The sequence below is a fragment of the Micromys minutus genome, assembly GCF_963924665.1.
Source record: "Micromys minutus genome assembly, chromosome: 6".
In the NCBI taxonomy this organism is placed as follows: domain Eukaryota; kingdom Metazoa; phylum Chordata; class Mammalia; order Rodentia; family Muridae; genus Micromys; species Micromys minutus.
The window spans coordinates 64462416-64534504 of NC_137975.1; the positions used below are offsets into that span (position 1 = coordinate 64462416).

General features: G+C 40.4%; 2 protein-coding genes across 2 annotated transcripts in view; one reads left to right on the plus strand and one right to left on the minus strand.

Moving 5' to 3' along the window:
• Positions 1–3736: 3736 nt before the first annotated feature.
• On the plus strand, positions 3737–48941 carry ZP4 (zona pellucida glycoprotein 4; the record flags this gene model as incomplete). The annotated part of the gene is made up of 12 exons (XM_080918508.1): positions 3737–3809; positions 39927–40048; positions 40124–40226; positions 41148–41306; positions 41914–42101; positions 42506–42603; positions 43282–43412; positions 43695–43884; positions 43963–44110; positions 44386–44464; positions 45496–45609; positions 48874–48941. The coding sequence occupies 12 exons, from the start codon at positions 3737–3739 to the stop codon at positions 48939–48941; spliced, it is 1473 nt and encodes a 490-aa protein (XP_080774634.1).
• A 22025-nt stretch (positions 48942–70966) lies between these two features.
• The window catches only part of RYR2 (ryanodine receptor 2), a gene marked incomplete at both ends in the record, with an annotated part of 539514 nt that continues 538391 nt past the window's right edge, over positions 70967–72089 (minus strand). Inside the window, 2 exons of the mRNA XM_080918509.1 lie at positions 70967–71062; positions 71934–71985. Coding sequence (XP_080774635.1) covers positions 70967–71062; positions 71934–71985 — 148 coding nt within the window. The remainder of the gene's footprint in view (positions 71063–71933; positions 71986–72089) is intronic.

The following is a 72089-nucleotide window of genomic DNA, read 5'->3' on the forward strand; positions in this document are numbered from 1 at the left end:
AAGAACACAAATGCCAGCCAAGGTTACTATATCCAGGTAGTACGATGTCCAATTTTCTGAGGAATCGCCAGACTGATTTCCAGACTGATTATAGTAGTTTACAACCCCACCAACAGTGGAGAAGTGTTCCTCTTTCTCCGCATCCTTGCCAGCATCTGCTGTCATCTCAATTTTTGATCTTGGCCAATCTTACTGGTGTGAGGTGGAATCTTAGGATTGTTTTGATTTGCATTTCCCTGGTGGCTAATGATGTCTAACTTTTCCTTAGATGTTTCTCAGCCATTCAATATTCCTCAATTGAGAACTTTTTTTAGCTCTGTACCCCATTTTTTAATAGGGTTGTTTGATTCTCTGGTGTCTAGCTTCTTGAGTTCTTTGTATACCTTGGATATTAGACCTCTATCAGATGTGGGGTTGGTAAAGATCTTTTCCCACTCTGTTGGCTGCTGTTTTTTGTTTCTTGACAGTATCCTTAGCCTTACAGAAACTTTGCAATCACATTAAGTCCTATTTGTCAATCTTTGACCTTAGAGCACGAGCCATTGGTGTTCAGGAAATTTTCTCCTGTGCCTATGTGTTCTAAGGTTTTCCCTAATTTCTCTTCTAATAGTTTCAGTATACCTGGTTTAATGTGGAGATCTTTGATCCACTTGCACTTGAGCTTTGTACTTAGAGATAAGAAAGGGTCTATTTTAATTCTTCTGCATGCTGAGTGCCAGTTGGACCAACACCATTTGTTGAAGAGGCTGTCCTTTTTCCATTGAATGTTTATAGCCCCTTGTCAAAAATCAAGTGGCAATATATGTGAGGGCTCATTTCTGGATCTTCTATTCTATACCATTGATCCATGTGCCTATTTCTGTACCAGTACCATGCAGTTTTTAGCACAATTGCCTTGTAATATAGCTTGAGGTCAGGAATAGTGATTCCCACAGATGTTTCCTTGATGTTGAGGATGGATTTCGCTATTCTAGGTCTTTTGTTATCCTGGATGAAATTGCACATTGCCCTTTCCAACTCTATGAATAATTGGGTTGGAATTTTGATGGGGATTGCATTGAATTGGTAGATTGCTTTTGGTAAGATGGCTATTTTTACAATGTTGATCCTTCCAATCCATGAGCATGGGAGATCTTTCCATTTTCTGAGATCTTCCTCGATTTCCTTCTTTAGAGGTTTGAAGTTCTTGTCGTGCAGGTCCTTCACTTGCTTAGTTAGAGTCACACCAAGGTATTTCATATTGTTTGTGACTATTGTGAAGGGTATCTTTTCCCTAATTTCTTTCTCCACATGTTTGTCCTTTGAATATAGGAAGGCTACTGATTTGTTTGAGTTAATTTTAAATCCAGCCACTTTGCTGAAGTTGTTTATCAGCTATAGAAGTTCTCTAGTGGAATTTTTGGGGTCACTTAACTATACTGTCATGTCATCTGCAAAGAGTGATGTTTTTACTTCTTCCTTTCCAATTTGTATCCCTTTGATTTCCTTTTGCTGTGTAATTGCTCCAGCCAGGACTTCCAGTACTATGTTGAATAGGTAGGGGGAGAGTGGGCAACCTTGTGGAGTCCCAGATTTTAGTGGGATTGCTTCAAGTTTCCCACTGTTATGTTTGATATTGGCTGTTGGTTTTCTGAATATTGCTTTTATTATGTTTAGGTATGGGGCTTGGATTCCTGTTCTTTCCAAGACTTTTAACATGAAGTGGTTTTGAATTTTGTCAAATGCTTTCTCAGCATCTAGTGAGATGATCATGTGGTTTTTTTCTTTGAGTTTGTTTATATGATGGATTACATTGATGGATTTCTGTATATTAAACCATCCCTGCATCCCAGGGATGAAGCCTACTTGATCATGGTGAATGATCATTTTGATGTGTTTTTGGATTTGGTTTGCAAGGATTTTGTTGAGTATTTTTGCATCAATGTTCATAAGTGAGATTGGTCTGAAGTTCTCTTTCCTTGTAGGGTCTTTGTGTGGTTTAAGATTGAGTATTATTTTAGCCTCAAAAATGAGTTAGGTGGTGTTCCATCTGATTCTATTTTGGGGAATAGTTTGGAAAGTATTGGTATTAGGTCATCAATAAATGTCTGATAAAATTTTGCACTGAACCGGGACTTTTTTTTTTTTTTTTTTTTTTTTTTTTTGGTTGGGAGGCTTTTGACGACTGCTTTTATTTCTTTAGGTGTTATGGGATTATTTAGATTGGTTACCTGGTCCTCGTTTATCTGGTATCTGTCTAGGAATTCATCCATTTCTTCACTATTTTCCAGCTTTGTTGAGTATAGGCTTTTATAGTAGGATCTGATGATTTCTTGCATTTCCTCAGTTTCAGTTATTATGTCTCCACTTTCATTTCTGATTTAGTTAATTTGGATACTCTCTCTTTGCCCTCTAGTTAGTCTGGCTAAGGGTTTATCAATGTTGTTAATTTTGTCAAAGAACCAGCTCCAGCTCGTGGTTTTGTTGATTCTTTAAATGGTTCATTTTATTTCGATTTGGTCTATTTCTGCTCTAAGTTTGATTATTTCTTGCTGGCTAGACTCTTTTCTAACTAAAATCTTAATTTAAAATAACCCATTTACTTTAGCCTACATTGTGCCATGTGGTTCGTTACCTGTGTTCAGGTACCCTTCTTCTGTCTCTTCACATCTTTCCAGGCACTCTCTTAGAATTCTTTCTTTCTCCCAGATGTCTTACCTCCTATTTCCTGCCAAACTCATAGGCCATCAGATTTATTATAGACAAGTGTCATATCCACACAGATATAAGACATTCTCCCTACAAGGCAGCAATATGGTTCTAATTTCATGGGTACATCTTCTTAAGTGGAATTGAGATAGAAAATATATAAGCAAGGTTAATGACAAAAGGGGTCATGAATCTGAGAGGGAGTGGACAGATCCACAGAAGAAGTTGGAAGAGAACTGTCAGATAATTGGGAAAGAACAAGCAGTATTTCTTCCCTGGACTTGTCTTTCTGCCCAGCATCAACTTTCTCTGTGCTGGAAAGCTAAAAGTATGATGTCTAAATGTTTCCTTCACTGCCAACTAGAGGTGATGTCCCATACATTCCACCTCCACCCCCACACCCCCACATTCACACATGATTCTATCTCACTAAGTGGCCAGCAATTTTCCAGTCTGATTAGAAAGGACCTTTCAGAAAATATTAGAACAGCATTTGCAGATCACTAGCCTCAGCATTTTAAAATTGTTGACATATCATTCATTCATTCACTTGTTCGTTCATTGGAATTCAAACCAACAAACCAAAAATGTCAAGCAAATGCTCTACCATTAAGCCTTCAATTTTGTTCTTGAAGTAAAAGAAATAGAAAAACAAAAACCGAGCACATCTCATGGAGAAAATGCCGGATTTAATTATGAACACATTCTTTGAATTGGGTGCACATGTTTTCTCCTGTCACGGGATAAAATAAACACTTTTTAATTAAAAGCAATTCATCTAGAGCAAGAAGCCATTAGAACATCAGGGTTTGCAGCTTCCCCATTAATTCCTCTGTGCACAGAAGAAAATGTTTGATGGATAAACCCATCATGCCAAGAATTTTCCTGAGTCTCAGCACTTGCAGTGGCTGGCTGCCACATCTGTTGGAGGGAGCAAACCTTTGATAGGCAGATTCCTAGATGCCTCCTGCTGGCTGCGTTCAGGTATAGAGGAGCACTAAGCAGACCGGCTTGTTTTAATCATAAACCTGGGCATGTTTTGCGAATAATGAATCTTCTGATTGGAGACTGCAAAGTTCAAAGACTCATTTTGGCTGTGGGAAATAAAAAGATTTGGAATTGTAAGTGAAGAAACTGAATCAGGTGACACAGGACTGGCTTAAAGGGCTGCTAGAATATAGCCTGTGCTTCTAAGATTTCTCCAAGAGAGATAATCAGTAGAAGTGACATGCATTGGATGCATCCCTCAGTCTTTAGGAAGCATCCATCAATTTCTGAGTGTGAAAAAGTCCTTTGACTTTGGGATGCTGACAACTTCAATAAGGCAGACTTAATTACATCCAAAGTGGACTGTAAAATAGAATATTTATTCATTAACATGTCATAACTTAAAAGTGTGGTCCTTGATAGAAACTGATGAACTGACAGGCTAAAAATTTTACTTGGAGAAATAATTTGAGAGTCCTGATCCAATGTCCTTCAAGGTGTTCTGTTTCTTATGGCTGTCATGATTCATGTTTATCTATTTAAGTCAAGAGTTACACCTTTGATAAGGCCTTTTTGAACATTATATGGATATCATGATTCATGTTTATCTATTTAAGTCAAGAATTGCACCTTTGATAAGGCCTTCTAGAACATTCTCTCTTTCCTCTTTTAGTAATTATATTCATACTTCAAACCACTTGAACATTTTTAACACTGATCACTATTTATGACGGTGGCATTTTTTTAAGAAAATTGATTTTTCTATAGTTATTAGAATCTTTTGTGTAACATTTTCCAGACTATGCCATGCAATATTGAGTGTAGCCTGGCACTACAAATTTGAAAAATTACTGTTCAAGAGCCCAAGAGAAAATAAAAGAGTACTGGCACTTAAAAAGGAAAATTAAGTGCTGGGTGCTTACACACTATGCCACTTGATGCCCACAGTCACACTGAAAAGAATGAAGCAATGTGTCCCTTAAAACAAATAAAAATAAAGTTCAGCTAATGGATTCCACCAAGTCAGACCATCTGAATCTCATTCCTGGAACCCACATAGTAGAAGTTAAGAACCAACTCCTTGTAAGTTGCCCACTGACCCATAGGTCCCCCACACAAATAAATAATAGATGTGAAAACAGTAAACATGAAAAAGTTGAGGTCAGTAATGTTCAGCTACACACACAGGGTGGAGCCTACAGGCCTAAAATCTGACCTCATTATATTATATTCCACTGTCAGCTTGAGCCAATTGATCACAATCTGCTCAAATGAAGAAAACAAGTTTTGATTGTCAAATTTCAGTCTACAGCCTCCGAGGACACTCCTGGACTGTATTTTTCTTACTTCCAACCAATACCGTTTTAACCAAGAGTTCCATGGAATTTGGTCAAAAAGGCCAAGTCCTGGTTTCTAATATAAAGCCCCAAGCTCTTACCTATTAGAAGGGCCCAAGTGCTAGTGAGGACTGTGAAAACAAGTCATCATGCCACATGAAGGAAAGTGGGCAGAGCTGGGATTCATCGTGTTAGCTAAATATGCAGACTCAGAGTGAGCACTCTGTGTTTCTCTATAGGTGGAGTCGACACTAACTAAATAAAGAGACCCAAGGGATGCAAAGATGATGTGACAGTTAAGAGCACTGGCTGCTCTTTCAGAGGACCTAGGTTTGAGTCCCATAACCTCTCCGGGTTCATGGTTCTCCTTATTACATAAGACTTTCAATGCTGCCATAAGGCCTGCAGATGAGAACTGTAAACAATAATGACAATTACATCCAGGGATTAACATGCACATGGTGCAGGGTAAACCCACAGGAAGAGAGTCAGCTTTTCCTCCTCCTAATTGATTGGTAGAAAAATTAAGTTGCCATAGAAAATATGACTTCAACCATTTCTATTCAATCATAGGAAGGGCCAGTAAGATGGCTCAGTGTGTAAATCTCCTCTAAATCCCCAGAAATAACATAGTGAAAAAAGACTAAGTGTTATTGCAGTTTTTCCTCAGACCTGAACATACATACACACATGATTACATGTACATTTGTGCATATGCACACACATATACACACCCAATTTAAAAATATAAGCACAAGAAAATTCCTCTGTGCAGTGCGACAAAAATTGAACTTAAACTTCTACACAACAACCTAAAAGTACAAGTTTTTCAGCACACATCCATATTTTAGGGAAGGAGAGAAAAGAAAAACAGTTTGTAGTAGCACCCTGAGACTGCTCACTTCAGAAGACGTCTCAGTAGCAGCAGCCACACCTATCCTCCAATGTGTCGTCTCACCAATGAATCTCAAGAGCAGAAATCTTCTGTACTTTGCCTCTCTTGGTTTCCTCAAACCATGTCAAATTGCTCCTGTTTCTAGGCCACTGCTTATTCTTCCCCAGAGATTAAAACAGTCTTCACCAGCTGCCTCCTTCTTTTCTCTACTGCTCACCACACTCCTCCCTGCTATGGTCACCGGGAGGCCTCCCTAGGCTCCACTCCTACACACAGTCTCTGTAAGCAATCATGGGTCTTACATAACAAGGAAGTTTATTAGACCTTTGATTCTCAGACATTCTTCCTCAGCTACAGAGGCTTCTACAGCAACTATCAGGCTATAGCACATTTCAAGACTAGAGGAGAACTATACAAGGCAGCCAGAAGTTGCTCTTGTCTACAGGAACCAACAACTCATGTAATGAACAATCAGAAGCACAATTCAGTCTTTACAATCAAAGTGCCTCTTCCAAGGTCCATGGCCCACAGGTCAATTCAAGAGGAGATGAAGCATGTAGGATCCATCAAATACTTAAGGTACTGAACTTATTTTAAAACATAAAAACAATAAAGTGAGCTCTCTCTATAGATGGGAAAGTAGGTAGGTAGATAGATAAAGAAAGAGAGAGAGAGAGAGAGAGAGAGAGAGAGAGAGAGAGAGAGAGAGAGAGAGAGGAAGGAAGGAAGAAAGGAAGAAAGGAAGAAAGGAAGAAAGGAAGAAAGGAAGAAAGGAAGAAAGGAAGAAAGAAAGAAAGTTGGATGATAGACAGGCATAAATACATAAATGCTAGAAGGAGATAAAAATAAAGATATATACAGAGATGGGGAGTGTGGAGAGCGGGTGTGGCAGCAGTACCAAGATGGTGCTTGGGACTCTGGCCAAGTCTTGTGACTAGCACCTAACTTCCTCCTGCCCCCCACTCAGAGTAGCCACTCCCACCATATGAGCTGCGCAGGCACACCCATGAAGCAAGATCAGGCCAAATGATTCGGACCTATAAACTGCAGCCAAGCAACATATACTGAGGAGGTGGAGTTGAGAGAAGATAAAAGGGACTGTGCTTGGGGGCAGAGAGAGAAACAGAAAGAGAGAGAAGGGGGACAAAATGATTTTCACTTGCATGCTGTAAGGTTCCTAAATAAACTGCGTTGAGGTCGCTCCTTTTCTGCTGGTTGGAGATGGTAGTGACAGGGGAAAGAGAGAGAGAGAGAGAGAGAGAGAGAGAGAGAGAGAGAGAGAGAGAGAGAGGGAGGGAGGGAGGGAGGGAGGGAGGGAGGGAGGGAGGGAGGGAGGGAAGGAGGGACAGAGAAAGAAATAGTCCATTATTGCTGCCATAATGAACTATTTCCTTCCAAATATAAACCAAAATAAATTCTTTCTCCTTTAAGATGGTTCTTGTAAAGTATTTTGAAACAACAAAGAGCAAAGTACAAAATACAACATTCTGGTATAAAATCAAATATTGAGTTAGCTGTGACCAAATTTGTCCAAATGAGTGATTAAGAGCCAAAAGTAAAGTAGGCGTAATCAAAACAATTTTAAATATGTGATTTAGCTACAAAAAGCATTGAGAAACCTAAATTTTAAATATTCCAAGCTCTGAAACTTTCTGAGAACCAAGATGATAACCCATGTGGAAAACTGCAGGACTGATTTCATGTGACAGGTCATAGCCAAAATACAAGTGTCTTAAAAGTGTTTAGTAAAGTTACTTTCAGGCTATAAGTATAAAACAAACTTGATTTTTAGACTTCAGTCACATCCCCAAGATAGGTGCATGACAGTTGTAGAACTTCACATAAGATGTCCCCTATGGTCTGGGACACTTCAATACTTGGCCCCCAGTTGATGGAACTGTTTGGGTAGATTTTAGAAATATAACCTTGATGGTGAAAGTTTGACAGTGGTGATAGGTTTTTACTTGTACACTTTCTTCTTTATTCTCTGTGTCCTACTTTCTGTTCAAGCCTTCAGAGCTGCTCTAGCTGCCATGTCTGACATTTGCCACCATGGTTTTTTGCCATGATAAACTCTTCTTATACCTTAAGCCAAACAAGCCATTTTTTCCTGTAGGTTGAACTGATCATGGTGCTTTATCACAGCAATAGAAAAGTAACAGACACAAAAGTGTGACAAAGTAGTAAGGAATCTGGACTCAAAACTATTCTGCTCCCAGGCTTAGGAAGAGAAAAAGGAAGACTTTGAACTTGATAGCCAAATGTGTCCTGTAGCTTTCAGCATCCCATTACATCTAAAGTGTAGATAGATCATAAATTTAGGATAAGGGATACTCAGGATGGTTGATATTTTTTAATTTAAATGTTACTTTATTTATATAGCTACAGGAATCAATCAAAGTCCTGCCCTTTAATAACGAATTAGTCTTTTTATCATGGGGTTCTTCCTGACTCCACAGAAATTAGCCCTTTGCGCATTCTAATAAGACTTTTCATAAAACTATAGTATTTACACAACTTGAATAATGTCAAGCAATTACCAGTTAACTTAATATCTACCATTGATAATAGGCAATCTACGAAAACATGGATTTTATGCTTAATCAGAGATTCAATGGAATATCTTTTGTCTCAAATGAAGCAAAAGCAAAAGAGAGTAAATTTATAAATGAATTTACAATCTTACCTCTTTCCTTAGATTTTCTCTGCATATTTTGATACCCAAAAGTCATTCTCTTCTATTGGCTTATAGGCTGTGAGACACCCCTCTCCTGTTTGCCCTTGCCCCCAACCAAATATTGTGTGGAAGAAAGTCAAGTATTTGTTAGCACTATTTCTGACATATAGAAAATTCTTCATTTCTTTTTGAAGCTGAGTATGATACCATAGGAAAAAAAACCACAATGTGAATATCTACACTGACACCAATAAAACTGTTTGATCAGAGTGGCCTTTAGACAGCTTCACTCATAAGCTAAACCACTACATTTTTAATAAAAAAATTAATTAATTTTACATGAATTAAGCCAATTCAAAATATCATGTAAAAAAAAAGTTGCACCTAATGGCTATGTGCAGTATTGTTATTTCTGTAAAACATTGGCCTGGGTATGTTTTCAATATTTTTTCATACTTCATGGCAAGCATTCGCAGTACATGAGATCATTTTAAACATGTGTTTCTGGCAGGAAAATCATTAATTAAAAAATGAATGATCATGAGACTCTTTTAATTTGTTTTCATCTCAAAAATTATTTTACTTCCTGGCTTCTGGCTGGATATTCATCCAACTTGTTTATTAGTCTCCAGGACCAGGACTCACAAGCCAGTACAGGGAGACATAGAAAGGAAGAAAATGCTGAAGTAAGAGGAGACAGAGGTTGAGAAACAAGGTAGAAAAGGAGGCAAAGATGAAAAGAAACACTTGTACTCAATAGCTCAGTATGCCCTGTGGCTTCAGTGGCCTATTTCATTTTAAATACAACATGAATCACAGAAACTTTCAAGTGCTATCCATCTCAATGTTTTATTTTCCCATTAATTTGTTCACAGAAATCAGAGAAAGATGAGGGCGTTCTAAATAGAGAGCATCTTACATCTCATCTCAAAGCTTTATTATTTTTTTCTATTTCTTAGTGGGAAGCAGAGACCGGAAATAAAGTCATTATGAAGGTAGAAACATATTTGACTTCTTGTTCATAGGCTGTAATCTCATTCCAGGATTTGCACAAGCCAAACCTTCTATATCCATCTTCCAGAGAGATTAGTTAGTGGGCTACACATATGGTCACCCAGAGAAGTATTCCTGATGACTGGAACATATTTCTTGTTGAGCTGTAGGGTTAATGGTGGGCTCCCTTGTCAACTCCACCATAGGTCACAGTCACTTAGGGAGGTAGGATGCAGGAAGCTTGACCATACTTACCCCAGTGTTGGGCTATGGGAAGCTGCAGATCACTGCTCCAGGGGTGGGGAAGTACAGTCTACGGCATGGGGATAGGTGGATGGAACTTGCTTGGGGGGTCCCCGGGTCTGCAATGACAGAGGAGCTGAGAACAGAGTGGAGGCCCACAGGCTGCATCTATCCTGGGACTGATGGGGGAAGAGGCTAGCTTCAGCTGGTCCTAGGGTGGCAAGTCCTTGTCTTGATGGTGGGGGGGCTGCAGACTTGGGCTTGGTGGCGGCCTTCTACAGGAGATTAGAAGGCAGCTCTGTAGGCAAAGGGCTTTTCTACAGCTTCCCACAGTGGATCCTGAAGAAAAGAGACAGTCCATGGTTTTAAGGCATTTATTTTCATGGAGGAAAATGGATGAGTAAAACCGTACCCCACTTCTTAGAGTGGACCTGAGATTAAATGCCTTTGTTAGGGAGGAGTGTCTGGGAAGAAAAGTTAACTGACTAAGCCTCCAGGCCTTTAGGTACCTCATTATAATAAAGATCTGTCTTGAACCTACATGACCTGTGGTCACGTCCCCTACCTGTGGAGGGGCTTGGGGCATTGCCTTACATGACTGATGACCACAAATCTATGGAGGGATGTGGCTTGTGACAGGGGCCTGGTTTCCTGGGAATTTAGGGAAAGGCCTACCATCCCTTAGGTTCACCGGGGTTTCAAACTTCATCTAAACCAGAAACCAGGATACCTTTCACAGCATACTGCCCCACATTGAGTCATAAGGTGGTGTGGAAATCTTTGGGAAATCTTCCACCATTTGTGGGTGTATGGTTACCCTGAACTTGATGTAGACTCTCCCTGTGATTAGACAATCTGTTGCAACTACTGTGTCAGACTATTCTGGCAAAACAAACCCATATTAACATTCAGTAAAGTCATACTAGATGTGTGATGCTGGATTTTAGGTATGAGAAAGCAGGTAAGTCCTGAGTCCATGGAAGACCCAGCCTCATAACCTGAGGGGGAAACATACTACCACATTTTTTCATATATTGTGAAGACATGCAGCAGGAATTTCTGCAAACCTGACAGGTGCTGAATATTGCTAACACTGTTATGTGTGTTCTTGGTAAAAACTGCTTGCAGACAAACTAGGTGAAACCAATCTCAACCGGCTGAAGCAATAAGGAAAAAAAATCACAGACAGAAGTACAATGGAGGCCACTAGGTTCTGGGAAACTATAAAAACCATGGGTAGCAATGCTCTGAGCTTCACACTTGCACTACTATGTCTATTCCCTTTGATAATAGTCTCCTCTCTCTTTTGGTAGACCAGATGTCTTTGCTCCCAAGTGATATGGAGTAGCTCAATACCTGTGAAAACCTGACTTAATAGCTCTTAAACCTAATAGCAAGTCTTTTTAATTTTGTCTAATTTTTAAAAATTCATATGTGTGTGTGCACATTCATGCACACAAATACACACATAAACACATGAACACACACTACCCTCTCTCAATCCCAAATTCTTGAGAAAGAATCTAAAATGACAATTGGGTTCAAAGGTTCCTCTGAGCCCATTAATTGTATGCAATAAAGTCAGGTCTGGAATAGCTACTATAGAATAGCTACCAGAAGACCCTAGTGTGAGTCAAATAAGACAGGAGATATTCAATACCTATTTCAAATGTGTTCTGTGAGTCACCAACAAGACAAACACCCCAAATTTATACCTTCTGCAGTGCAGCTTTGAAATGTAGAAGGTAAGTCACTACTTCAAAGACATGAATGTTTATTAAGTCAAGGAATATTGCATTATCTTAATAAATGTCTATTATAAACTGACTTCATTTAATGTTTACAGACTATATTAAATAAAAGTAATGCAATACCATAATGCTTTTTAAAGGGGAAAAATCTATGGCAGAAGTCCAGTGCAAAGAGTTGATTTTATTTTACAAGGCATCTCACACACACTGAACTATGCTCTATTCCTTTTCTAAAATTGTGAACATATGTGTATACAAATATGTGGAACTCAGAATAAAATGCGTGTCAATGAGTTCTATCTTTCTATTATATGTAGCCAAGGAATTAACTCAGGTCATATGGCCTGGGGGCAAGTGTCTATATCTACCGATCAAAACATTTTCCATGCCATTTTATCTACCACATTTTCAAGTCACCCTCTCTGATGAAATGCCAAAGTCTATGAGCTCCTATGTGCCCTGGTGTAGATCCTTCTGTTGTTACTGTTAATAACATCATTATTATGCTTTTGTGAGCATTAGGAAAAGATTAAGGGGAAGGAGTGTGGGCTACAATCAGGATGGAAAGTGAATAAATAAGTTAACTAATGGAAAAAAGATTAAAATACATAAAATCATATTGATATCTTCTCTGAATTTGTTACAGAATTTACTTCAGTCTGAGGAAGTTCTTAAAAACTTCCAGTATTCCAAGACAGCCATATAAACATGGACTATCTTTAAAACTCAAGTATTAAGCAGACAGTCATTGGTGACATTGGTCTCTTCTATTGATATTGTTTGATTCTATAATTTATTCTGTATCTCTCCATGTATCTATAAACCCAGTATCTGATATTCAACACATCTAAAAGCAGCAGTATCTTTCACAATCTGCCTTTTACTATTAACATCTGAGTCACTTTAAGGATTTTTCTTAGGTCTTTGGTTCAGTAATTCAAATCCTTCAGGTTACCTAGGCCTCATAGCATAATTTTAGCTACTTTGGAGTGCTAGGGTAGGAGGATCACAAACTAAAACCTATTTGAGCTAAATTGGAGTTCAAGGCTAACCTGAACAACTTAGATTCTGTACCAAAAATGAAAGTGGAAACAGGGATAGAGATGTGGTTTGTGGGAAGAGTGCTCTCTTAGCTCTATGAGGCTCTTGGTTGAACCTTCAGTATCAAATTCCTGGAAAGAATGGAAGCAAGTATAGGCACTATGGAAAGTAGGACAGAGGCTCCTCTAAGATCTAAATTAGACCAAGATGTCTGACCTGGATATGCCTCCTAGGCTTTTCCCCCAAAGTCTCCATGTCAACGTGTCACAGAGATAATTACACATCAACTTTTTTTGCAGTACTATTCACAAAGGCTATGAACTGAACCAAACTGGGTGTCTGCTAACAAAGGACTGGATAAAGAAAATGTGATGATTGTACAAAAGGAACTTTTTAAAAGAGCAAATTACACTGTTTTCAAGAATGAGGATATCACTTCAATGGTACTAATCAAATTAAGTCAGTCTCAGATAAACAAATATTGAATAGCTCCCAGTCTTTATAGCTATATTAAACTGTGAAGACGATGGAACAAAGGTGGAAGCAAAACTATATAGGGAAACACAGGGGGCAAGTGGGAGGGAGGCCCCAAGGCATGATGGGAACACATAGGACTAATGGGAGGAGAGAGAAAGGTGAGAGCCCTAAGACATGATGAAATATGCTCAAAATATATTATTATTTTCTTGCATGGAAATGACCTTATGTATTCCATTTTGGACAAGAAATGCTTCAAAGATGGAAGAAATAAAGGTGGTAAAGTTTAAATCAGGCAATTTATATCCATGTATACAAACCTACTAAATAAATCTTCCTTGGCTTTAGAGAAGCAAGAGCCCTAAGGAATGCCATGAAATGGTTTGTGAATACACATTATCTGCTCTGATCACAATCAGTTTCTACAAAAGCACATCCTACTAGCTTAAGTTTCCTACCTAAAAAAACAATTGAGCTTGACTATTCTCTCCTAAACACAAGCTGACAAGTTTCTTAGGTGTTCAAGAAACATAGTTCAATGTTTAAAACTCATAATATCATTGCTGTATTTTTCTCTGTTTGCATTGTAATGCTCTGAAAATATGTTAGTTTCTGGAATGAAGTATCATATGAAACTTGGCTACAGATCTGTAGATCCTTCATGGCCTCCATGAAGTAAGCATATGCTGAAGAGTTTTAGTGAACTAGCTTAGAAACACACACACACACACACACACACACACACTCACACACACACACACTCACACACACACACACACACAAATGGGCACAGTCAGGATCCCAACATGCTATATAAGTCTATATTAGTGGTTCTCAGCATTCTTAATGCTGCAACCCTTTAAGACAATTCCTTATATTGTGGTGATCTTCAAGCATAAAGTTGCTATGCTAGTTTCATTGCTACTTCATAACTGTAATTTTGCTACTGTTATGTATCATAATGTAAATATCTGATCCCTGTAATAGGGTCATTTGACCCCCACAAAGGGGTCAAAGTTTGAGCATCAGTAAACATGATATTTATGCTGTGCTATGAATAAACACTGGCAGAACTATTCAACGCCAGTGTTAGGGAACCCAGGAATATAATCCAATGGGTACAGGTGCTTGCCACCAAGCCTGACAACTGAGTTTGTTCCCCAGGTTCCAGATGGTGGAAGGAGAGAACTGAATCCTGAAGTTGTCCTCTTACCTCCATATATGCAAATGACAAATATAAACCCATGCCATACATTAAATATATCAATTCATTTTTTTTTAAATCCTTAAATTTAAAAACGAGCAGTTCTTGGATATTTCATGGAGTCAGATGTGAGATATACTATCATCCTCACTTACTGATGATAAAATCTGGGCTCAGAAAGGTTAAAGGACTTGACTGAAATTATGTGACTGGTAGGCATCTCTACTGTGATTGTGCCTGGCTGCCTGTTGTCCTGTTCTGATTCATTCAAATGCTCTGTAACAAAGCAAAAAGCAATTCCCTAGATATCAACAGACACCATCTGTCACCAGACATCACCTGACTCTTACAGGTGCAGCTCTGAGAAGCAATCCTGGCCTGGCATCTGACCTTTACTTTAACATAATAAAATGTGAGAAGTAAAACTAGAGGGAAAGTGTAGTAGGAATTGGAAGACAGAACTCCTACTATGTTAGGAATGAGTACTGCCATTAGCATTAAACTCTAGCATTTGAGGTAGGGGTGGCTGAGATGGCTTAGCCTATGAAGATACTTGCTGTCAAGCTTGACAACTTGAGTTCAATCCCCTATGACCCATATAGTGGAAAAAATTACTTTCTCGGATCTTGCAAGAGCCATGTTCTATAACACTCTATAAACTGAGGATCTTTAGAAACCAATACCTTGGTTTCTCCTGTACACTATGAATAAGCCTAGGAAGTGCTCAGCATACATTCCATTTATTTAACTGTGGTCTTCTTCCTGAGGTGAGTAGATATTTTCAGAAATTTCAGAGTTTTTGTCTCAGTAGATGCTCTTCAACAACATAGATGTTTCCCTATTCATTTTGTTTGCAAGAAAAATGTACATGCCAAAGTTAAGTGGTCATCTAAGTCATTATTAACTTTGCAAATCAATTCTACCCCTGGAATTATATTTTCATTTTTAAATCTTAGTTTTTATTTTTTACTTATTTTTATAGAATATATTTTAATTATGTTATCCTCTTCCCCTAACTCTTCCTTGATCCTTCCCACCTTACTACCCACCTGACATTATATTCTTTCTCTCCCTCTTTCAAAAAAAGCTAAGAAACAAAAATAAAAGAAATAACAAAATCCCACAATAGCACAAAATATAAAATTTAAAAATAACAGATAAGCAAGCAGTAGGACAAAAAAAGACAAACAAAAAACAAAAATACCAAAACAAAGCAAAATGAAAGAAAAAGCCCGCAAACACACCACAGAGTCCACTTTGTGTTGGCCAGCTCCTGGGGATAGGGCCTGCCCTAGTGAGTGGTAATATTTTCTAAAGTCAGGTCTCTATTAGGTATTTGTATAGATAACTCAGTATAAAATTATATTATTTAAATATATGATAAAAGAATACAAAATTGAACCAGGAAAATGAATGATAAAATGTGAATTGATGTCTATATACAGGTAAGGCAGGCACAAGATAAGGCAAGGTCTGTGATTAGACAGTGAAAAAGAAAGGAAAGTGCAGAGTTCTTGAGAGGTGAGAGAAATAGTAAAAAAAGGGGGGAAAACCAAGATGGAGAAAGAAAAGAATAACCTGGACCCGTGTAGGTTTAGACAGCCACAGGTAGCTATGAATAGCTTATAAGGGATGGATTATTACAGGACAATTTGTCTTATCTAGGTGGGAAGTTTTTATCTATATCAATTGGCTCTGAGTTTACTATGTGGATGTTTTGTGGAGTGAGGATTTACTGATATAAATCTGATTGATAAATTACAAGCCAGAGTTTTGATTTTACCAAGTTGTTGGGAATGTGAACAGAGTCCACAACAGAGAGTCTCAAGATAGGCAGTCTCTGTATGGGACTGGCATGGCAGTGAATCATCATGGGAACTAAATAGCCTGATGCTGATGGGAGGCAGAGAGGCTGCCAAAGACAGAGAGTAGTAGGGGGTACCATGACATGGCCTGGGGAACTTTTATGCCATAATATTTACTTCTACAATAAAAAGACTTCAAAGTGAGCTTTTAGCTGAATTTACATATTTAAAGTCTATGCTCCAGTAAAGATCTAAGAATGATTACTTTATTTCTCCTTGTTCATATAAAGACTAAAAGTAAAAAACTGGAGAGATGTCCCAGAAGTTAAAGACACCTTCTACTCTTGTAGAAGGCTGAAGTTTGGTTCCCAATATGCACATTATCATCCTATAACCACCTGTAACTCCAGCTCCAGGGGATCGGATGCCCTCTTCTGCCCTCTAAAGGTACCCGCAGTCACCTATGCACACACAAAGACATACAGTGCACAAAACCATTAATTTTAAAAACAATCTTTAAATGGGTTAAACCTCAGCAATCGATCCATTTTAATTGATATTAAAATTACCCAGCATGTGTTGATTTTATCCAGAGGACCAACCTCAGTGATATTATCTCCCAGAGGCTCTGGCTGTGGTGATTGTCACACGGATTGAAATAATATCTCAGCTTGATATGTCTCTGGAGATGGCTGCTGAAAGGAGCCACTCTCACAATCTGAATCCCCTAGATGGCTTGGAAATGTCACAGCAAATAATGGAGAGCTTTGGAGGAATGAAACAAATTGATGGACCCTGTCAGAGCTGAGACATGTTTTTTATCAGTTTCAAAGGATTTGCTGGGAGTACTCCCACGACTCTAATCATTCTAAATAATACATCTAGCCATTTCCTCTCTCATTAGACAAAATTAAAGCTCCCTGAAAATTTCAAAGAGCGTTGCGTTTGAGAAAGCTGATTTTAAAAAAATCTCGAGTTTATAAGGAGGCCTCTAAGAAAGTTGGTGCTCTCTAGAATATCTGATGTTAACATCTGAATAACTTTTGGAAACATTGGACTAGCTCAGGAAGGAAGCTGAGACACCAGGCTTTGTTAAAATGCTGAGTTTTCCCACTAGCACTTGTGAGAGTTTGGGCTTGACTCATTTCCTCTGAGTTTAATTTTATCTGCTCAGTGGGCGATACACAACACAAGAGTATCCTAAGCTTGGAGAACTGTGCCTGAAAAAGGCTCAGCATTGTATGTAATATTTAGGGATGGTCTCAGTTGATCTGATAGCTGTTTATACCATGTGTAAGTTTTCCATGCTATTGTGTCCCTAGAAAAATTAAAGTCAGACATAGTTGGGATTTGATGGCTACTGTGCCTCAAGCAGGGTCTGGGATATATAGATTCATAACCATCAGCTGATGGACTGACACTCTATTACTGCTCACAATGGAAGGGTCACTTATTCTAAAATCTAATCCTTTATATACTAGCACATCTCCTCTCATTATATATTAGAACAATCCTGTTGAGATATTTGTAATAAAAGAATATTAAGAATAACGCTGTGCCTACACATTTCATAGATGAGATTAATAACTTCTGAGTACAATACAACCAACCAAAATCAATGCAACGAGAAACAGTGAATGTAAATCAGAATCATCTCTGCTATCTGAAAATGTTGAGTAGGTAATGAACAACTCCCCAATGGAAAGCAGCAGATTTAGATGCACTCTTTTAGGGAGAAATTACAGACTGTCTACATTTTAATATCTTCCAGAAAATGAAAACAGAAGGAATACTTCCTAGTTTATTCTATAAATTAGTATGATCCTAATGAAAAACCCTAAATACATCCTAGAAAAAAAAAATTGGAGCCTAAATCTCTCTTGAACATAAAAGCAAAGCTCAACAAAATATAATCAAACAGCAATATATTGAAATAATTATTCAACTTGACCAAGTAATAATTATTCCTCTCACCACTCCTGTTCAAGAGAGTTCTGAAAGTGTAGACAACAGAATATGACAAGAAAAGCCCAAAGCTATCTTTGTTTCCAGGTGCACTTGTCCATGTTAACAATCCAAACTCAGTGGCAATGAGAATAGAAAAGTCAAATGATTTTTAATATGTATAAATCAACAATGATTGGATACTGAAATCAGAAACACATAAACCATATATTAGCATATGAAAGAAATAGTAATAAATGTATCAAAAATACTTGTAGGATATATATGAAGAAAATTTTAAGAACGTCACTTAACTTACAATCTAGCATTTGTTTAATTTCCTTATACCCTATTTTCAGAGGTCCATTTATATTGTATAAATTAGTAATTTGTAAATGTTCTGGGCCGAAAAGATGTGTTAGTGGTTAGAAGTACTTGCTACTATTTTGGAGATGACCCAACATCCACTCTCAGAAACCTTATGTTGACTTACAAGTAGCTTTATTTCTATGCCCTCTTCTGGCTTCTGTGGCACCAAGCACACTCATCCATACATTTAAATGCTTGTTCATACAAAATTAAAATAAATATTTTTAAAATATCTATGCTCTGATGGCATTATAAAACTGTATTTACAGATAAGTCTGTAAATAAAGTGTTACTATATCCTCAAGGTTTTTTTTTTTCAATGAAAATAGTCGTTTTTCCCAGTATGGAAGATCTTTTATGTGGTATTGCATCTTCTGAAAAAAACCCTCAGCCACATCTCTAAGCCATATGGGTCAGGAAACATTTGTTAAGCTCTCTGAAATTTTTTCTATAAAGTGAAATATTTATCATGTATTCCTTATTAATTAATAATAAACAATAACTAATATTAAGTATTGCTAAGATGGACATATTTAGAAATAGAGTTATAGAAACAATGCAGTTCTCTCCTAAAAGTTCAGCTTGATATTTCACAACAGGCTAAACCTTGTCCTAAAATGAACAAGTATTATAAATGTGTAAAAAAAACCTAATATAAAAAATATCCAATAAACATCTTAAGTAAGAACCAAGTGTAGCTTAATCTTTTTTTTTTTTACAATAGAGAAATATATCAATGAAGATCTTGATAAACTGACACAGGGTAGGCAGATAGATACATGGACAAAAATGACATACTAAAAGTAATTCTCCCACATTGCCCAACTGATTTTCAACAAGTATGTTAAGTTAGCAGTTTAATTATATGGTAGAAAATAAATGTCTAAAAGTATGTTTTATTAAGTGGAACTACAACACTCATAGGAAATTAGGTAGGTAGGTAGGTGGGTAGTAAGTAGGTAATAAATAGGCAGACAGACAGAAAGACAGACAGACAGATAGATAGACAAACTAGTATGGAACTATGGAAGAGACATACATCTACAGGTCCCCCCCCCCCCCGCCAAAAAAGAATGTGGTCAACTGTGGTTACAACCTATACTACATGTTAAAATTACCTCAAATGTACAGGCCTAGATGTAAGGGCTAAACCTACTAAAGAAAAACTAGGATAGATGTTCATGATTATTGACTGGGCAATGGTGTCTTAGATATGACACCAAATAACATAAATGTTGTGCAACTAATTAGTTAGTTAGTTAGTTAGTTAGATAGATAGATAGATAGATAGATAGATAGATAGATAGATAGATATCAAAAGACAATAAATTTTTTCACCTCATGTGACACTACAAAGAAAGCAAAACTGTACTGGAGAAAACACTTGCGAGTCAATTATAACAAAAGGTAGTGATGGATCCCCCTTTCCTCCCTACAGCCCCTCCTAGTTTCTCTCCTATCCCCTCAAATTAATAACCTCTTTTCCTATATTGTTGTTACATATATACATATGTGTATGTATATGTACCCACAAATACTTAATTACAACCTTAAAAAATGTATTCGTATACTTACTTTTATGCAAAAATGCTGAAAAGTTGTACATTTATCTTTGTTTTTTAAAATAAAGTTTAAAAAAAGGTAGTGATGGCTGCTGTGTATGGATAACATACACATGTATGAACTACAAACTTACAATTGAATCACAAAATGACAGACATAAGTTGGAACATGGGCAATATGAGCAGACATTTCTTCAATGCCTATGTAAGGGTGACCAATCACACATAAGAAGATATTTGGTATCATTGATTATTTTATGAATTAAAATCACAGGAACCCATTTAATACACAGCAGAATAACTATAAACAGAAAGACAAACAAGAAGCAATACTGGTAACAATGAGGGGATATGAGAACCCCCCAGCTATCCTTATTCAAGTGTCAGGGAGTTGAGACATTCAACAAAGTTTAGCACTTATTCAGAACATTAGCAGGACATAATCTAGGAGCCAGCATTTGCCCTTTGTGGTGTGTACTTTGAAGTAAGAAGTCCAAGTTTTAGATGGTATTTCTAAAATCAAAAGAATAATAATTAATTTAGGCATTAAAATGTCACAGGCTACTTTTATGCCTGTGAAAACCGTCAGTTTTATGGGGGAAGCAAAAGCTCACTGCATCTTTACTGACATCAGCACTGGCTTGGGTTCTGTGTGTCATTGATATTTCTCCTCCTCAGAAGACTGGAATTTATATCCTATTGTGTAATCAAGGTAGACTTGCTGATTTGTATTTGACACTGCCTCTCAGCATTTTGATAAACATGGGACTGTGGTTGCGTTTTCTTCCCTGAGAAAGTGCAGAGGTTTACTTAGGTAGTTGGATCTTAGGTTAAGAAAAACCTGTAAACTTCATAGGTCTCTCTGTACTCTGTTCCAACCGCCTTGACTGCCTACACCTCTTGTTCTAAATAGAGAGACATGTTTTGATCCCAACATATCTGTTGTGCCCTCAAAGAAATTCACCACCAAACTGTGTACTTTATACTATCTGTGGATTCTTCTCTTCAATCTATCTCTACCATCTCTGTTATCTATCTCTTAATCACCTCCATCTCTGCCATCCCCATCTCTTATGTTTTCTCTGTTCTCTGTCATTTCTACATCTGGTATTGTTTTATTGTTATTTCTCCAGCATCTTCACCTCTCTCTACCACCTCTATCTCTGTTCATCATCTCTGTCTCTGCCATCTCTACATCTAGTCATCTCCATCTCTGCCATCAACATCTCTGTTGTCTCCATCTCTCCTGACAACACCATCTTTTTTCCTATCTCCATCCCTGTCCCCATTATTATCTCTCAAGTCATCTCCATCTCTCCAGTCCCCTTCATCTCTCCCGTCACCTCCATCTCTGCCATCATCTGTCATTATCTCTATCTTCCCAATCTCTTGTTATTTCTCTGTCACCTCTCTATCATGCCTATATCATTTCTTTAGTATATCTTATCATTTAATTCTTTACCATACTTTAGCAAAACAAAACAAAAACCATATTTCATCGCATGTGTACATAAAAACTACCAATAAAGAAAATAAGTTTTTGACAAAATAAGTAAATGATAGGTAAGGTACATGGGTGGTCCTTGGTCCCTATCTGTGGACTGGATCACAGTGGTGTTACTGTGGTATAAGAAACTACAATCCGATTTAGGATAAGATGTCTTATTCACCCAGAATTGCCTCATAACAGACAGATGAGATGGTAATTTCTCAATGTTTCACTGTCAATTATTTGGTATTACTAGTGGGAAGGTCAATGGTATATACAACATTCTGAGGGTCTTCTGCATAGCAAGCTAGCTGCTGAACACCAGAGAGATCACCTTACTTCATGCTCATGGTATCTCACACAACTGAAATTTGATTGATCCAAATGTTATACAGGAAGTGTTAGGAAAGAACATGTCATGATCTGTACAGCTAGCTTGCACACCCTGCCTCAGTGAGTCCCAAGCCTGCACCTAAATCCCAACTCAACCCTACCCAACATTATATTGCTTAGATTGAAACTGCTGCTTCCTTGTCTAATCTGGTCATCTTGAATGCTTGTGGGTTTTTTTGGAAAGGACTTAGGGTGGAAATCAAATTGTCCTACTTTTCTTTGTATCTTCTCAGTCTCTGTTGGGGAGGGTTGAGCACATAGTGCTTGGTTGGATGCTGTGGAATTGTATCATTGCAGTGCATTTAGAGAGCTTCGAGCAGCTTACAAATGAAATCCAAACTTGTCCAGACATTTCTTATGGAAGAAAGAGTGGACATCAATGAAGAGACTACTTATTTACCCACGACTAGCAATGGTGTTCTGCAGCATCACACTTTTCACCAGTACCCACATGGACAGAGAGTAGGCTGTCAGAGCACTGGGTGAGAACCTCATACAACCAGTGCAACAACCAGGATCATGACAATGGCAAATGTGTATTCACTTATCACTCCATATGCAAAGCCAGACTGTGAAGAGAAACCAACATCCATAAAAACCAAGTAGTCTTCCAAAGACTCAGAACCAGTAACAGGATTGAGCCTCAGCTCTCTGACAGAACCCGGGCACTGGAAAACTCCCAATCTGTCTGCTGTGGCCCAGGACCCAGCATCAGAACAGAGGCAGGCAGCTCCCAGAAAACCTCTCTGCTTTGGGAATGCCTTAAAGAACTTAGAAAAGTCACAGAGCATCCAACCAGCAGACTCAACCAGAACATTCCACAGGCTCATCCAGAGTACTCCACAAATTGAGCCAGAATACCACATATAGGTTAACTGATTTCATAGTCTGCATTTAATGTTGCAGTGCATGATTTAGGTTGAGTAATAGTCTCCTAACTTTAGGTGGGTTGAGCTATGCTGAGTGGTACTGTCTCATACAAGCAAACTTCCTCTTCTCTCCCTTTTTTCCTTTCCAAAGTCTGACTCTGTGTAGTTTCTAAACTCTGACAAGATTGTTCTGAAAGTAAAACAGATAGGCATAGTTTACCTGTCTCTTTCTCCCTCCCCCTCTTCTGCTCTTCTCTTGGTCTTCTCCCCACATCCTTCCCTCCTTCCTGTTTTCCTTAACTTGCTTACACATTCAGAATATGTTAGATCCATCTTAAAACACTAAGATCATGCATCAACACTTCCTAACTAACTCTCTCATAGGTAGCTAGAAACAAGAATGTGGCGACTTGTTCTAGAATCTCCCACTAAAACTTGAAAGCACAATTATACTACTAGAAAGGTGAGGTGTTTGTTGTTGTTGTTGTTGTTATGTTTTGTTTTGCTTTGTTTCTTGGATTGGGGGGGGTTAAAGGGGAATATCCTACTGATACTTACTTGTGAAAAATAATCCCAAGAATGAGCTTGTTGAGGGCAGATATTTAAATATTCTAAATTTGCAAGGAAAATCCGTTGACCTTTCTCTGAATTTGTTTAATAATCACTCTGGCATTTTCCTGCTTAATTGAATTGGAAAAAATACTTATAAGGTTTGTCTAGGCCATATTAACTAATTATTATATAAATTTGAAAGCCTTGTTTAAACAACTCCTATTTTAACAAGCATAATTTTTAAAGTAAGAATCACTTCGGCCATGAAAACTCAGCTGTGGGGGTGGTGTATCCATTTATGTCTTTTTGCTTCTCGTAGGGGTCTGCCAATGGGCATGGTGGACATTTCTGTCCCATTTCCCTGATAATGAGCATGCTGCTATTGGAAGACAGACTTCATTGGAGTTCAAGGACCCAGTAAAGCCCCAGTTATGTCTCTAAGGATCCTTTCCTCATCACTGATGAGAAGAGATAAATAGTCAAGTAGGTTGTGTTTGCCTCTCACGGCCTGGACTTCAGTACTTTCAACACTCCACAGAAATGCCTCTAGCTAACAGGCAACAGAAGTAAACAGACCGTAAGTGTGCTGGAAAACCAGGATATGATGTTCACAAACAACCACTGTTCCATTTGCTCCTAAACCTAGACATTTAGAAGAGGGTTCTTTGCCTCCAGGACAAAGTCACAGCAGGTGTCTGGGCTAACTCTACTAAAGTCCCTGGACTATAAGTCTGAGGCTCCAGAGCCTTAAGGTCTAAAACTAAATCCACCTGTCTATACCTTCTTCCAATTACATTAATTAGCCTGGCTTTGGCTTCTATCTGTTTCTGCCCACCCCCCATGAGGGTGGTGGTGGTGGTAAATGTATAGCTTCAGTTTATTTATCCTCCACGTGATGTCCCTCTAGAACATGTTTATATTAAGATTTCTGCTGTAAGAAAACATGATGGCAGATCATCAGACACAAGGATGTCTCTGTAGGGATATATCCTCACAAAATTGTTCATGGGCTACCGACATTTGCGAAGTTCATGAAGACTATTCACTTCGATCTCTCCATGCCTCCCCTTCTTCCTTTTCATAACTCCCTCTCTTCTTCCCTTTCCTTTTCTGTTTTCCATCCCCTTGTCCTCCCTCTTCTGTGTCCCTTCCCTATCCCTTTAATTAAATCCCATAGTGCCAAACATTTCTGTTATCTTTACAGGGACCTAGCTCTCTCACTTTAGCTAATTTTCAGATTCCTTTGACACTTCTATCAAATATTTCTTAATAAACTACTATTCCCTAGGCTGTGATAGATGCCCTGTGATTTCAGACCATCCTGGTTAAAATACTACCAAGTTTTTCTCCTCTTTCCACTCTCCTGACATCAGAAAAGCTAAACAACAATAACAACACGACTTTCCATGTATAAATCCACTTACTCCCCACAAGAGCCCCTGTGTGCACCAGCACTGTTCCTAGATTTCTTCTGCAGATGAAGAAACTGAGTTGAAAGCCAGGCCACAGACAACCTGAGTTTAATCCCTACAAACCATGTGGCTGAAGAGCGACTCCTGCCAGGCCTCCATATGTGTGCTGTGCCATGCAAATAAATTTCTGCCGCTCAAATAAATAAATTCAATAAAAAGCTTTTAGTGATAATTTAAAAGAGACTGTGCATAAAAAGCACTTAGTACAGTGTTTGGGAAGTAAGTGGCCACAAGTATTGGGCAAGGAGATCTTTCTGAAAAAATGATATGAAATATGAAAGAGGCACAGTGAGGGCCTTGTCTAGGGTTGGTGGGGACTGACTATGGGAAGCAGATACCTCATCCAGCAGTTTGGGAGGAGTCTCCATGAAGGAGAAATGAAGGTCTAATGGTGGGGAAAAAAATCGTGCAAATGTGACAGATGAGGGGAGACATCTACATGCCAAAGTGAAGATCAGATGCATGGGTTTTTTTTTTTTTTTTTTTGAACTTTCTGTATCGGATGTTTTTGTTTCAATCAACTGTAAAAGTGACATAGTTTCTACTGTTTGCCTTCTTAAATTACCAGGACTTGGTTAGCTGTCTGCTTTTACAGACCACATATTAGCTATTCTATTTTTTCTAGTCCAACAGAGTCCAGGGTGGGGTGAATTTTTTTTCTTTCTTTTCTTTTCTATTAAGGTTTATTTATTTATTATACATAAGCACACTGTGTGTGCTTCAGACACATGAGGAGCCACCATGTGGTTGCTGGGATTTGAACTCAGGACGTCTAGAAGAGCAGTCAGAGCTCCCAACCACTGAGCCATCTCTCCAGCTTGTGAATTTTCAATAAACACTTGACTCACCTTTGTGAACATAAACGTAGAAATGCCTACGTTCTCACCAAGTCCATGTACCTGAAAATACATGCGAGTGAGGAGCTGTGGAGATGGCTCAGTGGTCAAACCGTTAGGAACATGAGAACCCGAGTTCTAATCACTGGAATCTACACAAAAGGTTGGGTATGGTGACACACACTAGTGACCTCAGCAATGAGGAGACGGGCTGGTAGAAAAAGGGGGGAAAAGAGAGACGTCAAAGGAGCAAGAAAAGACTTGTCCTTTGGGTTTCAGCAAAGCAACTAAAGATTCATTACAGAATCGTTTCATTGGCCAAGGACAGTAATTCTGTACTGGTGTGAGATTGGACACGATTAACAATAGATCCCTCAGCCTCCAATTTAACTTCCGGACATTTGCATTAAGACAAACGGGCAATAAACGATTTGGAGTTTAAAATACACATCTATTCTGCACGAATGGAAATTGTTAAATGAGAGGGAAAGAAACCACTTGGATGCAACTCTTGTTCCATTTAATTCAGGTCCAAGAAAAACTCATTTCTGATTGACTTCATCTTTATTCAGTGAACCTCTGAATTTTAGTTGTTTTAGAGAAGAAGTCAGTGATCCTGCCTGGCCTTGAACCTGATATGCAGTCATGGTAGACCCTGAATTTCTGATCCTTCTGCTTCTACCTCCTGGGGTCAGCTGGGGTTACCAGCACATGTTTTCCAAGTGCTTAGGATTGATCCTAAGGCTCAGTGAATACTAGGCAAGCAGTCTTTCAACCGAGGCCCATCTATAACCACAGGAGCTTTCACTTGTCTTATAAATACCATTATTTTCTCAACAGTTTTAATAGGAAAACAAAATTTTTAAGAAAATGTTTCAAAATAAATTAGATTCTGTTCATTAACTATGATTGCCAATGTTCTTAAGTTCTCTTATGCTACTGAAAAGTTCATTTCAACTTAGTGGACTCAATAAATGACTATGATGACACACACTAGTGACCTCAGCAATGAGGAAATAGGGGCTGGTAGAAAAAGGGGGGAAAAAGAGAGACGTCAAAAGAGCAAGAAAAGACTTGTCCTTCGGGTTTCAGCAAAGCAACTAAAGATTCATTACAGAATCGTTTCATTGGCCAAGGACAGTAATTCTGTACTGGTGTATGTATAAGCATGGCTGCTTATAGCTGCTCATCATCCTGAAGCTTGAAGGAATACCTGCAGGTGCTTTGTAGGTTATCATAATGTCCTGAAAAGTAAATAACTCTTCAAGTATACTCTTTGAGCTGTGTATTCATAATGTTCATTACATTTGAGAATTCCAATCTCTTTTTATTGGATTAATGCATTGCTCGCTAAACTGTCAAAGGATAAGAAGTTTTGAAAAGCCAAATGCAGAGTCTGTATCAGATTTTCTAAGTGAAGTTTCCATGAGGTCTATTCTGACTACCTATTCTTGCATCAGCATACCTGGGTCAGAGGAGGTTTCCACTTACTGGTTTTCCTGGCTGTGAGTGGTAAGCAGCAAAATCCACCAGGATCTCAGTAGATGAAAGGACCTCAGCTTCCATGCCTCAAGAACAGCAGCTATAAGAGGTCTGGACTTACTCATGCCAAACATACACACTGGTGGGACTACAGTGCTTCACTCTGTTGAAGCTTAATAATCTGTGCACCTATATTTTACATCTTCCTGCAACCCAATCACTACAGCTTCTAGTGCTACAGTAACCTGCCGCCATTTTCCTCATTCATAGTATGACACTCCAGAGGGAATACTTATCTGGATAACACAGAAAACTACTCAGGAAGCCAAGAGCAATGGATGCTGGTATTCACCTTACTCTCTCACTCCAAGGATTCCAGCCCGCAGAATAGAGCCATCTACACTTAGGGAAAGTCTTTTGGCCTCAACTAATCCAATACAGAAACTCACTCACACACACACACACACACACACACACACACACACACATACACACACACACACACACACACACACACACACACAGATATGTTTTCTAGACCAGATCATATGGCATCTAAATGTTCCTTGGAATGCTTTCTTCTTCATTATGAGCTCTATGACAAGATGTTTGTTTTGCTTTTTGAGACAGTTTTGTGTGTGTGTGTGTGTGTGTGTGTGTGTACACAGGATGCGCCATTAGCTCAAAGTTGCCCAGAGAATCATTTACTTTCCATTAATGGCTCCAGCCCTGATATGCATCATTAGGAGAGGGTCTCATTATTACCATCCTGACATGCATAAAGATATCCCAAAGAAACACGTGTATTTATCTCTTCTGCTGTTAAACAATTTAAACAATGGAATTAGGATCTCCTCAGGCATCTCATGCTGGAAGAAGGAAAAGAAGAAGGATCAGCCTGAGGGTGATCCTGTGTCCTGGAAAGAGATTTCACACTCTAATAACTTACCAGACCACCTCTCAAGGGAAACTTTAGCAGAGACAATGCTGGGTCAGTGATGTATGGACCACACCTTGACCAGGGCTTGCTTCCCTAAACATGCCTCTTGCCGTCTATTTAAATACAAACCTCATCTCAGAACCATAAACATGGATTTGGGAGGATAATTATCTCTTTGTCTTTCTTCCCAACATAGCCACATTGAATAAATTTCCCCTTTCTACCTTTAACTATTATTCTATTGAGAATGAATGGCTGAGCCTATTTTCTTCAGGATGCCAGAGCCCACGCTCTAGTCCTAACAACTCTGGTAGCACTATCCACTCCTTAAATACCTTTTGCACCCCCAGAATTGTCCAGGTGCTTTAGTAGACTAGGAAAAGGAGAAGGTGAGGAGGCTAGAGAGAGATGTACCCAAGCAGGGACATAACTGGAGTCTCTTCACAGCCTCCTGTAAGTTCTGGTCCCATGAAAGGCATGTTGGTGCCCTCCATCATGAAAAGTACCAATTTGAGCCACGTGAATAGATGGATACATGGGCTTTGTGGCACTCCAAAACAGAAGCCATATGTATAAGATAACCCAACGCTCCCCCAACTGCTTACAAATTAGCATTTACATCCTTGTCTTGTTAGAGTAGTGATCAGCATATATTAGGGGCGGGGAAAATCTCTTGCCTGGGTGGAGACCACACATTCCAGTTGGACCATCAATCACCTGGCCATCAGTTCAACCTTAAGAGTGTGAATTCATATTAAGTCGTGCTAGAGATAGGCAAATCATTTTCCTTCAATGAAAGACTGTTTTCTCATTCCCAGAGTCCCATCCTAGCACGGTGACCACAGTGACTATACAAAGTCTGCTCACCTTTCTAATTATTCAGAAAAGTAAAGTTTCTTTTTTTCCCTCCTTCTCTTTTTTTTCCTAAGCATGCTTTTCTTAACCCCGTGTTGTTCCCCAACATTTTGAACTTAATTACTCTCTGTCTCTTAACCTCCCTTCCCTGACATGCAGCTGCTTGGACACCACGTGTCTGGCCGTCATGGCAGCATACATCCTGGGGAATCTTTCTGTCCTTCATTCTCCATCTGCGGGAAGCTGCTGACATTTATGGGCTGCCTGCCTTGGGAGTTTTCCTTTCAAACACAAATGAGACTATCTTCAAGCTCGCATTTGGGTTAATTCTTAAATTATACAACTAAAGACACTAAGAACCCCACGAGGAGACATGAATTTCACTTGTTTTAACTGACAACTGCAAAGGAACTTTCCAAAATTCTGGTAACTGTTTCTCTCTCTCTCTCTCTCTCTCTCTCTCTCTCTCTCTCTCTCTCTCTCTCTCTCTCTCTCTGTGTGTGTGTGTGTGTGTGTGTATGTGTTCTTTCTCCCTCCCCCTTCCATGTATGTCTATATGTGCCATCAGAGAGCAACTTCCAATGTCATTATTCGGACAATAGCCACCTTATCTCTGAGATAGAATCTCTCATTGGCCTGCAATTTGATTAAGCTAAGCTGGTTAGCCAGCAAGCCCAAGGGATCCTCTTGCGTCCAGCTCTATATGTTTGACTACTGGGTCCCCACTTGATAGAAATCTTTGGGAAGGGTTAGATGCTATGGCCTTTGTGAGGTGGTGTGTCCCTGAGGATGAGCTTCCAAAAGCCTCATATATTTCCTAGTGCCTCTCTGTGTGATGGCTATGGGTCACGTGCACTATTCCTTTGCTCCACAATCATGGTCTCTAACTCTCTGAAAACATAAGCCAAGTCAAACATTTTCTTTTACAAGCTGTTTCACCATAGTGTTTTATCACAGCAATAAAAAGTAGTGAGGACATGGGCTTTCAAGTAAAGGGCACCATGACCCACTTTTTGCTTGTGTTCTAGGCATTGAACTAAGGTCCTTGTGCTTGTATTACAAAGACTTTACTGGGCTGTCACACCAGCTCCTGAACATTCTCTTTCAAATATACAAATATAGAAGGGTAAAACATACAAAATATAAAAGGCAATCTAGAACTGAATTAGAGTACCTTAGAGGTTATATGGATTCTACACAAAGACTGCATGTGCCATTTTGTTTGAGACATTCTTAGTCTCTCATGGCTACCAAGGACAATTATCCTAGCTTTACCTTTATCAGCAGAGCTATTGTCCAACTCCACTCGTCTCAAAGAAGCTCTACTAGAGACCAAGTGCTTCTATTCTTTAGGGACTTCAGCTTTTCCTAGTACATCAACATCTATTATTGGGGGCTGCCACTCAGTTCCCTAGAGAAGTTACAAGGCACTCATCTGGATCCTCTAGTAGAGACAATTCAACAAATGTGATTTGTAGAAATATACTCGAGACACAGTAATAAGGGTAAACTCAGTCATACTGAGCCTGCATCTCACCATATTTTAATTTCTTAAATCCCATATGAGCAAAGTCTGTGTATCCTTTCCTTCATCTTACCTTAGTACCTCATAATGGTAAAGCCACCTAGTAGGACTAAATTTATTTTTTTTAATTAAATTGAAAATAAAACCAAACAGACCAAGGTGATAAATCACATCTTAAACATGTAACCAAGAACAACTTAGTTTTAATAAAACAGCATTTTAATTTTGGATGAGGGAAATGGCTCCATAGGTTTGGGCTCTTCTCACCAATCCCGACAACCCGAGTGTGGCCCCTGGTTAGAAGGAGAGAATGGTCTCATACAAATTATCTTCTTACCTCCACATGTATTTAAAATATTGTGTCTATTGGTACAGAAATTGTCTATAAAAATACTTCACTAGTATTTACAGGTGAGTTTACTTACTTTTTTTTTCATTAGAGTTTTTTATACTTTTTATCACAGACACAAGTCAGTGGGAAAGTTTTCTAATTCATCTCAAGCCACAGACAGTGGCTTTATCAGGAGGCAAATAGTAATTAAATGGAATGAACTCCCCCAAGGCTTGTGTCATGGATCTTAATGCAGTTTAAGGACATTCCTGGTGCTCCATGACGATGCCCTTATTTTACAGCTGAGAAAACTGAGACCCACAGAGGCGAACGTGAAAAGTCACACAATGAAACCATCGCTAATTAACAACACATTAGCTGGGACTATGCTTTCAGTGTGATTGAGGCTTTGTCCCCAAATAACAGTGTTGAGAAGTGGGGTGGCCTGAAAGAAAGCACTGGAGTCCCAGGGGACTCACCACCAATATGAAGATTTCTCAGGGACAAGATCATTTGTGTTAGTCTCAAGGGACCAGATTACATTTCTAGTACCTGGATCAGGTGCAGATAGAGTGGAAATCATTTTGGAACTCAGCTTTCTAGGCCTACTGTCTTTCTCTCACCATGTTAAACCTTTGCTATCAGACTTTGTTAGAAACCAATAGTTTCGTTTAAAGAAAATAGCATTATATGTTAGCACCAGGGAACTGGTTCTGAAGTGAAGGTATGGGTTTTTGTCATCATGCTTGACAACCTGAGTTTGGTGGCTGGTTGGAAGGAGATTAAATGACTCATACAAATTGTCCTCTTATGGTTTTACTATTACATCTGTCCTCCAGAACCATGAACTAAATAAACCTCTTTTCTTTATGTATTACCCAACGTTCGGCATTTTATTATAGTAAGTCAAAATGGACTGAGTCAGTTGACAACTTTTATGTGCTAACAGTGGTGAGGCTGGGGAGATGAAACATGAATGAATTGTATACTTATGGCTGCACAGGCTTTGTGGAAACTGTGCCCCCATGTTCCTTAAGCTCAGGACAAATCTTTCTTTCCCAAGCAGGAGACGTTTTGGAATGACCTCTGCCCTCTTTGGGGATGGAAGTGGAATGTTATGCAGTGCTTGGTGACACAAGCAAGTACCCATCAACTATAGACCTTAAGAGTCACTTACACAGTAATATATGAACCACCTCTTATGAAAGTTTGGTAAATCAATCATTGCCAAAGTCATACAAATATCATCCAACCCAACAGTATTACCCAACCCCACCCCCATGACTTCGAATGCATTCTCCTTCATTTCCAGCCAGTGCTGAATTATCTATGCCCAAGAGCATGAAAATTCGGTGCATAAATCAAAAACAAGTTAGGCATTTTTTTTCCTTACCTCCATGCTGTTGCAGAAATATCAATTTGCCACATCATTTAGCAGCAAAGGAGAAAGTTCCAGATGGATCAGAGAAGTCTGAGCAATGAGCTTGATGGCTTGGGAATAATACTTGGAATTTTTGACCAAATTGAATTTTTTACAGCTTCAAAAAAAAAAAAAAAAAACCTATATTAACATGTAGAGTGAGTCCATGGTAGGAGCAATTACCACTGTCCTTCTCTTACAGTCTTAGTTTTAATTGTATTTAGTTTTTAGTTTTTGTCTATACCCCAAACACTGACTGCCTTCTAGTCCCCTCTCACAGGGCTTCCCTCATCTTCCCTTCCCCTTCTCCTATAAAAGGGTGCCCCAGACACATCCCCCTATTCCAGAACATAAGTCCCTGAAGGATTAGGTGCATTCTCTCCCACTGGGGCCAGACAAGGCAGCCCTGTTGGGGAACTGATTTCACAATCAGGCTGCATCTTCAGGGACACACTCCAGTTGTTGGGAGATCCACATAGACTGAGCTGTACATCTGCTACATATGTGCTGGGGCCTCTGTCCAGCCCGTGTTTGTTTGTTTGCTTCCTTATTGACTTCTAATACTTTTCTATAACTGATCCTGTTGGGCTACACCAACACCACCAAAATTTCTTTCCTTTCATTTATTTTTACATCTTACCAATGCCTTTCTACACAAGCACAAAATCCAATTTTCTATCCTTATTTTTTTTAATTGACAGCTTGACACCACCTAAATCACTGGGAAAGTCTTTAGTTGAAGAATTGCTTCTCTCAGATTAACCTGTGGTTATATCTACAAGACATATTTTTTTCTTACCACTTTATTAAAAAAACCCAAGGGATACATATACAGATTTTTTAAAGGCATTTGGGCATAACATTATATGAATATTTTTGTCAGTACTTAATTCTTTTAGAGGTTTGATAACATGCATTGAAATCCCACTAGTTACCATAAGCATGAAGTACATGTAGGACAGAATGTAGCATGGAAACAGAGTTCTTGCTGAGTATAGATTAAGCATAATGATCTGTGAATACCAAAAACTGCCACAAGGCTATTATCTTAGCTCTTGAATTATTAATGATTCAAAGTCCAGGTGTACCACACTCTGAGAGGGTGCTATACATTTATTTTTTTCCTAAGAAGGACTGAGGCTTTCTTTTCTTTTTTCTTTCTTTCTTTTTTTCTTTTTCTTTTTTTATTTTATTTTATTTTTGGCCTTTGTTTTTCTTGAGCTTCATATGGCCTGTGAATTGTTTCTGGGGTATTCAGAGCTTTCTGGGGATAGCATCCAATTATCAGTGACTGCATATTAAGTCTGTTCTTTTATGACTGGTTTATCTCTCTCAGGATGATATTCTCTAGATGTATTTATTTTCTTAGGAATTTCATAAAGTCATTGTTTCTGATAGCTGAGTAGTACTCCATTGTGTAAATATACCACAATTTTGTATCCATTCATCTACTGAAGGACATCTGGGTTCTTTCCAGCTTCTGGATATTATAAATAGGGCTGGTATGAACATTTTGGTACATGTGTCTTTATTGTGTGTTGGAGCTTCTGTGGGGTATATGCCAAGAAGTGGAATAATTGGGTCTTCAGGTAGTACTATGTCCAATTTTCTGAGGAATTGTCAGACTGATTTCCAGAGTGGTTGTACCAGTTTACAACCCCACCAACAGTAGAGGAGTGTTCCTCTGTCTCTGCACCCTCGCCAGCATCTGCTATACAAGACATATTCTTGATTGCTAATTGATAGAGGAGGGCCTAGCCCACTGTGGACAGCACTGTCAACAGCAAGTGGTTCTAGCCCAGTAAGAAAGCCAGCAGAGAAAGGTAGAGAGGAAGCCAGCAGCATCCCTCCCTGGTTCCTACTTCTAGGTTCCTGCATGAGTTTCTGCCCTCACTGCCCTCAACAATAGACCATCCCCTGTAAGGAAAGGCAAGTAAACTTTCTCCTTCTCAAGTTGCTTTTGGTCAAAGTGTTTTATGACAGCAACAGAAAGAAAACTAGAACCTGTGGCAAGCATGAACCTATGGCTCTTAACCACACAGAGAAAAATTCCTATGCACATATTGGTAGAAGATGTAGCTTCCAGGGATTATCTCCTCTAGAGAAAGCCTCTGGCTATACAGGGTTGGAAAGATGGCTCAGCTATTAGAAGTGTTCCTTTTGAAGCCGGTACAGGGGATCAAATGCCCTCTTCTGGCTTCTATGGGTAACTACATTTATGTATATAAGAACCCCACCACCACCTCACACAGAGAGATTGGAATGGGGGAAACAATTCCTTAATGACAAAGATGTTAGTAAGCTAAAGGAATTTTAGGTCTAATCATCTAAATATGTATGTATGTATGAATATATGTATGTATGACTGTATGTATGTGTATATGCGAATATCACAACAGTGTTTATCAAGGGCAAATCTTGTTTAAAATAAAATCTTTAAAGGTTATAATTCTCAACCAAAAAAGAGGCATTCTTGAAGCTTGATAGTTCAGTCAGTATATTGCTTGTCTTACAAGCATAAGGCCTCGAGTTTAAGCCTGGAACACATAAAAATGCTAGGTGTTAACCCCTAACTAGTGAAGTGGAGACAACAGATCACAGGGACTCCCTGGCTAGCCAGCATAGCTTACTTAGCATATACCTGGCCAGTGAGAGATCCTTTCAATAAAAACAAGGTGGACAGTGCATGCGGGACCACACTGATGGTCGACCTCTGACATCCACTTACATGCAGATACATATTGTGCAGGAGTAATCGTATATTTCTGCATGTGTGTATGTGCATGCACACACACACACACACCTTTTGTTTATCTCAAAGGACAGAAGATTTCTGTTTCCTCAAATGCCAAGAAATGCACGGTGTGTCACAGGACAGCCCAACACAATTTGAGATGAACTGATCCACACTGTCAGGATGCAATTTGGAAAGAGACGCAGAGATCTGATTTTCCTGGCCAGCTCTTCATTTTGCTTGCTGAACAAAAAAGCAAAGGGTTCTTTCAAGAACTGTCCTTTGCTATTGAAAATGAGATGATTTCCTTGACCCTTCAAAAGTGTTTTGTATTATTAATTTTTCACCAATGACATTTTGAAACTGCTATGTTAAATCCCTGCTAGAGCCTTGCTCACAGCAGTGACAGTTGAGGGGGAGGGCACTTTAACAAGCATGACCCAAGTCTCTTACACTGATTGGATTCATTCATTACACAGTGCTGTAGCCAATTCCCATCTCTGATCCACAAGAGAGTTTTCTGCAGCTGTTCACTAAATTTGCCCTTGCGATGATTTCCATCATTTTTGGAGGTCTGCCCACAGTGATTTAAGTGTGCACAGAAGGTAAGAAGCAGATGTGGGTTGCCCCTCACCAAAAGAGCCCACAAGAGGCTCCTAGTCATCTCCCAGGGAAGACCCCTTACTAGGAAAGCTCTGCAAGGCACTTTGAACTAGAATTCCCCCACTCACAGATATAGGCCTAAGAGCTAACTGTGGGCATGCTTTTTCAGAATTTGTAAACACGCTGCTTTATACTTTGTCCACATTGAGCCATATCAGTGGCCCCAGGGCTTCCAAAATGTTGGGGATCCAAAGGTCTTACTGAAATATTATTAAAGGGCATGTTTCTGGAAGAAAAATGAGCCTCAACAATGCAAAGGACTGGGAGATAGGCCCATCACTGAGAGCATAGAAAACAAGAGGGTAAATCAACTCCAGATATAAACTGCAATGATTAATCCTTTTGTGTTTATCAAGGCTTAATAAAATTTTAAACCGATAGCAAGAAAAATGCAAGAAATTCAGAAAAAAAAAATGTGGTGAAGGTGTGTTACTTATTTTCTCATTTATATAATAAATGTTTCGAGAGTTGATAAGGAAAAAAGATAGTGGTTGTGGAGCTTGGGTACCCAGAACAAACCAGCACTGACTTTCTTGCAAAGGCTCTCAGGTGCGCCCATGGTGTAATGTGCAAAATAGTGAAGCTAGGCTTCCCTGGATTCAGGGTTTACTTCTAAAAGCAACAGGACCCAGACTCCCCAGGCTGTGTGTCCTGGGCCAGCTTTATTAGGTTCCCACAGAGAGACCAAAAGCTCTGAAGAGACAGCCTCAAATGGAAAGTGACATGAACAAGACATAGCATGGTCCCATGTGTGCTTAAGATGTCCATGCCAGGATGAAGCAGCTTGTCCTTGCGTGAAAAGCACAGGCACACTGTCAGGGTCATTTGGCTTGTGCACTTGCTTTGTATGTTTTGGTTTTACTCTTTTGTAGTCTCATCTGCTCTCCCACACTGTATGTAGCCTAAGATGAGCTTTAATTTCTGATCATCCTGCCTCCATCTCTAGTGTGATGGAAAGACGAGTGTACTTCCCTATACCCAGTGTACGTGGTACTAGAGATCAAACAAGGGACTTCACACATGTACGGCCAGCCACCTATCAAGTGAACTAAACTCCTAGCCCCAGAATGCTGTTTTGTTGTTGGGTTGTTTTGTTTATGAAATTTTCTAATTGATTAAAAGCAAAACATTAGGGGAAAATCATTTACTCATTTAACCAATATTGTCTTAGTACATGAAGTCAGTGAAGGGCAAATACGAAAGGCACTTTGATCCACCTTCAAACTCTCAGTCTCAAACAGAAAATGGAGTCTCAAGTGGGACACAGAAGCTGAAGAGACCCTGCAGGAGCCACCTCCTATGTGTGCTGGGGGGTGAGGTGGGGTGGTTCTCCAAGGTGAGGTCTGCAGGAAAGTTTCTGCCGACACCTGTCATCTATGTAGCATTTCCTCCAGGTGGGATGGGCTCCAGATCACCTGGAAGCTCTGCCTTACTAGCACCCAGCTCCAACCCATCCCAACTTCTACTTGAATCACCTGAAATAAGGGTCAAATTTTGCATTTTTAACAAGCCCCTGGGTAGTCTGGGTACTTTAATCTCAGGGATGAATCCTTTAGAATCTGTGTCCCAAGGGAAAGAGAAAAACATGGCAGATTAAGGTGAAGGCTACTAGCAGGCCACAATGAAGAGATCGAATACACAAAGGCATGTGGCCAGACAAACAAGGCCATAACATGGTTAAAACAGGCATGTCTTGAGTACAGATGGATCAATGTAAAGCCTCTGATATATCGGATGCCCTGAGATATCTGGCTAACTCCAGCTAGTTCAGAGCAACTGTGAGAAAATGCAGTGATTGTAAGCATTTGCCACCTTTGCCCCCAACTTCCTATCCTTAAACTATCCTAAATCACTAACCACTAGCGTCAGTCCCAACCTACTCAGTAGCCATTACGTCAAAACGGATCCCCTCCCTCAAAAAGAAAAGAAATTAAATTCCATCAGTGCAGTCGAGGCTATTCGAAGGGAATTTTAACAAAGAAATGACATTCTTTTTTCTTAACAACACCTAGTCTAAAATATTGGCTTGACTGGTATATGTTTACAAGTCTTTGAGATGATGTCGTAGTTTGTACAATAGCTCCACCCTCCATGAAAATAGGTGGAACCCTAATCCCAGAGCCTTAAAACATGGCCTTCCTTATTTGGAAATATGATCTTTACACATATCCATACAAAAACTGAAATCATCATAGTAGATCTTAATCCAGTATGACCAATGTCCACATTTTTTTAAAGGCCATGTGGACCTAGAGACAGACATGGATGGAGGACTGTATGAAGACACACAGAAAGTATGGCATGTGGGACCAGAGATGAGAGTACTGGATCTACAAGGACAGCCAAAGGCTGCTGGCACCTAGGGGAAGCTGGAAGAGACAGAAGCAACCTCTCCTGGGTATTTCACTGTGGTCCCGCAGATACCCTGAGTATCCTCTGATGCATGTCCACAAACTGTTGCTCTAAATCCCACAGGAGATATACTTATTAGGGCAGCCTTAAAGCTACCACAGAGATTACAAATCATCCCTCTCTCCCACACACATATCTCAGCATCTGTCGTATTAAACATCACATCTCTATACCGTCCTCCTATACTAAGTAGCCATTGTACTCAGGGAAATGGATTGTCAGTCTCAGAACTCAATGGCATGGAGCTATCTGTTTGGTGTTGAGAACACAGAAAATAACACAAATAGAGTCTGTGATTGTTTGGCAAATACATAGAAAATCATCTATTACCACCCACAACCACATGAATAGCTTAGCCATGTTGTAGTCACACCTGCCAATCAAAGGCCTACCCAGATGTCAATCACCTGGCCATCAAGCTTACTGCTTCTGTCCTACAGAGGGGAGGAGAGAAAGAACTCACCACAGGCTTATAGAAATAACAGTGGGCAGGAAATTGCTCACCATATCTACAGTAGCCATAATGGAAGTTGTTTGAGTCTAAGCAGAGAGAGGGGAAAGCAAGAGCCTATTGTTGGAGTCAACTCCAGGTGACTCTGGATAGCCCTTCAATCTGACTTGTTGAAAAGAAAACCCACAGAGGTGCTTCCATTTTCCCTCAGAAAACTCCTCACTCTAACACAAGGAAAACATATTCCCTGGCTACTAACTGGCTCACCCAATCCTCTAACTTTCCCAACATAGTTTGGGGGTGGTGTTTGTTTTGTTTTTTTAAGATGGGCTCTTATATAGACCAAACAAGAACCCAATTTGATATGTAGCTACATATAGCCTCGAATTTTGCCCCTGCTTCTATGTCTAGAGTGCTAGGACAACAGATTATAGTGCCATGGTAACATTCTCTCTGAAGACCAGGACAAAGTTCTAAATCAACTTGACTCAGAAATCAGGCTTAAGTGATCTTGGAATTTTAAGACTTCCTATGAAATATTGAACCAGAATAGAAAAAAAGGAAGGTTCTTGAAGCTAAACTCAAACCAAAGACATGGTCTGAGCTCTCCCTGTTTGACTAAGCATGGTACCATGTATTTAATCTAACCCTCTCACAGAATATTTCAGCACAGGACTGTCAGGACTATCCTCCTTTATTTTCCAGATAGAAAACCCAACATGCAGAGAGCTATTAATGTACTCAGCTCAGTTCCTGTCACTCATCATTTGCCTGGCAACTGCAGCTAGGTTCCCCACCCAAATATACAAAATTCTAGGAGACAGTCAGTCTCTGTCCTATGGAGATGGAGACAAGCTTGTCGGAAAAAGCGCTACATATAGCTAACCCAAGAAACTTGCCTTTGACCAAAAGGAATATGTCAACCCGACTGTGGAGACCAGGGGATTATAATATTTAATGGGGAACATCTGTAAACTGGGTTCCCAGAAGAAAGAAATCACCTTTTCCAAAGTCTCTGCACCTGCAGGCTGTAAAGATATTTGCCCCAAACCAAGCCTTTATATATATACACAAAGCAGACGTGGGCTAGTGAAGGAGAAAGGATGGCTAGTCAGGCTCTGAAGAGCACTCTGTGGCTTCTGCCAAGCATCTTGCTGTGTTCCCTGTTCTGTCCTCCTTTGAATGCCCAGCATGTGACTGGGTGGCCAGGTTTGCTCCACTGTGGGTTACAGAGTCTCCAGTTTACTGTGAACCTCAGCCTGGAGGCAGGGCATCTTGTGCTAACAACTTGGGGTAAGTCAGACTCATTGATACCCACCCTTACACTTTGTTTCAACACCCTTCCTTTCAAAAGCTCCACAGCCTCTGTCTACAAAATGAATGGTCAAAAATGCCACTTCCAGACCCACTTTCCCTTGTATTATTCGGAATGATGGACGTTTCTTGGGCTCAAGTGGTGGGGCTGGTTGTCCATTGATAGATGTGACAGATGATTAACTTTTGTGCTTTTCATGTTCCACCTGCCCTAGATATCCAAGGGCTGCCACACAGGCTTAAGAATGACTCGGACTGTGGTATATGGGTGACAGACAGTCCTGGTGGCTTTCTAGTGTTGGAAGCTACCTACAGTGGCTGCTATGTCACTCTGGAGGTAAGTAGACCCCAGCCAAAAGAGACACAAGGATCCCTTTTACAGTGAAGCTGATTGATGTTACTGTCTCTTCAGGGCTCCCACTACATCATGATGATTGGTGTGCAAGAGGTAGATGTAGCTGGACATACGTCAGGAACAAGAGAGAGACTGCTTAAGTGTCCTTTGGATCTTCAGGGTAAATGTAGAAAGCATTCAAACTGGGGTAGGTTCTTGCCTAGAAGGTGCTCTTGGGCTCCTTGCTGCCTCCTCTGGGTAACAGCAGCAACTGATGGTGAAGGATGTTTTCCAACTCTTCCCTCCCTCTGTGTCAGACCTTAGGAAAATTAACTGTAGGGAAACTGTAGCTGAGGCTGGGTGTGGGTCCAGCTTGGCACCTTACTTCCAGGACCCAGGGCTATAGTTTTTATCATTCCCCAAGTAGTTTCACCTGTGATTTGCAAAGTTGGAATTCAAATGAGAATTAGCACAGCAGAACCCAGGAGCCTCCTTCACCCTTTGAAAAGTACAGAGAACTCGAGCTAGCAATAGGGAAAAGCTAGAGAAGCCTACTCAGCCTGCAGTCTCCCACCTCCAGCTGGGGATACTCGATCATTTAACTAGGAAACTTTAAGGAATTCTTCCCTGGTGCTCTGAGAACCTTTTAATGATGACTAGCACCGGTTTTAAACTCAAATCCTCTGCTCACTATCTGGCTGCCCAAAATATAGCAGGGTGGGTGATGAGACCAACTGAGTCATGGGCTGTACTCAAAACCGATTGGGAGTGCTATGCTTGAAAAGCTCCTGTGGTATGTGGTACCCATGCCAAATCTTGATCAGTCCCTCAAAGGAGCCAGAAAGGCAGTCATTGGAAGACATGTGAAAAGCCTCACTGCTCCTACAACATGCTGTCTCCTCAGGAGGGATCCATTTTGAGAGACTCTGGACAAGGTGACTTAACACTGACCTTCCTTTCAGATGTAATCTGCAGATGAACAGTCACCAGGCTTTTTGAGGCTGTCTGGAGGTTCTGGAGTTCTAAGCCTCTGACAGGATGAGACACTGGTGGGACATCCTGCTTCCCAGCTTGAGCTCCTCTTCCCTTTCTTAATATCCAGCCCCAGATGCACCAAGTGCTGAAGTGTGTAGTCCTGTGCCAGTAAAGGGAAGGCTGCCCTGTGCTCCCTCGCCCATCTCCAGGGGAGACTGTGAAGAATTGGGCTGCTGCTACAGCTCCGAAGAGGAAGAGGCAGGCTCCTGTTACTATGGAAACAGAGGTGCTTGCTTCCATCACTGAATTCAGTTGAGAAAAGGGGCTTAGTGACTTCTGGTGAGACCAGAGCAGGGAAAGCTTTATTTTAGAGTGTAAATACAAAACTACTGGTTGCTGGTAGGTGAACATTGCTGTCTAGATCTAGAACTTTCAATAACCTTCAGATATCTAATCTATAGTCTTTCACTGTCTGATCTAGATGTCAGAGAGGAAACCTGTAGAGACATTAGGAGATTAAGTCTATGTGGCAGGTACTTACTGATAAACTTGTTTTCCCAAGAAACAGCCACTGCAGTGGGTGATAGTCTAAGATTGTGTTTAAAGAGAATCATCCCCAAGTGACTTCTTTTCTGCAGACTCCATATAAGCTGGAAGGTTTTCTAGTACATTAAACACTGAGAGCCCAGTTCTAAGCAGTAAAACAAGGCAGGTGCTCTCACTCCTGCCCTGGCAAGGCCCTGGAGCAAGTAATCATTGGGGCCTGTTAGTAGTTCATCAGTGGGAATGCCAACTTGGCTGTAGTAGCATCTGAACCAACTGAGTCATTAGCCTGAGATCCACCTGGTTCTATCTCAAGAATGACCTGTTCTCACCCATCTCTGGTGTCCCAGTGACTTCCCGTTGCACCAGGGAAGGCTATTTTTCCATTGCCGTGTCCAGGGATGTGACCTCACCACCCCTGCGCTTGGATTCGCTACACTTGATCTCCAGGAACAACAGTGGATGTGATCCTGTGATGACAACATCTACCTTTGTCCTGTTCCAGTTTCCACTTACTTCCTGTGGGACCACACGGCGGGTAAGAGCACCTTGGGATACTGATGTAGAAGTAACCCAAGTACTCCCTAGTGATTGGGAGAGGAAATGTTGAGATATTGCAGTCATGAAGAACAGTCCTGACCAGCACCTTGTGTCTAGAACAAAAAGCCCTGCGTAGAGGATAGACACTTCTGTGGGTGTTCAGAAAATGGCTCTGTTGTGATCTTACCATTCTATAGGGACTAAATACAAGGAGCAAGTTACACTTCTGGGATCTAGGGTACTCAGGAGTTTGCTGATTTACATTCAGGTGGTCCACTTGCCTAGTGTCAGTACTTTAATCATCTCCTTATTCCTTGATTCTGCATCAAGTATATGCCATACATGGATGCAGTATTCAGCCAACAGATTGAAGTCACAGGCATCTCTTTATCCATCATACAGATCACTGGGGACCAGGCCATATATGAAAATGAGCTAGTGGCCATTCAAGATGTGCGATCATGGGGCAGAAGCTCTATTACCCGAGACAGCAGCTTCAGGTAGAGTCAGTTTTGACCTGAGAGGCCAGAAGGCCTTTTTTCTTAAGAATCCTGGGGTAAACTGAGCCCACAGGAGAACACTTCTGAATACCTTCATTGCTACTCATGCATGCTACTACTTATGGCCACCTTGGCCATCTCTCCCAATTTGATCTTAGCCTCATACTCACTGTCTTCTGTTTTCTACCTCATGGGGATTTCTCATCTGAACCTCCCTTTTCCCCTTGTCTAAGCTGTGACCAAAAACTTTGCCAGGTCTCATACTTGAACATAAAGTACTACCATTGCCTTCCTGTGAGATGACTCCTATGTTCCTTTCCTCTCCGAACGCTTAATGCCCTTAGCCTTGCCATCCTAGGCTCATCCTTGCACCTCCATGGGTACCTTTCACCTGGGCCTCTTAGACAGCCATTTTCATTCTTCATTCCTCCCCTGAAAGAAATTCACCTGTTTTGCACTAGTCACTTGTCCTATACAACACAACTGTTATGTACTGTTTCTCACTGACTCATACAGGACCTGTATCCACAGTGATAACAGAAAATAACTCTAAGGGCAGAATCCCCTCCGCTGCATATATGGACTTGGAAAATGCTCACCATTTGATCCTCAGAAGTGAACATCAGCTGGTGTAGCCAGCACAGCCTGGCTACTAAAATCTTGTATTTCCTACCACAGGCTCCGAGTCAGCTGCAATTACTCCATTCTCAGCAACACATCCCCAATAAACATAAAAGTGCTGGCTCTCCCACCACCCATTCCTAAGACCCAGCCTGGGTCCCTCTCTCTGGAACTTCAGATTGCCAAGGGTAAGCTATGCCTGCTTGCTAATTCTAGAAGTCCAAGACTGTGAGTAGATCAACTTCAGATTGACCCTGTTTCCTGTAGCAGGATCTCTCATTGGCTTAGAGTTTCTGTCTCTAGCCTTTGCTAGCTCTAAAGTTATGAGCACAAAGCATCAACCTTGGGTCTTTTTACATGAGTTCTGAAGGTCAAGTTCAGGTCCTCATTTATACAAGTAGGTCTTTTACTATTGGATTATTCCCTAGCCCCACTTTGATTCTGTTTTTTTTTTTTTTTTTTTTGTGCAGATAAAAACTATGGCTCTTACTATGGTATTGATGCCTACCCACTGGTAAAATTCCTCCAGGATCCTATTTATGTGGAGGTCTCCATCCGTCACAGAACAGACCCCTCACTAGGTCTGCTGCTAGAACAATGTTGGGCCACACCTGACTCTAATCCTTTTCATCAAGCACAATGGCCAATCCTGGTGAAGGGGTAAGTGGGTCTCCCATGTATCCGTATGAGCAGGTCCCCCAAACAAGCACATCCCTACTACTGTGTCTCTTGGCTTAGATGCCCATATGCTGGAGACAACTATCGGACCAAAAGGATCCCTGTCCAGAAAGCATCAGGTCCCTTCCCATCTCATCACCAGAGATTCAGCATCTCCACCTTCAGCTTCATGAGTGCTGTGAGGGAGAAGCAGCTTTTGAGTGGACAGGTACAGTATCTCCTTCTGTGTTCTTAAAAGTCCTGCCACCTTTCTAAGGTGGCTCTTTGACCTTTGGCACTGACTCATGGTGTTGATGGCAGTATCAGGTGGTACCAAGAATATTAGTCATACCTGTCAACTGGACTCTGGTTCTTCAGGGCAATTTTGAGTTAACTTAGGTACATCAAAATTCTCAACTTTTCTACTTCTTGGAGATATGAGGTATGCTGTTGGGAGCTGTCTGATATGGAAGATGTTTATAATGTGACATTTGTTTGTCACAGGTATACCTGCACTGCAGTGCATCAGTCTGCCAGCCTGCTGGGATGCCCTCCTGTGTGGTAATCTGTCCTGCTTCCAGGAGTAAGTACCTAAACTGTCTACATCTCAGACCTAGGTAAATTCTGAAGTCCTACCATCTTAGCTTCAACCATTAAACTAAGGGTTCATCTTACTAATAAAGATTCCAGAACTGACCAGATTGCCAGAATCTCAAGTTTCCAAAAAATGTAAAATATAATTTGATTATGCCAGAAGCCAACCATGGGCTAACACCTGGCTGAATTACAAAGAATTACAGCATCAGATTCAGATGTTTTAAACATAGATTCTGGGGTCAAACTCGGGTCTTCATGTTTGCATAGCCAGCAATTTACTGACCTATTGACCTATTTCCTCAGCCATGTGTCAACTTTTTCCTCTTATATTTAGACTGATCTCAAAGTAGATGGTCTGAACCTACTATCTGAAGGCAGGTTTTCAATATGCCATGAAGGTATACAGGTAGAAGGACCATTGATACAGTATGATCTAGAGTTGGCTGGACCCAGACCACCTTATATATGTAAGATGCTTCAACTTGGTTCATTACTACTGGACTAGTTTCTGAATCATTGTTCATGATTCTTGAATCCTTAATTTTTTTCTTGTAGAAAACATTTAACTCCTAGTAATTCAAACCAATTCTAAAAATGTCTATTATTCCCACTTGTAAAGACAATATATTGACTTTGTCAGATTAGTTAATTTCTAAATAGATATAGGATTACTACTGCAGTGTCCTCACTTCCTATTTGAACATAATGTATGGGATATAAAGGTAACTGAATGTTGCGGTCAGTGTTCTCCTTTCAAGGACAGAATGATAGTTGGGGGCAGAAGTGGTCATTGAATGTGATTTTCTATGTCCAAATTTTGGTGAAACTGAAATCACTTTTGTAGAGATAAATAGAAAATCTTAGATTTGGTTTTAACACACAAACAGGCTTTTATATAGTGTGGGTCAGATGTGTGCATTAAGGCACTTGGCATTGTAACTTACCCTTCCCTCACACTTGGCTTGTGTATACAACTGAAAATTTGCCACGAATTTCAAGATCTTGTCTGTCCACCAGGAAGAAGAAAATCTGAACTTTATTTTGAGAACACCACCAGCATATCTAGCAAAGGCCCCGTGATCCTCCTCCAAGCCACTAAGAACCCTGCAGATATGCTGCATAAACACTCAAGTGAGTGGATAGATACCAAATTGCTAGCTACTTTTCAGGTAATTTACAATCTTACAATCTTGCAGACTTGTAATCTCAGCACTTGGAAAGCTGAAACATGAGGATGACTAAGTCAAGGGCAATCCGTGCTACATAACAAGACTATTCCCCTAATCTTTAAAGATTTTTTTTTGCCCTGTTCCTTACTGTTCAGTGTGTATTTTGCTGTAAAAGAAATCACCATTTCTGCAGATTGCCCACTCTATCAAGATCTAGAATGACTTGGCTCCTTCAGCATATACTAACCCACCTTCCTACTCCACAGGCACCTCTGTGGATTCTCCTGCTCTGTGGGTAATGGGACTTTCTGCAAGTGTGGTCATCACTGGAGTCTTGATAGTATCCTACCTGGCCATCAAAAAACAAATGAATAGCCCAAGGCAAGAGTCTCAATAAAACTGACTACATTGCCAGTATGTAGTATAAGCTTGTCATTTGAAAGATTGTCTGATTCTAGATGAACTCTTCAACTATCTGAGAATCTCGCCTTTCTCACTTAGCGAAGGGCATCTCATCTCAAAGAGTAACATGCTGTCCTCTTATTTGACCTCTCCTAGCTAAGCAGAACAATGTTGTAGAATACAATTCAAGAGCAGAGGGGTTACACAATACACAATGAATATTGATTGACCAAGCTTCATAAGTGTGGAAAAATTGTCAAGCAGGGAAAACTAGTTCTCAGGTAGCCACAACCCTCTAGAATCATTGGTTTATTGTAGTTTTTTTTAGGGGGGCAGCCAGATCACAATCTAGTTTTAAACCACTAATTAGAAGTCATATCTTGTATATACCTACAGCCACAGCACATGGAATTCCCAAGATGGAGTGCAAGTTAAAGACTTGCCTAGGCTATATAAAAGACGTTGTCATTCAACAGATTAAAAAAATGTCATAAAAGTAGCTCTGGGTTGGAACAGCTGTCTGGCTTGTGAAACACCTTAAGTTATAGTCCTTACTTCTACAAAAGTGATTTAAGGGATCTGAACCAAGGCTTATAGTTGGTTTAGATCTTTTAACTACTACAGCTTCTAGTTGTAAGGGAAGTACTTAGGGTATTTGTAGTGGGATAGAGGTCAATTTTTCTGGTGGAACTGACCTTGGCCATCACTAGAAGGCAGAACAAAGTGAAAATGTCTGTTTCAGAATACTCAACAGCTGCACAATACCCCACCCCCAGTATTAGTTTTGAAAACATTTTTGTAGCAAGTCCTGAGAACATTAGTAAAATATTCTACTAGATATTAGCCTGAGTTTTTCTCCATGTCTTGTTAAGACTGGTTTCAAACTCTTAATATACACAAACTTCACCATAAATCTTAATCTTCCTGTCTCCTATCCCAAAGTTTGGGGTTACAGGTGAATGCCATTGTTCTTTCTGCCTTGCTGGGGATTGAACTCCGCTTTGTAAATCCTTAACACTCTACCAATAATCTCCCAACTCTATTTCTATCCAACATATACATACCGTTACAATTCTACTAAGACATACCTAATATCTAAAAAAAAAAATTTCCTAGCAAACATTTACTTCAGGCTAACGGACAGAAATTAATCTTATGTACAGGTGAGCTTTAAGCTAAAATACTTTAGACCCCAAATTTAATATGATACACAAAACTCCATAAACTAAGTTCCATATTCAGTTTTGTCCTCTGCCAGCCAAGTTCAATATCCAGCAACCTCTGGCTCTGTGCTGACATGGTAGTGCAGTTAACTCAGACATGTTATCTGTAATGTGTGTCAAGCACGGTGCTGGGCATAGGAGCAGGAGACCAGAAAGCTACCGAGAAGCAGCATCAAATCCATCAAAGATAACATCAAAATCCAGAAAAAAGGGAATTGGGAAAGGGCAACTAAGTTATGCTGCCTCTTTAAGGGAAAGAGATGGGCAAGGCCAGCCAGGTATTCTTAGCTTACTAAGCAAAACAACTTAGTATAGGATGCTCTAAATGGCATCTACTAAGCAAGTAAACAAGGAATCGAGGCTTCCGATAGAAAAGACTGCTCCATCTCAGCCTGCGTATGTGGTCATTTACTGAGGATAAGCTTGCCCCTTCTAAGCTTACAGTTTCATACTATACCTCTAAGCTCATACTCCGTTACTGAAAGAAGTCAAGGCAGATAACTCTAGGCAAAAACCTTGGAGGCAGGGGCTAATGTGAAGACCATGGAGTCCTGCTTAGTGGATGGCTTGTTCAGCCTGCCTAATTATATAACCCAGGACCATCTTACCTTTTAAGGAAAGTGAGGCAGCTCATGCTTAAGGGATCCATACCCAAAGAGAACAATCCTGATATTAAAGACTCCATATAAAACTTTCCAGACCATAAATGTCCTATAGACCTCCAAAAAGGGAAGAACTGATTTACTATACATTGTACCAGGAATCTCTCTTTCTGGGTTATTTTAGAAGCAATACCTTGTATAATGGGTGTATCAGAGAAAGGGGATGCGTATATAGTAAAATATATTCACAATGCACCGCTGAGCTGAATATTTCCTTGACAACTTGTAAGAAGTGGAGTCACTGGGACATCTGCTCACGCTCTGTAATTTTTTGTTAATTTGACACAAGCTTGGGTTATCTTGGAAGAGGGGCTCTCAAAAAAGCATATTCACAGTCTGGCCTATAGGAAAAGTCTGAAGGCATTTTTTTATGATGTAGGGATCCAGCCCACTGTAGGTGGTCATACCTTGGGCAGATGGTCCTGGCTTGTATAAGTAGGCTGAGCAATCCATGAAGAACATGCTAGTAAGCAGTGTTCCTACCATGGCCTCTGCATCAGCTCCTGCCTTAGGGTATCTGCCTTGAGTATCTACCTTGACTTCCTCCATCGATAGAGCATGACCTCAGAGTTGTAAGATGAAATCAGCCCTTTCTTCTTGCAAGTTGTTTTTGGTCTTAGTGTTTATCATAGCTACGAAAACCAAATGAGGACAGACCCATAAGCTGATAAGCTCTACATAAGCTGATGGAGAGTGTATAGAATGAGAAATTTCTTGAAACCATTGTCACGTTTACCCTTGCCCTGTCTTGCTTCATAGGCCTGGGTGGACTAGAACTCACTGTTTGTCCAGGATGGCTCTCAAACTCATGACAATCCTACAGCTTACTATGTACTGGGTTGGGAGGTGTGAATGGACACATCTGGCCTTTATAAGGTCTTCTATCCAAAATCTACAAAGAGTTCAACTTGGACCCCTGATTGCTGTGCCTCTTACCAGAACCTTCTCCTCCTGACTTTGCTGAGCAGTGCAGCTTCTTTGGCATTACTGATTTGACATTGCCATAAGTCACTGCCTATCTGCCATACCAGGAATATCTGATCAAGTGGCAAGCTTCCTGGCTGAAGCTTCTGGTTTCAAACAATGCTTTGGCCTGTAAGGCAGAAGTGTAAGAGTCAAAGAGTAGATTCTGATGATCCTGGATTAAATAGACTCCAGCTCCCTGATCTCTGTGATCCCACTTGAGTCCCTGACAATTGATTCTAGAGGCCATGTTCCTGTGGTCTCCTTGACCATTTGGCTCTTCCAACTCCACCCTCAGCCCCCTCACACACACTGGGCTCCCAGACCTCTGCCTAACATTTGGCTATGGGATTCTGCATCTGTCCCCATCAGTTGCTGGATGAAGTCTCTGTGGTCTTTCTGATTATACTGGGCTCCAGACCCCACTACATTCTGCAAGTTTGACAAACTGTAGGTGTTATACCAGAAGCCCATGAAGGTCTTCTTCAAGCTCAAGCTTGGGCCACCAAACTTCCTGATGGAACAGGAAGGAGAGTGACCCCCCCCCCCAGGTCTATGGGAAGGGGGTTTATAAAGGAAGCAAATCACAAGTAGGGGTTTCTAAGCCTTGGCATTACATTTACAGAGTAAAGGACTTGAAGCTAATTGGTTTACAACACCTGGTTAAACTACAAGGAGGAAACAAAGGAGCACCTTGACCTGGGAAAGACATGTTTTCTTTACCCACTCTGTTATCAAACAGCTGCAATTGCTGTGTCTGTTTTACAACTTCCAGGAACATTTTATGGTTTTTCCGTAGACCTCAAGGGAGGGGTCCATGCCTTTTTAAGGGCAAATTAACTTAGAATGGAGTCTTAAGAACAAAATGGAGTTTATTCTGCTACCCCAGCTCCTTCATAGGTTGAAAGATTTGTAGCTAGGCTGGACTCCCAATCTCTCCACTTGAAAAAATTCTCAAAATACTTGCAAACTGAATCCACAAATGCATCAAAAAGGTCATCCACCCTGATCAAGCATGCTTCATCCCAGAGATGGAGAGATGATTCAAAGTAGGAAAATCTGTCAGTGCAAATCACGATATGAATAAACTGAAAGAAAAAAAAAAAAACATTATGCTAGTTTATCTTATCAGACTCTGAAAAGGCCTGGGCTGCAGGTTTCTGAGTTTGGGGAAGGGGGAGGGTTGCCAGCCCAGGCCCTTTAACAGGTAGGGATTAAGGAATACAGGGAGAAACTGGCAGCCAGTGTCTGCTTTGATATGTCAAACAGGCACCTCAGCCTTTTGTTCAGGGTTTGAAACCTAACCCTCTATATGCCTTTGGAATATGTTTCATGTCCAGAATTCCTGTGGCCCACCAGAACAAGGTGACCTTAGCTGAAGATACTGAGTAAAACCTTTCAGAACCCTGAACCTCTGTGTCATCTCAAGGGCCCAGGAAAATGCTCTTGACCTTAGAGAAGCTACTTTTGCAAGAAACTTTGATTTGATTATCATGGGATGGAGCAGTGTATGGTTGGGGTGCTTTTATTCAGCTCCCTTGACACACAGGGATGTACAGAAGGCTGAGCCCTGGGAAAGAGCCTTCTCTGTACCTGTTCCAGGGTCTGCCTTTGGCTCCAGGCTCTTGGTAACACTGGACCTCTCTCTATTCCTCTCTCCTTCAGTTAATGCCTGTAGGCATGTTGAAGCTGGCCCTTGCTGTTACCCAGAAAGATTAGGGAGGTGGTGGGAGTCTCTAAACTAGGCCTTTTGTAATGAAAGCCAGAGAGTCAGGTCTTTCTCAAGGTCACAGTTGAATTCCACAAGTCAACTTGTTTGGCAATTACTGTGAGGATGTTTTCAGTCTACTAGAGTCACCTGTGTGAGATGACATTGAAGCTCTGAGTCACCTTTGGCATGACTCAGTGCCCCTGCTTTGCGGCCAATCAGTATGAGGCTCTGTATTTCTTGTGAAAAAGTCCTCCAGTTATTTCCTCTAATATCCTTTACCTCATTACTATCCTTTGTTTAGCATTCTACTCTTTCAAAAGTATTGTCTGAAATTAAATTACATATTAATACTCATAAGATCACACACACACACACACACACACAAAGACAGAAAGGGAATAAAGGGTCCATAGTCTTACCTATAAAAATATTAAACATCATCATTTTGAAAACATAAGCTTTAATTAATTGAAATACATTAGTAAAATTTCTTTTATGTGAAACACAAGAGAAAGCAGAAGGAACTTCCCAGTTCAGGTCAGATGGAAAAGTGTATCAGGATATATCCTGGAAATGTAGAGTATAAAATCAGAATGACTTCAATTATACTACTGACCAATATTTATGTCATGTTGACAAAGGACTTGATGTGCCATCTTTCCTCTGCCTTCCAAGATGGCTGTAGATACAGCAGGTGTTTGCTCAGAACTTTGGTGGTGAGTAGGTGCCTTGAGTAGTTTGCTCCTTACAGTGGTCTAGTTCCTAGTAGAAAGCCGACAGGTAACGTTATACTCAGTTCAGCCAAGGATAGAACAGCCCTGCTTCAAGTTGTCCATGGAAGGAATAGATTATGCTCTTCAGTAACCAGTTAAATCTGCTTTTCCATTAGAAAGGCTCATTTACAGAAACCTCCTTGATCTTTAAAACAAAGGAACAATAAACCAAGCTACTAAAGAATACAAGAGGTGCTTGTTGGCAGAAACCAGATAGAGGTGACTCCTCAGGGGCCCTGCCAGACTCATGCAGCTAATCATGCTTGTAGCTAACCATCAGACTGAGAACGGAGACCCCAGTGAGGGTGCTGATGGAGGGAGATGAAGGAGGTGAAGGGGGTCTCAGCCTCATGGAAGAAACAACATTGTCCACCAGCCAAATCCTCCACAGTTCCCATGGACTAGAACACCAATCATTGAGCACACATTGAGAGACCCATGGCTCCAGTTGCATATGCAGCAGAGAATAGCAGTGTCTGGTATCAATGTGAGAAGAGGCCTTTGGTCCAGTGAGGGCATGTTTTCTCAGTGTAAGGGAAAGTCAAGGCACTGAGGTAAAGAGGGTAATTGGGAGCTAGTGCAACTTCATGAAGACAAGTGGGGGGAGGATGGAATAACATTTCAAATGTAAATACAGAGAGTATCTAATAAAAAAATTAAAAAAAAAAGAATACACGGGATTTGAAAAGCAAATTATCTTTAGTTTACCTAGGGCAGGGTCTGGTACAAATTGGTAAGCATCAAATCTTTCACTCTGACAAAGTTTCTGGGAGACAAGTGAATCTTCTACTCACTCTGCCATTTTAAATAACTAGGTAGTGACTCTATGGGTTGAATCCGGTCCCAGCAGAAGCAGGAACTATTGTGTAAAACCCAAGAGAGTGCAGAAGGAACTTCCCAGCTAAGGACAGACACAAAACTGTACCTTGTAGTGTCAAAGGATTTAGACTGGATGAATCCCTCACATAAAGACCAGTGTGTTCCTTTATTATCCTTGGTTTCTTGTAATACTCTGAGCAAGACTGAGTCATCATGGGTAGAGTCTGCAGTCTGCAGTGAACGTTATAGAAACTGATTTGCTTCGGCCTCCATCTAAACTTTAAGCATCCCCTTTCACCAGAAAGCAGGGTCATAAGTGTTCTTCCTAAGGCCATGTTACATTCAAAACCTAATATAAGAACTTCAAGAATCCTAGTAGTGTGGGCTTGAATGATGACTAAATGAGAAAGGATGGAAAGAATGTTGTGCATGCTCATGCATACACAAGTGTGTGCATGCACTCACACTCACACACACACACACACACACACACACACACACACACACACGAGTTACAGAAACCATAAAGAAAATAGCACATCAAAAGAGAAGAAACATTTATTTATTCTAGAGTCTGGATTAGGCCTGACTCCTGAAGGTCATTTATTCAAGCTCAACCCTAACGTCAGACTTTGGGTTGGTTTATAGAACACATGGAAATTTGTTTGCTGAGTAGTCAATGCCTTCTGGATTAAGTGTATCAACTTTAGGTTTTTTTTTTTCTACAAAATGCCAGTGCTTTAATAAAACAATGAATTATATTCTCCTAGTGATCTTCAATTTTCGTCTAGGGAATTTCTGGCAATAATAAAACAGTTTGTGACATGTTTACATCTTAGGAAAGAGAAAGAGAGTGGATAAAGCATTTGCTACACAAATGTGGGGACAAGAGTTCAGATCCCCAGTACTAATGGAAAGCTGGGAGCTGTAATGTGCTCCTGAGAACCCTGGTACTACAGGGAGACAGGAGCATCCTTGGAATTACACAGGCCCTGAAACCTGGTGTACACCTCGGCAAACAACAAGATCCTGTTAAAAAACAAACCAGAAAGCAGGACTGAAACCCAATTCTATCTGACTTCCAAGCATGCACCATAACATGCATACACCCTCATTCAAACACAGATGCACCTGTGCTCACATGTATGCATACACAGCCATCAAATTAACAATAATTGACTCTTATTTTAGAGACTAGAAAACAACTCAAAAGGACAAAGACCAAGAATGCATAACAAAAGCAATGCATTTTTCAGCTGTCTACTTAGTAGAAGCATTCCCTTCTTTCCCTTAGAACATTTATGACAGCAAAGAGGGGGTTTGTGGTTGTTGTTGTTGCTGATTTTGAATGTATTCCCTTTACAAAACCGCATGGATAGAATTAAAGCTGTGAGAATAGCACTTGTTCAAGTCCCTGTTTCACTGTCTCCCGCCTTGGAGTAGACCTCGTCAAGACTTGAAGCAAAATGGTACATGCACCACAAGCATAGTAGCCAATCTTAACCAAATACCAACAATAAGCAAATATGTCAGGCTAGTCTTATCAAACCCGGACCTGGAGCACGCACAGGGCATGGCAACCATGTGCCTCTCCAGCTTCTGCTGCCCGCTCCTTTGTCCTCAGGACATTTCACAAATGACCAGCTCATAAATTGATAAGCTCACGGTATGCAGACCAGAGCATTTTTCATGGTGTTCAAGCCAGAGCCATGGCTTAATTCTACTTCTCTTCCCTTTGTTTGTTAGCGGGTCTCATGTAGGGCAGGATGGTTTCAAAGGCATTCAAAGGCAGGAACCTCCTGCCTCTACCTCCCAACTGCTACTTTGTGGACATGAACCACCACCATGGCTCTACTTCTGTGTCTGATCTTTACCCCTTTGGGGATTCCATTTGGTTTGGTTTGGATTGGTCTTCTCCCTCTCTTCTCCTTAAAGGAACTTTACTTTTCATTTCTCCCTCTGCTTCCCTTGCCCTTCCCCTCTACCACGTGTATGCACATGTAGAGCTAGCAAGAAAACACCCAGTTCTCCTCATGGTAGACTAATTTGGGGTGATCATTTAGAGCCCCTGCCAGGAGGCCAGGGTTGCTTTTCTGTGAGATCTACCTGGAAAGAAGATCCTTTGAGAGCAAATGTGAAAATGTTCAAGACCATGATAGCCTTGCCCTGCAGGTTATCACTACAGTGACTCTGGGGAGCCTGAGGAGTGGGCTGGGTCAGAGGACAGAGATATGCGGCAGGGAGAGATGATGGGAGAAAGGGAGGGTGGAGGACAAAAGAAAAGCAGTAAGGTGAGGAGAAAGACAAGAAGGCAGCAGGCAGAGGAAGGAGAAGAAGGGAGAAAGAGGCAGAAAGAAAAGAAGGAGGAAGAGGAGGAGGAGAAGGAAGACTCGGAATACTTCTGCTCTGTGCACCCTTGGGTCCTCGCTTATATAACACATAGAATTTCCTTCTGCTTGAATGGTTCTGACTCATGTTTACTTCACTTGCAGCCAAGGGAATCTGTTTCCTCTACATCTTATAGCCAGCTTATGACAATTAAGATAATTAACTAATAATTCAACTTATACAACATTGTGAGTTACTGGTGGCTGGGTGTCTGAGCCATACCAAGGTTATTGCTAGATTTTTAAAGGACGCTGACAATCTGAAGTCTTCTTTCAATAACTCTGTACTATTGTACTATTTTAAAAGAATTTCTCCTTTTTCTCTCCCTCTCTCCTTTTCCTCCCTCTCTTTCTCTCTCCTCTATCTATTCTTTAATATAGTTTACTGTGGTTTTAGGTTAGCAGAAAAATTAAGCTGGTTAGTTTGGATTGCTAATTTAACGCAATCTAGAATCACCCAAAAAGAGAGTCTCAAGAAAGTATTGACATCGGGTTGACCTGTGAGCATGTGTTTGGTGGTTTCTCTTCACTGTATTCATTAAATGATGTGAAAAAACTCGGCCCATTGTGGGTGGTGCCATCCCCTGAGCTTGGTGTCCTGGACAGTACAAGGGAGGAGAAGCTAGCTGAGCATTAGCAGGTGGGTTTTTTTTTTTCCCTCTCTCTCTGTTCATGACTGCAGATGTAACCAGCTGCTTTAAGCTCCTGCCACTGACTTCCCTGCTATAATGAACTATAATGTGGAATTTTAGTATGAGTAAATACTTTCTTCCTTCATTTGTTCACTGTTTGGAGTGTTTTTTAAAATAATAACATAAGAGAAACAAGGTCAAACAGAAAGCATGGAGATCTCAGATATTCTCCCTCCTTGTCACATATTAACACTTTTTGTTACTCAAATAGACAAAAAAATAGATTTACCAACACTCACAAATTGCTGTTAATTGAAGTCTGTACTTACATGGGGTTTAGTATCCATCATTACAACACTGTAGAAGATAATTTGACTTCCCTAAAACATGCCTTGTGCCCCAGAAGTTCATACTTTTCTAGCAGCCCTTTCCCTTAAACTCGTTACTATCTCTCCCTGTATAATTTTACTTTTCCAGAGTGCCCATGCAGTTGGAATTACAATACTGTGTCAGTTTGTCAGACTGGCTCCTTTCCCTTGAGAATATGCATTGAAGGTCCCTCCATATTTGATCATGACTGACATCCATTTCTTCCCATCACCAATAGGCTGTATTTTCATGTAGACTGGATTTTAATGTCCTGTCTGCTGGAGAGTATCACATTCACTCCAGTAAGGGACAATGGAGAGCAAAGCTGTTGTAGGTTCAATACCTTTCTTTTAGATCTAGCCTGTCCTGTTTCAAAAGCCCCTCCTGGTTTCCAAGAACTCCTCAGATGTTACTACCTGAAAATGCCTTCCAAACTCAGTCACACCTGGCTCCTCATCTTCACACTCAGTCACCTCCCACGTCCTCTTCTTTTTTTTTGCTCTTCTTCTCATTAACAGTGGTCTCCAAGCCCATAACAGATTCCACTGAGCTAATTATTTACTTTGTTGTTGTTGATCTTCCAGTGAGGGTTTCAGCATGCCATTTCCATATGTGCACTAATATAGTTTGCTCATATTCCTCCCTCCATTGCTGTTCCTTGAGCTCCCCCTTTCCCCTTTTCTCTTACTCACCTTGAGCTCCCCCTTTCCCCTTTTTTCTCTTACTCAACATCCCTGATAGCCTTCCTCTTGTGCCACATCCCTGCTCGTTCCTGGGGGCCATGCATGAGGAAAAACACAGGTGGTTCTTGTTTCTGTGTTCAACCTTTAATCAGTCATTTCTCCCTGACCTTGCTTAATAAGTGTGGTAAGTTCTATTTTACAATAGCAAACTGTGTCAGAATATCAACTTCTATATGGTTGCTAGGGGTCACACATACTGCTACATCAGAGACGCTGCAGGCCATTTCTCTGGCCAAGTGTCACTGAGAGGTTAAATGGATAAGGCCTTTAAAGTAGCTAGCACGGAGCCTGCTGCCAGATCTATTCTCTTCTCACTGCTCCCTTGCCAGGGCAGGAAAGGCCCCAGGCTACAAACTCATTCTTCCAGCTGAGCACCCAGCCCAAAGCATCTGGGCTTCCATTGTAGGACTACATCACCGCATCACTCATAGCTAACTTGCCCAGGGACTGTGACAAAAGTTGAGTCAAAAATTAAAATTAAAAAAAAAAACAAGTTTATTTGAGCAGTATTAGTTACACTGTAAGTGAGCTTTGATCTCACACTCATAACAACCTGTGTACCCCCCCCCCACACACACACACACAGAGAGAGAGAGAGAGAGAGAGAGAGAGAGAGAGAGAGAGAGAGAGAGAGAGAGAGTTTAGTGGAGCTACCTAATTATATTATTTTGCTAAGTTATTAAATCTGTATTTGCCCAAAATCATTTCCTGCTACCTCCTGAGATTTCTATCCTAAGGACAGCATGCCTCCTATTATTAGAGAAGGTGTTTCCCTTGCGCACCTCTTGTTTTGTGACCATATCAAGGAAGCTGGGTGGCCCCAGGTACCTGTCTCACTCCCTTCTTTTCTCCTTCCAAAAAAGTTGGCAGAAAGGCAGCTCTAAGCTATGTGCCTGTTCTAATTAAATAATGTCTGAGCTGGTTAAACAACTGAAACTGAAGGCTGAGGAGAGACTTACGCACAGGAAGTCTCGTGTGGGTAGTGATGTGACTGACAGGCAGGAGTGAGGGGTAGAGGAAGAGAGACAGAGGAGGAGGGAAAGCAAGTCCAGGGCGTATTGCTGAGCCCGCTGCAGCCCCAGTGATCAGACACTTGTCCTCTGGGCATTTAAAAGTCTCCCCCTTTCACACCTCTCACCTCTGCTGAGGTGTTACACCTCCACTCAAACTGTGTTAAAGAAGCATGACACCATGGTTTTGTGTATGAAAGATGGTACAATGACAACCATGAAGCAATTAGATCACAGAACTCGCACGTCCTAAGCAGCTAGTGAAACTTCTATTCTTGATGTGAAGATACATGGGATCTACAATCAGTAAATATACAGTATACAATATGGTATCAGTCACTATAGTCATACTTTTTATTATTTTCTGTGTGTATGCATGTGTGCATGTATGCATGGACTCCTGTGGAGGCCAAGGAACTCCTCCAGTTTTTATCCACCTTTTTTTTTTTAATAAGATCTCTTCATGTCCTAGAGTTCACTAGTTAGTCAAATTAGGTTGGCCAGTGAGCTGCCTACCTAGTACTAGAATACTAGTATAGGGTACCCTGCCCTGTTTTCTCAGTTGTGTTCTAAGGCTCTACCACAGGTCTTTGTGCTAGCCTGGCAAGCACTTTAAAGATGGAGCTATCTTTTCAGCCTATATAATCATGCTAAATAAAACTAAAGCTAAGACTGCCTCTGAACTTTGAGTCCTTACATAACAGACTGTAACTTAATATTTTATGTGAAGTTGCTACAAGACAATTTATGAATATGTTTTTTTAATGAATGGCTGGATTCTGGTCGATCAGGGCATTTGAGCATCCATCAACCACAGAGGCCAACCCATCAGACCACAAGCATATGTGACAAATGCTGGCTTGTCACCCCTTAAGCTTTCACTGTATCTTCAGTCTTCTTTCCATGCATGATTCCTCTTCACGTTGTAGACTAGAGCTCTCTGAAGCTGTCCTGACTAAGGTTTAAGGCATGTTGCTACCATCTTGGTACTGTCTTGTCTATGCTCTGGGTCATTTAGTTAATGCAAAGCTTAAAAGTTCCCATGCTATATATTAGATTCTAGACCTTAGAAGTCTTAGTGGAAATGTGTACACCGGTGCCTTTGTTCATGTGATTTTTCACTATTTTCCCAGAGGAACATGGGTCAGCATTGCTCCACTTGATTATAGTGTTTATTACTAAGTTGTAAAATGTTTCCTATTAGAGCTATCTAAGGGAAAAGTGGAAATATCTTAAGCGGAGTAAAGGAAAAAATTCTTCTCTAAATGGGAAAAGGCAAAAAATTCTAGTAAGGGAAAAAAATCTTCCAGGAGGGGGAAAACATTCTTCTAAGGGAAAAATAATCTCTCTTCTCTTTGTCCTCCATACTTAAACATCTTTCAGAATACATGTTCACATGTTACAAAGTTCATCACAAGTTCACACAGAAAATCAGATCATAAATTTAAATAGAAGTTTACAACAGAGAATGCTTACATGCATATCCATTAGGAATAATTATCTGGCTAAACATCCATCACCTGTCTCAGCTCCACAGGTTCACTGAAGGTTTAAAACCATAACTACGTTATTAGAGAAGTTTTGTATAGATAAGCCCAGTCAATATTTTATCCTCTGTCCTAGCACCCATAATAAATTGTTAGTTCCCTTTTTATGACCTTTGGTTACATGTTTTACAACCTCTTGGAATGTGCTCTGAGTAGGAGAAAGTCTGGTTACTATCTAAGAACAATTAACTGGTGACACTTGGGAGACAGAGTTCTCATTGAAGTTTTGACTATCTGGAAAGGACTTAATAGCAGTCTCCTGTAAAAGAGCTTAATAATCACTGATATAATTTTAGGAATTCTTATGGGATCATCATTAAGACTTAAGAAGTCATCTATTTGTCTATATAGCATCACTACATGACAGTACATCTTCATAGATCTGCAGAGACCTGCTCCAAAGGGCTAATACCTAGTTATTGTTATATATGTTTTATAATAACAGGAAAATCATATTAATATCAGGAATCTTTCCTAAAATTAATTCTCCTATGGTCTTGCTCAACAAGAGTAAATCTATCACAGATTATATAATAATCTGAGGCAGGCCACCTCAGGAAGGTCACCTGCTAGATATTTGCTTGTCCTATTACAGCTCCTGACAATTTCCAGATAAATCTGAGAAGGAATATCAAAGCTATTCCCAGCACCACTCAGTGGCACTCTGGGTACTGTCGTTGATCTCATGAAAGACTATAGAATTCTCCAGAGCCATGTAAATCTGCTTTCTGAAATGTGATAGAACAGAATTCTTTCTGCACTGGGGAAAATGGGGAAGCCTGGGAAGTCCCAGAGATAGGATGGATGTCTTGCTTATAAACACTGATTATTACCTCTTGGAAGTGAGTGCCTGAAATGTCCTGAACTGATGCCAGTTCATTTTCAGAAGCAAGCTGGGTCACTTGTGACTGAGATGATGGAGGTGGGGGAAGGAATGCATCCCACAAAGCAAAAGGGTAGATCGTTTCCTTCCGTGGAAGCCTCTGAAGTTGCTTAGATGTATTTTCAGTGGGACATTTTTATGTCCTCTCAGTGTGAAAAATGTAATTTTAGGTTCTGCATTTTGATCTATTAGCATGTTTGTCACATGTAGCTTGCCGTGTAATCTGATGAGCAAGACATTACAAGACAGACAAATATCTTCATAAAATATAAATCAAGACTTTGACTACAGTTAAAACCACTTCCACCAGAGTAATCGATAGAACAAATTTTATATGCAAGTCTGTAAAAAAAAAAAAAAAAAAAAAAAAAAAAAAAAAAAAAAAAAAAGACCTTCACCACCAAATCTAATGAAAGGCAGCTGGGTCTCTCTGAAGAAAACCCTGCCAGCACACAGTCAGAAAGCCATTAAGCATGCATGTGGCATACATATTCGGAGTTTTTAGTCTATACACCTGAAAGTGATTTTAGAAAGAGTATAAAACATTAAAACAAACAAACAGAAGGATATTAACTTTCACAGGCACTCCTTAGACCACAAACACACACACACGCACACAAAACTTTGAAGGTTTTTAAATGTTTAATTATGTGTGAGTATAAATGTGTGTATGAGTGTGTGCAACTGTGGCCCTCAGAGGCCAGACAAGGGCATTGGATTCCCTGAAGCTGGAGTTAAAAGTGGGTGTAAGTCATGTACTGTGGGTGCTGGGAACTAAACTCTGGTCCTCTGAAACTGCAGCAAGCACTCTTAGCTAATGCTAACCTGTCATCTTCCATCTCTGAGAACCTCTTACATATATTCTAATCTCTGAAGAAGAGCAACTTTTGTGGTATTGAGATATGGCCAAAGTGGACATCCCAGTTGACTCCAGGAGATGATGGCATAACCTGAGAAGTACAGGAACAGAAGCTATATTCACTGGGATCTTCTCTAGTAAAGCCCCAGGGAGAAGCAGGCTGATGACTCAAAGTCAGAGGTTGGACAAAAGTCAGAAAGGAACATTTGCAACAGCAGCCATCTTTAGACCAGACATGTGGTGTTGACAGAGATTGAACAAGGTCAGGGCATTGAGAAAGGGGTTGCTGGAGAGTTTATTTTAGGAGCTGCAAGCAATATAATGTCAAGGTTATATCACAAGCACATCTTTATGAATTGGAGATTTGACAGCAAGCTATGGATATATCCGGCTGTAATTCAATGAAAATTAGGAAGGACAGGAAAGGAATGTTATGATCTTATTCTCCTAATCCAGTAATGACTCAGAAGGTTTTAACCTTTGCTGTGGGGGAGTTGAAGATGTGACAGAAAGTTTAGGCTGCACTTGATTAAGAGGGGGTAGAGGACACACCAGAAGAACCCACAGAAAGTCAAGCTGCCCACATGCTTACAAATGCAACCAACTTCGTTCTCAAGTTTCTCATGAAAGAATCTTTTTTTATTATTCATAAAAGAATCTTAAAGGAAGCTAAGTAATATATAATTGATTTGGGTTCATTGAGTGGAAGCCATGTACCAATGACACAGACAAAGAATTCCAGGGAAGAAACACAAAGAAAACTTTTAAAGTTTTTATGCGAATGGAAAACAACCAAAACCTTCTCTCCCATTCCGGGGGGGGGGGGAGGGGGGGAGGAGTCATTTTCCAGGCACAATATTTTACAGAATGGTCTGTTGTGAAGACTTTAGTAGTGTAATTACTCCCTGAGCACAATTAGACAATTAGAGCTGGTGTGCTTCAAACCATCTAAACAACAAAAATTAGAAGTAAAAAGGCATTTGCTTTACTGTGGTCCTGAGACAATGATAGAAACCATTAACAAACGTAACAAAGACCAATAGCCACAGCATTGTAAGATGGCAGGTCAGAGTGCTTGCTCCCAAGTTTGATGATGAAAGTTCAATCCTCGAAATCCACATGGTAGAATTGAAATCCAAACCCCACAAGTTGTCTTCTGATCTCCATGTATGCACCATCTCTCTCTGTCTCTCTCTCTGTCTCTCTGTCTTTCTGTCTCTCTCTCTGTCTCTCTGTCTCTCTCTCTCTCTCTCACACACACACACACATACACACACACATTATAAATGTAAATTGGATGTTATTCAAGTGTGCAGTAAACATTGGGTACTTTATGTGCCTGTCTTCATCTAATAGAAAAAAAAGCTGGGCTTTAAATGGATTAGACATTTTATTTTCTGTTTCATTTGCCTCTGTGTCCAAAAAAATAAAAATAAAATAAAAAACCTAGCCTAGTATCTGGCAGGAAAACATATCTAATGAATGCATGAGAGAAAGAATCTAGAACCATGGTTGGAATGCCTAATTGTAAACAGTGTCAATATCTCTTCTACTACTTTTTCTACAGAAATTATACTGTCAAATAGTTAGATATATGTGGGATCAACTGCTTAAAATTCCCAGCAGCTAACAGGGCAAGCTATTTTTTCTTAATCTAAGCCTGTTTGTCTCTTTGTCTCTGTCCCTCTGTCCTTTTGTCCCTCTGTCCTGTTGCTCTCTCCCACATCTCTGCATGTGTGCATGTATTTGTATGTTAACTGGATCTCACTATGCATCCCAGTATCTCTTAAACCTGGAATCTTCCTTCCTTGGCCTCTGAAATGCTAAGATTACATGCCCATGATTTTTTTTTTCACTGTGGATGGATAACTAGATAGAATATCTGACAGAATAATCTGAAAACCCATAAATATATACATCCTCAACTAGGCCTTCATTTATTTTTCAAAACAAAAAACTAGACGTGAGTACAAGAAAAGCGTTAAAAGGTAAGCTAGCAGAGGCAGTGCACATCAATGGAGTAGACACAGAAGCGCAACTTTATAAAGAACTCTAAAATGGTAGTCATCTTTAGTGTTACTAAGAATATAGGAGAGAGACGGGGGTAGCAGGAAAGAGAGAAAAGGAGAGGTGGGGGATGAACTTGCAAGAGACAAAAGTGGGACATCTTCAGAAAAGAGTCAGACAGAGGGCTGAGGAATGGTAAGGTCAGAATTGTGGAGCTTAGACAGTGCCTGCGGTATAGTCCATATCCAGAAAATGTTCTGCCCTGTATTTGTGCATCTTCATCAACTAAACAGTCAGACAGCCTCAAATGGGTATGGGTAGGATAACATGCCTCTCTGACACACGGCAGAGGAGGCAGCATTGGACAGGCATGGCTGTACTGCTCAGGAGATACTGACTGCCAAAGGAATATGTGCTCAAAAGTACGGGCAAGGCAAGCCAATTTCTCTTCCTCCCTCCCTTCCTCCCTCCCTCTCTCTCTCTCTCTCTCTCTCTCTCTCTCTCTCTCTCTCTCTCTCTCTGTCTGTCTCTCTGTCCCTGTTTCTCTCTGTCTCTCTGTCTCCATCTGTCTCTCTCTCTCTCTCTCTGTCTCTGTCTCTGTCTCTCTCTGTCTCTCTCTCTGTCTCTCTCTCTCTCTCTGTCTCTCTGTCTCTGTCTCTCTCTCTCTCTCTCTCTCTCTCTCTCTCTCTCTCTCTCTCTCTCTCTCTCTCTCTCTCTCTCTCTCTGTGCACAGTTTCTTCAGGCTGGAGCTGGTTATGCCTCTTCAGCAGTGTCCATTAGGTTTGTAAAGCCAGGGGAGCTTTCAGTACCATGGAGAGTTCTACACACTGTTCAAAGCCCTGAGGCATCAACCCACACTAGAAAGCAGCTAAAGCCAGGGCCAATCTAATTAATTGTCAGCTGAAAGATCATAGTCAATCAGAAAATGTGTTGGTCAGACACACCTTAAAAGAAATTCAAACACACACAAAATAATTTAATATATTTGATATATTAGAGTGGGTTCTGTAGACTAACAGAACTAGTAATACACACACACACAGAGAAAGAGGACTTAGTAGAATGGCTTACATGATAGGGTCTAAGAATGTGGTATTGCTCAGTGAATGAAGAGAGAGGCCTCAGCAGGAGCAATGGAGTTCTGAAAGCCTGGGGGATACCTGGAGAGTGGCTAACCTTCAGACCACATTAGAAAACAAAATAAGCTGAATTCTATGTCAGTGAAGGCTAGGTAAACCCAACAAAGAGGTACAGGCAAATCATGCTGGCTACAAGGATTATCCTGAACCTACTCATGGAAAGGGTAGTCCCTCCAAATAAGTCACCCCTGGAATCACAAGGACCTGTACAGAGGCATGACTATTAGTTGACACTGATCCTATCAACTTGACAATCAGGGTTAAGTAATATTAATCAACATAGCAAAAGTGCAAGGGCTAGTCAGAGAACCAAAGTGCTATCCCCGCTTTAGTCTTCCCATATTCTTTCTCCTGTCCTAGTACAACCTAGAAGTCATCGTGCGAGTGTCCACTTGCATAGATCTCAGTGGGAGTCCCCCAACACGGTCACAGAAACCCAAGACTACTAAGAAGGGCTTTTTCACAGGAAATATGAGAAAGAAGGTGTGGAAAGTGCCTGGGAGGCCACAGTTACTAGGCTAGAACGTGGTGCTGGCTGGAATAACTGTCTCTGTGTGGCTGCATGAGGCATAGAAGCCCAGGGATGTAACAGGCTGGAAGATGGCGATGAAGATGTTCAAGTAGAGAACAGTGTGGCTGCGGGCTCTAGGTTACATAAGAAGGAGTATGGGACAAATTGGAAAATCTGTTGAGGGTAAACAGTTCCCAGAGGAATGGAGTTACAGCTGAGGATGAAACTAAGACTGGCCTCTGCAGAGTTAGACTGGGGTTGGAGGAGTCAGGAAAAAGTCATTTAAATATGGATACGTAGACATGTAAATCTGTGCAGACTAAACACTTACTCATTGTATCCACCTGTCTGTCTACAGAGATTCACTTTGGGATGTGGAGGTCCTCACTAGCTTCGCATCAGCTCCCTGCCCAGGTTGTTCAGCATAAAGTGCAAGAGGATGCAGTAGACAGCCTTGGTGATGGTTTTGTTTCTACTTCTGCTGGCACTGTACTTTCCTCAGCATCGAGTATTTTCATAGTCGGCCCCTTGTGTAGAGGCTGTTTAAGGCCGAGAAATATCTTGACTTATATCACAGGAGAGTGTTATATATTTACTATTTTCTGCACCCATTCAGATTTTTTTCTTATGCTTTGTGTTTAAAAGAAATTCCCCCATTTTGTGAGATTTCATTTTTTCCCTGCGTGTTTTAAGTAGTTTTTTCTGCATATTTTAAGTGTATACAATCTAAACTTCCATTCGCTTTGTCTCATGTGTGTTTCCCTCAGACATTCTACTGCTAAATTATTCTCTTCATTTTAGTTTCATGTAGTTAGACTAATAAAGTACCACAAATATGTCATCTTGAAGCAATACTCATTTGTTATTTCATAGTTTGGGAGTGCAAGGATCCTACACCAGCTGTAGATTGGATGGTGTAGGCACAGCCTGTTCCTTTCTGGAGGCTGGGGGTGGGGTTAGTCTACTTCCTGTTCATTCAGGTCACAGGCAGACTGGATTCCATAAGCTGTATGGCAGAGGTTTCTATATCCTTTCTTTCTGACAGCTAAGGTCATTCACAAATCCCAGAGGTCAACTGGACATCCCATCTTGTGGCTCTCTTATTTCATCTTCAAAGTCAATAACAATGACTCAAATGCTCTTCATACTATAAATCTCTTCGCCGTCCCTGCCTGACCCATCTCTGACTTGCTTTCATCCTGAGAAAGTTGTTCAGTGCTTCAGTGATGTCCAGCCACAGAGCATGTTTTCTTTTTAAATTACCCAAGCTGTTTGTTGGGACTTTTTTCTTTTATTAATTAGTTATTTTATTTATTCGCATTTCAAATATTGTTTTCCCAATCTTCTCCCCCAAAAAACCCCATCCCATTTCTCCCCTTGCCTCTAAGAGGGTGGTCCTTGACCCACCCACCAACGCCTACCTCACCCCTCTAGCATCCCCCCTGTGCTGGGTCAATAAGCCTTCACAGGACAAATGGTCTCCACTCCCATTGATGCTAGATAAGACAATCTTCTGCTATATATGTAGCTGGAGCCATGGACCATGCGTACTCATTAGTTGGTGGTTTAGTCCCAGGGATCTCTGGTAGTTCTGGTTATTCGATATTGTTGTTCTTCCTATAGGGTTGTTATCCCCTTCAGCTCTTTCAGTCCTTCCCCTAACTCTTCCATTGGGACCTCCAGGCTCAGTCCTATGGTTGGCTGAGTGTATTCATCTGTCTTAGTCAGATGCTGGTGGGGCCTCTCAGAAGACAGCCAAACTAGGAGGCATTTGGGAGCACTTCTTAGCATCACTGATAGTGTCCAGATTTGGTATGTGAAGATGTGATAGACCCCAAGGAGCAGGGACTGAAAGGCCACCCATATGTTTTGTCTTGTTCATTCTCTCTCTCACACTCCTCTTCTCTTAAGCCTTTCCAGGCTCCTAGAAATATCTCCTTTCCCATTTCAAGTAAGAAAAACTATTATGTATAAACAACTCTAGTTGATTATGAAACAAAATACTGAAATTTAAATGTTTTCAGAAAACTCATGGGCATCTGATATCTCTGCAGCAGATTTTTTTTTCTGTAAACTCCCAGGATCATATGCGAATAGGAATTGCCTACTAAAACTTACGGAGTTCATACAAGTTTTTCCAGTTTATGTTTATTTTTAGGAACTCCATAGTTTTTTAATATAAGCCAGGTTTGTAAAGGAAACTATCTTTTATTTTGTCACCTAAGTGACTCTTATATTTAATCTTGACACCTTATTTTACAAGACATAGTCTTACTCATACATTTTTTTTCATTTTTTTGCATTCCAATGTTTATATCAATTATATTATCTTCATGTCTTATTACATTAGCAGCTTACATCTGTCACAACTTGTGGAATGAACAAGTGAAGCCATATTCGAGTAGTAAATAAGGTTATAGCAAAAATTTAAATCTATCTGTTCTTCTAACTTCTTAGCTTAATTTGTAGGCTTCCTAATACAGAACATAGCAAGGGGGGGAGGTCTCTCTCCCTGACATAAACAAGGATGCCAAGTATTAGTTTCTCCTTTGCTATCAAACATGTCTGTGAGCTGATCTTAAATTATTTGGCCTTATGAAATCTTCTTAGTAATGTGGTCCAAAAGTTTGATAAAATGTGAACTAAAATTGTTGAGGTTTGGTCTGTATTCTAATGCTAAATTCTGTGCTAGGCCTATAGTTTAATTCTCACATTTACCAAATCTTGTTGTACAAACCTTGTTCCTTAATTTAAAACTACTGATTAAATAAAAATGGATAGAGCCAATTACTAGAGGGATTCGAGGTCAGTGGGTTTTGAGTTACCTGCTCGGGGGCAAAGAATGGGGAAGAGAATGGAGAGAGCAGAAGATAGCTTGAGAGGAGAGGTACCATGAACACGTGACCAGAAGAAACAGCAAGTATCTGGGGGTTCATTGCTGGGGAAGTAGCCAGGACAGCAGTTAGAAAGTAGATTAAAGGTGACCTCCCCAGTAATTGTCAAAGCCAAATAAAATAAAAAAGTCTGAGTCTCATTCATTTTTAAGCTAGTCAGGGATAGATTTAAATTGGTTCTACTACCGAAATCACACCAACTATGATAAATGGTATAACCACAACAGTGAAATGACTGATGGATAGTTTTAAAAACCAAATTTTCTCTGCAGAAATAGGCTCAACACCAAAGCAAACTGTCTGACAGGCATCCCTTAGAGCACAGGATTGGAATAGACTTCGTGTCTTCATCCATAAAGTGTCTGTTCTACTGTACATACTGAAACTGATTATCCTGAACCTCCTGAGGATCCCCTTGTCAGAAAAACACAGTGTCAGAGTGTCAGGGGGCATCACTAGTATTTGGCCAAATCTATCTAAACTCACTGCTTTCACACTGAAGTCTACAAGGTCATAAGGAGTCTGTGATGGTTCACACTGCCTGGCTGATATAGGATATAGGTTACAGGATAAAAGGCTAATAAGAAAGCTACATTTGGGGCTGATGAGATGGTTCTGTGTTTAGGAACACTGGTTGGGAGCAAAAACAAGCTACATCTTGTTCTTGGACAAACTGCCAGATGTATATGTTTAAGGAGGGCTATCACATTTAGAAAGCTCATTCATCTGAATCCACTCTGTGGATTACAGAGAAAATTATTTTCGGGAAGAAAAAAAATTGATGAGAGTGGATGAAAATTAATGATTTCTGTATGTGCTGAAGCTTGTGAAAGAACCCAAGGTGAGCATGATAGTGTCCCTCATGATGTCTGGATGGGTGGGATGAAATATTTCTGAGAGGATGACTATTAAGCTTTGAATTTAAATGGTCCTCTGAAGGAAAACTTGGTCCACAGCTGGTCCTGTAATTTTGAGAGTCCATGGGACCTTTTGGGCATGGATCCAGCTGGCAGATGGAGGGCCACAGCAGTCACAGTGGATTTCTCTGCTTCCCAGCTATCTGAAATATCAACAAACTACGTAACAGCTTCCACGGCTATGATCCACTGCCACCATGCCTTCCCACCCTGATAGACTGGACCCCTCAAGCCACCAGTCAAGATAAATCCTTTCTCCTGTTATTTGCTTCATGTCAAGTACTTAACCAGAGAGAAGAGAAAAACAAAAAAAAAAAAACTCACGGGATCACATCTCATGAGTTCACCTCAGACAGCCTGGAGACTCAGGGAGGCAGTGTCACACTGTGTTTGAGGTTCCCTGATTATTTCCTAGGCTAGTCTCGCCCATCACAGGCTGACCTCAAACTTGCTTGTGTAACGTAAGGGTATGTTTTTCTTCCAGCCCAGGGCTTCCACCTTGAAGTTGAAATTGCAGGTATGTACCACCATAGTGATTTTGCCATCTTCTCTTGGATGGTCTTCCAGTGATATATCCTGCTCTCTCAGTCAACAGTGATTGGACAGGTATTGCTTGCACAAGGAGCCCACCTGTGTTTTGACTTTTCTTCCAATACTGATGTGCACGCAAAGCCCACTGGCTAACAGAAACCTCATTTTGCCAATTCCAACATCTCTTTCCCTAGTATTTCTACCACCTCCCAAGAACTGTCAGTCAATAAAGTGCACAGACCTCAATGAATCTATGACTTTACTTCCTTTATCTTTTACCTTTACTGTTGTTTTCCATCTACTGCAATGTGGACACTACACATAGAAGATGTAATCTAACCCCCATATTTATCTTGAATAATGACTTATACTTCAGTGAACCTTCCTCTATAATGTTTCATGGCACAGGGATGCATGTTCTCTGATGTGTTAGAGACCTGACCAGATCAACTTGACTCAGATTCTTTAGGACATAAGGTCCCATTGCTGTGGAGGCTTGGAAGCAATTTATACCATGTGCCATGTTTTATCCCTTCCCCCAAATAAAAGTGACAACAAATAAGAAACCGAAAAGCCAGGTTCTGTAGCTATGATGATGCGATAAGACAGATGACAGATGATAACTGATAGCCCTGATGGTCTATGACACATCACACATGTTTAACTTGTGTCTCTGCTTAATGAGCTACTCATTTGTGGTTTACTTCCCTTTCCTCTTATTAAATGGATTGTAATTATTATGGAAAAGTTCATGTCCCTGACTTCTTTAAAGTGAAGAGAGTTAGTTCTGTCATTAAATTTCCCTACATGATAGGAAGGGGGCAAAGTTCATGGTGGACCCAACTTCCCACGGACACAAATACTGCTATGTGTGTCTGTCTGTAAAGTGTCTGGGATTGTCTTATACACAATTAAATTCAATTAACAGCTTGGGATTCTATGATTTCCTGGCATACATGAAATGGGAAGAGACAGAAGAACAAGGAAGTTAGTTAAATAGTTTAATTAGAGCTGTTTTACAATTCTAAAATTAACAAGCATACTTGTAATAAAAGATCTCCAATGTTCGAAGAATGACCTCGCTTCCATTCTGAACCTGTCCTTTTTAATTGTAAAGATTAGAATTACATTTAAAAGGACTCAAAATGAAAAGAGAACAGAAAAAAGAAAATCAGAAAATGAATAGATGTACATGGTCACCCATGTCTTATGGCACAACCAATGAAATCTCTGAATGGATATTGCTTCAGCTTGGATATCAAAAGGTAAAGACTTCCTTAACCAGTAATCACAGGTGGCCAAAAGAAAGAGGAAAACCCAAGACTACTGTCACATTGGCGATGGTTCCATCTGTTGGTGGATGACACTGACTTCAGATGTATGAGAAAGTCCACAGCTTTGTTACTACGGATGTAATTATCACGAACGTTCTCCTGTCTCAATCAACTTCTTTCTGAAGGCTTTCTTTGTCCATTGAAGCTTGCATAATAAACATGCAATGAATTATTTCTTTTGAAAGTTGTGGGGTTTTTTTTTTTGCAGTCTTTTTGTTTTTCATACAAAGATTTCATAAGTTGCCACGTTGCATCAGAGTGTTTACCAAAGTGGGGAGGGTAAATGTGATGTAGCTGGATGACAAGAGCCCCCTTCTGTCCTGAGACACACCACCCTTCTTTTGAAAATAGCGCACACAGCTTTTTTTACCCTCCGCCACCAAGGAAAAAAATAAAGGGGGGGGGGGAAGGAAACCAAAATCACAAAACCATTTTATCTAAGAAAAAAAGTTGATGTAGAGAAAATAAAGGAGTTTGTCATGCACATTATCTTCTGCATAGCTCAACCCACTTATAGTAAGGCACTATTTCCCTTTGCAACTGGTGTCCATGGTAACCTGTTAAGTGCTACAGTGCTCTATGACCCTCAGACACTTCCTTCTGGGATGGCAAAATAAAGAGCCCGGGTGAGTGTGGCTGCCATGCTTGGCTGCACAGGTCTGGCAGCTTGTAGAGACTCCATGACCCTCAGGGGAAGCTGTCCATGGGTGGTATGGTAGAGTAGCCATGGTGAATTTCTTTCCAGAGTTCCTGTTTGCTCTGGATGCTTATTTGGATTGTTCTTCGGTCTTTGCTTCTCAGTGAAGATGCATGAGGTGGGGGGAGAACAGTCAGGTCCTCTGAGACTGAGCATCAGCATCAGCACAGGATGCTGGTTAGTGGAAAATAAGAGCAGTGCTTCCAAGGGAACAGAGGGAGGGAGGGAAGGGGAAGGTAGAGGAGGGAGAGAGACGGACAGAGAGACAGATTGCTTTTGCTTTTCAGAGACAATCAAGGCATGGTGTTAATTTAACTGGTCTTCATACTGTTTCCGGAAACAGTCCCCTGCAGGGAAAAATTCCCAACACCTCTCTTGGTACATCTTCCAGACATAAGATTCCTGGAAAGCAGAGAAAATCAGTGTATTAACCCAGTCTCCATAATCTTTTTGATAATACAGGATGGAGTACAAGAAGAAACTCAACTCCACTGATATATCATTAAAATTAGAAAAGTTCCGTTGAATTCGGATAGCCTCACTTCAATTTCTTTCAGTAATAAGCGATCTTCAAATAAACACAAGGTCTTTAGCTTGACCAATATGATAAAACCATATTTTTAAGTCTATGAGGTTTTGTTTATTATCATCATATTATATCATCCATGTTCAAACTATTATTCATTTGTAGCGAGAAACCCAGATGGGGAAATTTAAATTTTCCTAAAACCCATAGACATTGAATATTTTTTCCAGTTATAATACTGTAAGCAGAAGTTCATTTGAAAGTCCAGGCCCCATAATAACCACAATGTTTACAGAAGAAGAAAAGATGGAATTCACAAGTCAACCTAGTATTTTCACTTAAAAGCTTAGTTTTAAATGTGAAATTCGAAATTTGCTGTTTCAAAGGAGGCAGTCTGTTTGATACTCATCTCATAAAATTGCGTAATTAATATCTAAAAGCAATGTTTTTTTTTCAAATCAAATATTTTGTTTGTGTAGCTCTATGCTGGTGAGCACAGTGCTCCTGGGGGCCAGATGAAGGATTCCTGGAGCTGGTGTTACAGGTAGTTGTGAGCTACCACATGGGTGCTGGGAACAGAACCTCAGACTTCCAGAAGGCAGCAAGCACTCTGAACCACTACATCACCTCTCTAGCCCCTGAAAAACACTTCTTCCCCTTAGTGTTGAATTTCTCCATGTTGCTGTATTGTGTATCATCGTCCTACAGTCTCATCCTCATGATGGCGCATAACTGGCCTTCACTCACCTGTCCTGTGTGTTCTGTTTCATCCTTGTTTATGAGATACATCAGAAAAAACCTACAGAGACAGAGAAACTGGTCAGAGGTAGACTACATAAAATTACTAGCATAAACGGGAATGAGACTTAGTCATATTGATTGTAACTGATTATGAACATGGAG